Below are 58,176 nucleotides of genomic sequence, written 5' to 3' on the forward strand. Positions count from 1 at the left end.
GCTGTCTTATACTACTGTAGTCAACATATTCTGACCCAGCGCTGTCAACATTACTATTTAAAATTTCTCATGGAGGAGCAGTTTATTTGACTAGGAAATGAGGGACAAAGTACAATCTCACATGCTCTTTAGAGAAACAAAGGGAAGAATAGGGGCAGGTCAGCTGACTCATCCTGAGCTGCCACCCTCTGTTATTTGTCTCTCGTAGCTCAACTCTGACCTACATTTAAAAAAAAAACAATGACATACTTCTTTATTTCTAACATAATTGTAACTTGGCTCAAAAACATTTTTTTCTTTATGTATTTTTTTGACTTTACATAGACCACACTATGGAATAATAAAAGTAATGGAGTATGTGACTGCAAAGACAAATAAAGGAAAGGAAAAATGTTAATGTCCTACAGCGCATTAAAGGTGATACCCATTTTGTTACTAGCTAATGCCTTTTAGAAAGATTTAGAAGGAAGCTGAGACAAAAAGAAATCACACACAAAGGTCAGAGAACATTGCTTATAATCATACAAATATATGTTATTTTATTGAATATTATTTCAGAATAAGACACCTCCTTTCATTTCATGTAGGAGTTATTGTAGAAATGTACACAGGTCTGATGGCAATCATGGAGAGAGGGTGAATTGAGGGCACGTGTCTGTCGATACTGAGAGGGAGTCATCCGTAAGGAGCCAAAGAACATTAAAGTATGCATGCTTTGCAAAAACCACAAAATTAAGAAAAAATAAACATGTCAGTCTGGACAATTAGGAATTCTTATTGCAGACTGTCATTATAGCCTGCAAGTTGTGAGTGCAGGTAGCGTGTTAGATTTGTTTCCCCTCCTTGAGTGCAGGCTGGTAGTTCTGGTTGCGTATTGCTGGTCTTTACTCCTGCTTTGCTGCTTCTTGGCATATCCAGAAAAGCCAGAATGTCCCTGCTTCTGCTGCTTCTTTGGGCTCTTAGTGCAAGGAGTCCGTGTTTAAATCCCTGGTGACACTCGAGAGGCGCCTGAGGAGTCAGGCCTGCCCTCTGTGGATAATCGGTGCCAAGGCCCAGTGTTATTTATGGCTTCTTGATCTTTTTAATTTTTTAAAGTGTTTGTTTGTTTTTTGGAAGACAACGAGATCAGTTTGAGAGAGAGAAGTTAAGAGTCTGTAAGAACAAGAGTGGGAAACCGTCTGGAAGACTTGTGTGACCGTAAGTCTGATGCCACCAAGGTCATTGCTGAACATGTCGGGACACGTATTGGCTTTAGAAACTGTTCTGCTGTTTTTATTTTATCTTTCTGACTCGGTCACACAGTGAGATTCTGATTGGGGGAAGTTTCCCCATCAGTGTAAGTTCAACAGTGCTGAGCAAATACAACAAATAAAACCGAGCAAGTCCAACCAAATAAGAACAATTCTTCATAAAAACAACATCAATGAAAAACATGAAAAGGTATAACAACAGAAAGGCAGTAAAAAAAAAAAAAAGTACAACACTAACACAGTTAGTACAGTTTTAAGAAAATGAAAATATGTGTTAGTAGATCAGATATACAATATTTGTTAGTATTAACATATATGTAAACTGACAGCATCCTGCACATATAAACCATCCAGACAAGCAGTCTACTACCCTGTGTAGATTCCTCACATGTTCTCGCATTCCTGAAAGATGCCATTCACTCACTGAAACAGCAGAAATATCAGCATACTCGACAGGTTCAGCATATTTGGCTTTGTGCATTCTGCACATTAAACAAATCCTTATTCAAAAAGAACTATTCAAAAACAGTGTTGCAGCCAAGTCTCAATTTCTGTTAGTGTCCTGTTTTGAATATTTAAAACGCTTGGAACAGTGAGCGTGGCACACATCCATTTTGTACTGCTGTAATTCCAGGACTGATTTATAATTTATTTAGGATGGTTTTTGAGGTATTTAGTTGGCGCAACTGCCTTCAAAAATGAGGTCCATCAGTTTGAACCCCACTTAGGTTATGCAAGAGGGAAAGGATTTTTAGAAAACTGTATTTTATAATGGTGTGCATATTGTGTTATCCAATTTATATTGTTAAATCTCTTGTGTATGGAACACTGTCATGTACCATTAGTGATTGTTTGTGAGTTGTAATAGATAAAATAATTCATTGGGATAGCATTAATCAAATTCAGTGAGATGCTGCATTTTGACTATTTAAACTTACAGCATAGCAAGGCGGTGGCATCAAAACCACATTAGGAACCCACGACGAGCACATTATAATCACATTAGGGTATGATGCAAACAGCCAAATGTCATGATAAATTGCCGTGTTATTAAAATTCTGTGGAAGAAAAAAAAAATTCTTGAAGTTATGCCTTCAGCACTGCGGCTTTCTGCCCCTGATTAAAAATTCTGCCTCTTAGCAACCAACTACATCCATTAGAGGGTGCTAGTTAAACATAATTTTTCCCTTTAATTTGACAAACTCCATGGTGCACATTTCTGTACTGTGAATGCAGGTTGAGTTGGTTCACGGTTTTGTGGATTTTTGAGGATCATTAGTGTTCATTAGAAAGCAATAAGGAAATCCTGCATGCAGGCTTTGTAAAATGTAAAACTCAAAAAGGTGCATGGCTCAGAATGAACTCGTGTAGTGCATGGATAAATGCTTTGCATGAAAAGGCTGCTTTGTTTTTGCCCATGTCAAATGAAATGTTACCCGGGTTTGCTGCAAAGAATTCCCTGGATGTTGGTTAGTTATTGTACAGTGCAGTAAAACTGCTGCTTCTAAGGTTCAGTTTACCTTTGGTTTAACTGGTTTACCTTTCGCAGATGTGTGTCTCAAAGCAGACTACAGCTACTGATGCTCACATTGTTCCAAAATGAGAGAAAACTATTTATTCATCTTCCAGTGTAAAAGCCTCCTCCACCGGGGGCTGTCCATGTGGCTCCTTTGTTGAGTTTACAGGTCGAAATCAAACAACAGCCCTCTGAGTTCATCATGATCAAATGGATTTCCCTGTCTTTGGCAGACCTTGGGGAGATTTTTGCACCTATTGCAGGGTTGCTGTTTTTCTCGTTTGCGTTTTATTGAGTCTATCGATCATTGTTTCATTCTCATGCCCTTTCTCTCTCTCTGTCTTGTCTTACCATACTGTTAGTCATAGATACACACACTCACACACAGAGACCTTATAAAGACACTAAAAGTATGCACACCTACACAGGCAATGTGATGTTGAGAAGAAACTTAATGGGCTGTAGGTACTGCGGTTAAGGGGATCTGTGTGGGATAGGGATTACGACTTTAAACCTCTCGTGTGTAGGCACGCAGACTATAACATTTTTTTTTTTTATTTTAATTTTCCATGTCACCACCTTACTGTTAGCTTTGCGAGACCTGTATTCATAAATGTATTCTCACTTGCAAAGCAGAACAATTCAGACTTTAAACTACAATAACAAAGATCCTCTTAACAGCTTTTCTACTTTTAGGACCACCATGTCTTTTTCCTCTCCTAACTTTTCTATTTAAGAGCATGGCTAGTTTCACTTAACAGCTGCATTGCTTAACTTCTCTACATTGCAGAACATTGCTTCATGGCCATAAAGCCATACTTTTCCATTTAGCCCCTCTGGTAAAGAATTCAACTTTGTTCTTCATTTCACGTCAGACCTGACATTCTCTGTTCTAGACTGTCTACTTGCAGTATCACCATCAGACAACTTACTGTGGCATTCGTCATTACTACAGAAGTGAGGACTGATTGGCTTTTGGGCCTAAGGAATCTACGGAGGAATTTGGATCAAGCGACAAAGGGTGCTGAGGGTTATTTCTTAAAATCTTCTTTAAAAAAATGAACTGGAGCTTCAGAAATATACATTTTTTATACTCTTTTGTGTTTTTAAAGTTCCTATTAGTTGCAAGTCTGGTAAAAGAAAAAAAAAAATGCTATTACATCTCATTCCTTTCCTGTCACTCAGTCACTGCGTTGTGCTTCAAGTACTTCCCTTTTATAGAGTGAACTTGTGATCAACTTCAGAATTCAAAATCATGTGCTGCCTGCTGTGCAGACACATTTATATCATGCAGTAGTTAGTAATGCATGGTTAGAACCCATACAAGGCTGTACCAGACTCCTCCGAGAGGCAGAACATTGGGTTTCCAAAATAGATATTTGTAGGTCTGCAATGCAAGGACAAAATATCCAAATTTAAACTGAGTGAAGCTCCCTCTGGAAAAGCCCAGAAAAATGAAAGACTTGATAAAAAAATGAAAAGCCCTCCAACTAATTTCCTCCATAGACCCTCTGTCCTAAATAGCACACAGTGCCTCTTTGTCTCACATTCATTATCATACCCACATGCCGCGCGCAATCCTGCCAAAATTCTTGCTTACTTTACTGCGCACATTCCTTATCAACATTCCTCAAGAATACACTTCCTAATCCGTCACTCTTCCTAAATAACCGCCACCGTGTGATGACTTCTTTACAATTCCGCACACAATTTCCGACTTACTTTTCACTCTCAATACGGCACATTCGTAAATCCTCTATTTCACTTTCTGTAGCATGTCTGCATATTATGTGACCATTCAAATTAAACGCTATTGCCAATGCACAGAAATTACTAGAATTATTGGGGAATTTTTAGCAGCCATCAAATGGGCACCTTTTCTTTTTCTTCCCGTTTGCCTTCTCCATCTAACATTGCTCTTTCCTGTCATAGCGAGGGACTTAACGCTGTCTGTGTTTGTTGGTACTATCCATGCACCATTCGCTTTGACTGAACATTGTGGTGACATTTGTTTTTCCCCTCAGTGACTTACCAGAGCAGACAGTGCCCAACAGCAGCCATCACTGAAATATCCCTGACATCTCCCATTTAGACACCTCATCTTCTATCAGGTCAGTTGCATACAATTCTAAAATTGCATGCAGTTCGGTCTTGATGCAATCAAAATACCGGTTAATTGAAACTAAAAAAACTGTTAAATTTAATGGAGATTCCTTTGAAGTCACTCATTCATTTAAAATATATACACATCACACAAAAGTCAGGGAGCATGGTACAAAGTATCACCTATTCCACGACACAGACATGTCAAAGACGCAACATTGTGCTGTGTCTGAAGGACACAGTAGAGGTTACCCACAGTTCCTCTTTCTATCCTCTGTGCATGCACTCATTCACACAGAATCTTACCTAACATTTATACTCTAAAAGACAGCCACATAAGGGGGTTAAAACACAATCACAGCAAGACGTTCACTCAGACAACTACATTTTTGAGGGCAATTCTTCCAAGGTGATTTGATAAAGCTAGTGAGTGGATAAGCTGCCAGACATCCTCAGAATAACAAGTGCTCCAGCTCAGCGGCTCCTTCGGCTTTGATGTTGGGCTTCAAACCTGGCTTTACGCTGACAGCAGATGCCGAGCAAAGTGTACACTAGCGCGCTTTTTCAGGTGACTGATCCACCCTGGGTTTAAAATATGAGCCAGTTGTTTCATTTGTAGCTTTTAATGAGCGAGCGCCATAATTAGCGATCACCTGTTAGAGATTACTGCAGTAGAAAGAGGGTGTCATGCACTGTCTCATTTACTTACGCCTCACCTGTTTTTGTTTTTGCTGGTATAAATATTGCTCAAGCCTTTTGACCCTTTCCATTAGAGTCTGGAAAAACAAAACCAAAAATACATGAAAGTAAATGATATTTTATGGCTCATCTTCCCAAGAAGAGTAGCTGCTTTAGGTTATTAATTTATTTTACTGGGAACCACTGCTTACACTTATGCGAGCAGTTCCTTGCTCCTGAACTTCATAGCATTTGTTGTGAAATTCAAACATTCTGCTTTCTTATCCCCGACAGGACTGAAGCAACCATCCCCACCTCTCTGCTTAATAGATATAATGTTTTTGGCATCATCCAGTTATTATCACAGATAGCAAAGAAAGCAAACAAAAGAGGAAAAGGATTCGTTTTTAGTTGCTGCTGACCTGACCCGACCCAAGCTTCCTGCAGATTTCTTTCGTCTCTAAGCCATATCATCTCACTTTGAGCTTTAGTTGACCTTAGTGATTAGCTGGTAGGCAGATGGTGGGTGGAAAGCTGGCTGAGCCACACTGTCACCAACTTTAGGGCTCAAGAGGGAGCCCATGGGTGAGGATTATCCTGCGGAGTCAGTGCTGGATGTGTGTGTGTGTGTGTGTGTGGTGACTATACAGTACAATAGAGCTGATGGTGGGGAAGGCATATGAGAAAAGATGAAACTGTCAGCAGACAAAGAAGCTTGATCCTGACAGAGAAATAAATGGGGCTGCACGTAAGCAAATCACAACAGGTACAGAAAGAGGTGACACTGGGAGAAAGGGTGGGGTGTGGGGGGGGCGGTGGTAGGAGTTCTGGCTCAGACCCTGGGCTTTCCTTCTGTGGTTTCAGGTGAGGGGGGACTCCTCTCTCAGGTCTTCTTGGCTGCTGATGGACTGCTGACTCTTTATCTCTCAGCATCTTGGAGTGCACTTCTGGAATGAGGTGGCCGCTGAGGACCATTCCCCCAGCCACCCTCAGTGCATAGTGGGCAACTTTGTTCCAAGTGTCACTGCTACCCTTTGTCCCACCCTCATTCTCCTGTGCTATGAGGCCTCAGCCTTGGGAGCTTCTTTCTGTCCATTCTTTAGGGACGGCGAATCTGATGTCTTCACCGTCTTCCGAGGTGGGCTCACTGGCTCACTGACTAGCTCGTGTAGCGATGGCTCCTTATACATTGCAACTGTGTAACAAAGATAGGAGTTGTCATTTAGCAATTTAGTTTAATGATTAATAACTGAGAAATAAACTATTTCAATATAGTTTTTTTTACATACCCTCTATAACTTTAGGCAGGAAGTGTGCAGCTCCCTTGGTCTTCTTTACCCGGTTGCCCTTCATGACCTGACCGTCACGGTTGATACCGATATACCAGGAGCGGCCAGACTGGGTCTGGCGATAGAGCATGGAGGAGTACGTAACGTAGTAGTTCTCAAACACGCTCTCTTTGAACCTGCACTCAGGAGTGAAGTGCTCCTGAAACGAGATATGGAAAAGGAGAGGAATTGCATTCATACTGTCAAACCGAACACAACAAGAAAAAGTAATCTGCAAATGTGATGAGAATATTTCAAAATTATCGCAAGTCTTTGAACTTGGACTACACTGCATGTCAGCCCAGACTAAAAAGGAAACAGAAAAAAACAAAAAGAAAAATATGGGATGCATACTGTGAAACACATTAATGAGGTGGCTGTTTCCGGAGGGAAAGGAAGGATAGAATTACATCTGAACTTGTGTTTCTTTGAGAGTGTGGATGTTCTGGTCTTTTGAGAACAGCAAGAAAAGGTGCAGACTATAACATAGATGTGAGAAAAAGCATTAACATCTCTGCTAAACATAACAACTACCCAAAGGGAAAATGCATAGACTGAAAAAGAAGATGAAAGACACCTAAACAATGTCACCAACACCCTGCAATGTGCACACATACATTGCAGTGTGTACATATAAATGACATCAAAGTGCAGGAACTGCTTCGGAGGCATCACAATATGCTGAGGCTGGGATGATTATAGGGGTGAGGGTAATACTGGTGAAGTTTACCAGCGTTTGGAATCACTGTTTCTGCAATATGTATGCCATAATTGGTTATGACATGCATATCACATTTAATTTGTGTTAAGCTTATAATTATGACATCCTGCATAAGACTTTGTTATTAATGTCTTGACTGGTTAAATAAAAGTTACATAGACAGAGACCAGACAGTAACATATGTGCTTGAAAAATGATGCCCATTGCAGAACCAAACACCGCCATTTTCAAAAAGTAGACGCCTATGTGGAAATTACCCAACTGCAGTTGGTTAAAATTATTATTCTTATTTTATCAATGCACAGTGGCAGTTACTAGTTAAAAGATGTTATGAAGCCACAGTCCGCTACCCAAAATTTCAGCCCTGAAAAACGGCTGCACCACCGCCTCTCTTTAAACCCTGTTTTGCTCTCTTTGTAATTAGACATTGTACCATGATGGAAAGTAAATGGTTGAATTTGATTTAAAAAAAAAAAAAAAAAATCAGTGAAGTCAAGTGTAACTATATTCTCTACTGGGATGTGGACGCTATTGCAGCTGTAAAGTTAGCTAAGGCCAAATTAATCTGACACTGTGTATGTTTGCAACGTTATGCATGTTTTAAAGTTCTGCACATTTTAGCGACACTTCTAGCAACGGTAACATTATATTAGCTTTTGGGTCTGCTTTGGGGACGGGGACACCCTTTTTAACCATTATGTTGCGCTCCTGTACAGCTAGACTGGGACGGAACATGTTTAACAGTTTCAGCTCTTAAAATGCAGACTGAAAACTCATTTGGGCAATATTTAACTTTGTATATTTAAAGCGTGCTCAACGTTAAATATTTTCTCAGAATTTTCCATCTTTCTGACTCGTCAACTACAGTGGAACCCCGACTTACGAAATTAATTTGTTCCCGACGGTCTTTCGTAAGTCGAAAATTTTCGTAAGTCGAAGCACCCATCATGTCTTTTGAGTGAATGATAGGCTATAGGCTAATTGCTAACTGCAACAACAATACGTCGTTCAAGTGGAACAGTGAAGCGCAAGTACGAAAGCCAAGGGGTTGTCACATGATTCGGAAGGCATCGTGGGCATTGTAGGCATTCTGGGCTCAGCCAATCAGAGCCAGCGGATTTCGTTACGCGGGCATTTTGCCTTAACGCGGGCAGAAATATTGCCATTAAGTGCCTTCGTAACTTGAATTTTTCGTTAAATGGGGTATTCGTAAGTCGGGGTTCCACTGTATTCTATTTTTTTTTTTTTTGGTCTTTTTAAACAATTAGAAGACTAGTTGCCAGGGACATCCTTAGTTAAAATGTTAACAGCCTGGTGGAAGTAGTTTTTGTTTCTGTAGTTAAAGTTACCCTGTTATGACCACAATATTGCGTTTTCTTTTTGACATAAAGTTAGTGCCATTTCTTCTTGATCCTCATTGAACCTCTAGGGAATCACACTTTTATAGTAAATATATTTCATTGTAATTGTGTTTGTTGTAAGCTAAAATTTGCCTCTTATTTAATATGGCAGTAGATAATGGATTCAACACGCTAGCTAGCCATCGCTAGCATTAGCTGATTAACCCACAGCAGAAACACACAAACAAACGGCACAGCCAAAATACCAAAGTTGAGCTTTTAAACCAAGCGGTGGTTTCTCAGTGGCTTCTGTCATTATATGAGGAAAGCAGAACAGCAAATGTTGATAACTTTCAATACTAGTTAATTAGCAAGAGTAATCGGTAATTGATTCATCCATCAACTACTTATTTTAAATCAAGAAAACTAAAAAAATGCTGTCTCTTTGGCATTTTTATTTATATAAGTTAGTCTGATTATTTGATTATCAAGGTTGTTGCTGATTTATTCCATAAAATTAATTAATCAATGCATTCCTAGACTATAATGTCTCGCTAATCTACTCTGGCCTATGTTGTATCTCCATTAGGTTGCTTTGGATAAGACCCAAATTAATGAATTGACTTAAAACCAAACATTTCAACACTGAGGTGTGATAAAGTTCACATCTATAGGACCTCTAAATCTCAGAATAACAGGTTGGAAACAAACTATGTTTTAAGGGTCACAAACTAGCATTACATTTATATTTACGATACATGTTTTTGTTTTTTTTGATGTTGTTGTTTTTTCCTGACTCAAATTAAACAACAGAAAGATCTATCACCCTGCAATCCCCTAAATGAGATTATTAATATAGGCCACTCTCTTGTAATGCCAATTGTCCGTGACTGGCCAAATGTGTATAGACAACGGAAAATCAAATTAGAAGAACTTGGATCATGTCCAGCAGTTAAACCATTCTTTGTAAGTGATCATGTCCCTGCAGCACTTTCCCTCTCTCTGTACTCAGTGTAAGGGCTACTGAACACTGCATAATGTTGGCTGGTGAGATTAACCAATTGTGACAGATATACATCACTCTTAGTCTCCATCAGGGTCTGGACAGAGTCTGTCCCCTGTCAGAGAGCAAAGCCAATCTGCTGGATTGATTAAGTGAGAGCAGCAGGCCAGAAATGGCTGAGTGGAGAATTTCTGAGACTCGGGACAAACAGTAGCATCAAACTTGGCGTAGACAAGTTTTAATAAAGACATATAAGAGACCTTCAGTTTCAAACTTATCACAGATCATCACCTTTCTGCTTTATAGGGGAGTTTTATCCTTTAGCAAGGTATTTCAGGACAGTGTGCCCTCCCTCCATTTATTTCTGACCCACTACTCCACCAACGTTCATGTCCCTTTCACTGCCACCTTCCTACCATATGAAAATAAGCTTCTACCCTTAACTCAACAAACACTCCTGCTACCACCACCACCACATTGCAGAGCTATTTTAAGATCCACTGACAGGTTTGATATCTTCTGCTGTGCTAACACAGAGGATGGGATCGATAGATGATCTGCTTCATTCATTATTAATCAGACCAGAGAGCAAGAGGGTGGGAAGTGCGGGAGACAGAAGGGGAAAGGTAGGGGAGACAGGAAAGAAAGCAGAAGATCACTCAGAGAGGACAGAGGGGTTGGTGGGTAATAAAGGAGAATTGAGAGAAAGGGAGATCCCTATTATCCCCCAGGACCAAAAGGAGCGCACGCTGAGCTGACAAGGGCTTTAGTCGTCAGCACCCCACAATCTAACACTCACATTCCTCTGGAAACAGAACCCATTACTACAGCACAATGCCCCTTAGTTCAACCTCTGAAATGACATCAGTGATAACCCTTCTCCCAAGTCATCCTATAATTACCCTTCATAATCACGCCCCTGAAATTAGTCTAATGATAGAACTCACGTTTTCTGTACTTCATTGAAGTAGTCTCAGAAGATCTAAAGAAAAACCATTCTGCAAGAGCAGACAGGACAGTAAAAAAATGTCCTTATAATACAAGGATTTTTCATGATGACCTACCGCAGTGGCTTCTATTGCTCTCCCTAACGGATACAAATATGTTGCTGTAATTATCGCCATCTGTCAAGCTCACCTTGAGGTAACCTTTAGACCCTAGCAAAACAATAGTTTCCACTCCCACTGACAACATCACTCAAGCCACCAACGTCTTCAGATGAATTATTGCTAATGACGTGTGGCGCGTTGCACATTTTAAAGAGCGATGAGGGAATATTTCCATCTAAGTGGTGGGTGCTTGGACTGAAAACGAAATAAAAATCTCCTTCTTTAACCGTGACTTATTCGGAGACTTGGCTAGCTAGCTTCCCACTTCATGTGTCACAAGCCAAAAAATTAATTCGAATGAAAGCAGATGAGAAAGATAATATGTAGGAGAATTCCTAAGATGGGTAGAACCTTTTTATGATGCAGAGTATCATCCAGACCTTCCCCGCCCACACACGCAACCTCCTTCCTCATCCCTTGTGTCTGATTACATCTGTTCTACCTGCTTCAGTAAGCTTTGCTCTCCATGCGACCATACTCTGGAAGTGCATCAAGCCGCACTCACACACTCACAGGGCAGAGTTCCCTAATCTTACCCTGTAGATAATTAGGATATAGGGGACAGGAGTGAGGTTGTGACTAATGAGAGAGTAATTCCATGCATAATATGTAATATCTTGTTCACTTTAATTTCATCATGCATGTACAAGCATGAAATCAGAACTGATGCCCCTGAAAATATAGCTCTATTTCTGTAAGCCAAAACATCATTTGCATTTATCATGTTAAAACATTTGCAGTTCCCCATTTAGACAGCAGGGGTCATAGTGTCATGCAGGCTTCCTGCATCTATTAACCGGCCCATCAACTCCTTGTGTAATCTATGGGAAGCTGTGAAATGTGCCCAGCTCCAGTAATCCCACCACATTCCCATAGTTCTGCATCACTGCTGCAGCAGCCCACTCACATGACAACATGAAATGTAAAGCTCATCCATGCAACATTCCCCTAGTACACACACATACATGCTCTCTGCGTTCAGGAAGCCCTCCGCCTCCCCCTCCCCAGCAGGGCATGTTGCTGATGTTGTTTGTCAAGCCAGATGTGGATGCACTATGACACGACGAGTTACATAAGTCAGTAGACTACAGAAGCTTATTAAGAGGGATTCAGAGAGGATGAGAATACTGTCTAGCACCACACATGTATGATCTGTCCCTAATGCAGTCCGGGGAGAAATTAAGCTCACATGACAAGAATAGAGTGGATGATAATGTGCCGAGACTCGTGGCTCTGCAGTGCTGATTGATAGCTGGAAGGCCCTTGTCAATATAATGCTGCTGAGAGTGGAGCTGTCGCTGACATTCCCTTCTTCCACTGTCAGCGACAGCGGTGACTGCTCCGCACTGCCCGCTGCCTTTATCAGAAAACCCTCTGCTTTAAATATTCTGGGACGCAGCACTGTGGTTAATAGCTATTCCATGCAGTAACAAATCGGATAATGTATCCTGAGACTTTTTTGGTAGGAGAGCCCCGATACAGGCCGGCTCATGAATCCATCACAAAGAATAGGATTTTTGCCTTTCCTAAGTGCTCCTAATTGGCTGCCTTGGAAAAATGTCCTTCTTTATTGTTACATTTCTGCACTCCGCCTCTTTTCTTTGGCTCCGGCCAATTATTCTCCCTGCTGCTTTTTCTAATGTCCACATTTTCCCCTGTCCTGTGATAAAAGCGATGCTATCTAGCGGTGGTGCTGTCCTGCATCTCAATGTAATCCTTTCATGAAAAAGAATAAGAAGGACACAGGTTTTCATCAATACCTTCTCCACTTTTCTTCTCCCTCTCCTGTGTCTGTCTATGTTTTGTCTCTTTTGGTGCCGGTCTGTTCTAAACATACCCATCAATACTTTAATATCTTTTAATGAATTAAAAGGCTTGTACACCACATTATTTAATTGCACAATGTCCCACATGAGAGTTTATATATATATATGTCTAAGTATTGACTGGTTTTGACCAGCACATCTTTGGCCAGAACTTGCTTGTCGATGGTCATGTTAGCCTTCACTAACACAAGCTCTTTTCTCCCTCCCTCTCATTCTCTCTCTCTCTATCTCTCTCTCTCTCACCCTAGCACATACACACACACTCTTTCTCTCTCTCTCTTTCTCAGTGTCCATGAGGAGTTTTTCCAGAACACATAGATTATAAAATGGGGCAGGAACAAGCCAAGCTCTATTTTTGTATCGGGACCAGCCTTTTCCTGTTGTCACCCACAGGTAGTGAGGTTGAGATTTATGTCTGAGACAACGCTACTGTTGACTTCCTTCCTCTGTTTTTTCAGAGCCTGCCACACACTACTGTATATGCATGAGGCAGGGGCATGAGAAAATTTTCCCTTGAGCATGCAGAAGCAAAACATTCTAATAACTAACATAAGTGGCAGAACAAGCAGTGAGAAAACACTCTGTTAGCCACCTCAGCTCTGTTGTGATAGCCAAAAGCATACTTATCACATAGAACGCTGTCTGAGTAAAATCTTTTTTTGGCATCTTTTAAATGAAAAAGATGATTTACATTTAAACACAGCACAAAGTTATGTAGACATTTGCCAAATACACTCCCTCAAAGAACTAAGATTAAATAAAATGAGACTACTAATATATCAGAAATTAGAACGTGCTTTATGGCCAAAATAAAATCATGTTCTGTTGTACTGCACTTATATGAGCCCATAACTGTGTGTAAAAGAGAGGAATCTCTCCGAAAGAGGTCAGTTTGGGATGTAGTACAGCTATCGACTGCTGCTGAGGAAATCCCTTCTCTCCTCTGTGCACAGAGGAAAGGCACCAAAGTCTAATGCATGCTAATCAGGGGCTGAGAAGATAATAAGAGATAGTGCAGTCCATATGCCAATATTCAAGATTTGACTCATGCACAGATGGTCCTCTCGCATTTATATGCATCGATGCACACTTGCATTCACTGATTTTGCATGTAATTTTCCGTTCTTGAAAGCAGCACATATAACCAGTAGAGAGAAAAGATCCTAGTTATACAACATATATGAATAAATAAATGTGTTTTTACAAATGGGTGCATGAGTGATTCAGTATTTGTACTTTTTCATAGCTAGGATATTGACACAAGGTGAAAAATGATCAGCTGTGCACAGTCTAACTTTCTTGTAACTTTAAGATAACCTGGTCTTTGTTATTTATAGCAACAAATGTAACTTTATCACCTTGGTATTTTTATCTCATGCAGGATTTCATAGAAAACAAAGTTGTCACAGTAAGGTGTAAAGAGTCAACACTTCCTGTAGTAGTCATAAATTTTTAAGCATGTAGCCATGGTTAAGCGATTTGACACTAATCGCATGTAAGCAGTATTACAAGCACTGTCCAGAGTGCTGATCAGACTTTATCCTCTTGAAGTGACACCAAAGCTGTCCAAGGTGCTGACTGAAAGAGTCTAGTGTTCTGAGACAGATGACATTGGAACTATCCATCTGCCCTTTTTGCCCATTCCTTCACTTCTTAAAGTATAAACTATTTAGTTAAAACTGTCAGATGAGTTGGTGCTGTATATGCTTGGTCTCAAAGCCTGAACATTGTATGTTCTCAAACAGTGAAAGGTCGACTTTTAAGGATATAAATTACTTCAAATGAGCTTAAATATCTAGAGTGGTAAAATGTAATATATACATAAAACAGAGACCTGGGACACATTTCTGCAAAATAAATTGTTGTATTTTGCTACTAAGCTTTGCCTCACATATTTTAAGTTGACAGGATATTTATTTTGTTGCGGAGTATTGCCACAGTGTGGTATTGCTACTTTTACTTTAGTTAAGGATCTGATGACTTATTTCACTACTATGGAGCAAAAACTACAGAACTGTACAAGTGTTGAGCTATCCCTTATTATAACTTGGAAAATTGGAAAAGGGTGCAGCAATGTATTGAAATTTGTAAATCGAGCATCCATCCATTCTTTCATTCTTTCATCCTTCTGCTGTGGCATATCTGGCTTTGGGTTGCGGGGTGCAGCAGTCTAAGCAGAGTAACCCAAACCTCCCTCTCTGGCTATTGTTTTACATGTACAGCAATTGTTTTTAAATATGTTATAGAAATAAACATGACTTGACCTCTTCCAGCTCTACCAGGGGATATTGAGGCATTTCTAAACCAATCGAGAGATTTAAACTCTCAGTGTGCCCTCCTCTCAGTAGGACATGCCCATAACACCTTACCTAGAAGGAGGTGGTTTGGAAATCCAAATCAGATCTCCAAACCACCTCAACTGGCTCTTTTCAATGTGAAGGAATGGCGCAGGGCTGTCCAACTCCAGTCCTCAAGAGCTACTGTCCTGCAGCTTTTAGATGCATCCTTGTTCCGACTCACCTGAATCAAATGAATGGTTTGTTACCAGGCCTTTGCCAAACTTGATGGCATGCTAAAAAGGTAATCCAATTTGATTCAGCTGTTTTGGAGTAGGGACTGGAGTTGGACACCCCTCGAATGGTAGGTGTACTCCAAGCCCTTGCAAATGAATGCGCTCCTGATGCTATCTCACCATCCAATTGACATCATTGAATGCCTTCTGTAAGTCCACAAGGCACATAGACTCGTGGGGCTAACTCTGATATACGCTTAAATATCCTCTCCAGTATCCTGGCATGAAGCTTCCCGGGCAGCCTCAGGAGTATGATCCCCCAATAGTTGGGGCACACTCTCTGGTTCCCTTTCTTGAATAAAGGAACCACTAGTTTTTGAGATGTGGTGGTCCTTGAAGGGTTCCACCAACCAGTGTGGTGCCTCTTGAGGTCTGGTAGAGACTTCCACACAGCATTACAGAGATCTGTCAACATCAGTGACACTCCCTATTGTTCCCAGACTTTCCTTCCATTACAGAAGGCATATCAGTGGGGCCACTTTTGTCCTGCAAGATCCCCAGCACCACTGGCTGAAATTCATCCCCAAAACACGGCAAAGCCTCCACCATGTTTTACAGATGGCTGTACATACTCACTGTTGTACCACTCTCTTGACCTCCACTGTATATACTGACAACAATTTGAACCAAAAATTTCTAATTTGGATTCATCACTCCTTAAGACCCATTACCTCTGACTTTCAGTCCAGTTCTTGTGTAATTTGACATACCTCAGCCTTTTATCCGTTTCAAGTCCGCAACTCATTACATTCCATTGGTTGCAATAAAAAAGTAAAACTTCAACAGTTAAAAGGTTCTAAAGATGTTTCTGAATTATAAACTATCTCAGTAAAATATGTGTAGCGTATCATGTTTAGCATAACTCACTTGACCAGAGCTGTTTATTTACTAGCTGTACTAGGACAAGAAGATGGTTACATCAAAGTCACCAAATTAAGGTTTTTTTTAAGATACTGCAACATAAAGATAGGTTAAATTGTTTTGGTACAAATGATCTGTAAGGTGTCTAGTATCAATGTCTATAATTGCAATTATTTAGCTTTGTTCAGTATAGCCATAGACTGACTCAACATTTTAATGGCAACAAAAGTGACCAGAATAATGCTGTATACCTGGGCATGCTCAAAAAGGATCGTTCTTGTGCTTACTATCACAATCATTGTCCTCAATGAATGATAGTTGACAGCAAAACCCTACTTTGAGACACTATTTCTCATCCCAGTCACTTCACACTTAGGTGCACATCACCTCAGTGCAAATACAAGGTCATTACTCGGTGAAGCCAGCAAAACCACATCTTCTGCAAAAAGCAGAGATGAGAACCTGAAACCACTGAGCCCGACACCTTCCACCCCTTGGCTGCACCTAGAAATAAAAAAACCAAAAACAGACTTTTTATAGAATTTTCCCCTTCCCTTTTTGAATCGGTGACAAACAGAAGGCCTCGTGGAATTTGACGCCACTTAGAATCAAGCTAACTTACTGCTGGCAATGCAAGTCAAGCTCTTACTATGGTTTTACAGGGACCAGGTAACTGGACCAGATAAAAAGAGTCCTGATATCCATTACCACCCCAAGCATCCCCGGCAGGATACCCCAGTCCACATAACACATGTAGACTGGTTGAGCAATCTCCCATACACCCTCAAATATCACGACCAGGATGAAAACTACATTATTTATCCAGAATCCAAGATTCGTCTAATGGATGAACTCTCCTCTCCGGTACGCTGGCATAGACCTTCCTGGTCAAGCTGAGAAGTGTGATCCCCTTATAGCTGCAATGCAGAAGAAACTCAGGGTGAAGCTCATCCACCCCCAGTGCCCTGCCACCAAAAAGTTGTTTAACTACTTCCTGACCTCTCTCTTCACTGTCTCTCTTTCCACTACAAAAGGTGTGTCAGTGAGACTGAAGAGATTCTCAAAGTACTCCACTGTCTGACTATATCCTCTGTTGAAGTTAGCAGCTCTCCATCCCCACTGAATAAAGTGTGTGTTGGAAGCTGCTTTTCTCCTTGTGTCACCTGACAGTTTGCTAGAATTACTTCAAGGCTGACTGAAAGTCATGCTCTATGGCTTCAGTTTTTGCTTCTGCTACTGTTAGAACCACACTTTGTTTAGCATTCCAGTACTTGTCAGTTGCCTCCTAAACTATCCACGCTTGACAGGACTCATCTCCTGTGTCCACTTTCTGGTTCTGGGCTCACTGCAGTCACAACAGACATCGACCACCTTATGATTGTACTCTGTACACCAATGGCAGTATGGAAAATGATCCATTCATACTTGTGAGGTCCTTTCTGAAGTGCTTGAACTTATAGCTAAAGAATATTTTATCTACATAGCTGTGATTAAGACGTTGAAGATTACTTTAGCATACAAGATCACAATCTAGTTGACCAACCCCATGCAACCCAAAGGGAGAAAATTAAACTTGTGTGGAAGGCCAGCTCTAAAGCTGTCCACAAGTTTATCCAGTCACCACTTCTCAGTATCAGAAAAGAATACGGTGAGCTTTGTCATTTTCTTATAGTAGAATTCTGTTGATTAGATCACTCGAAGGCCAAAATTATAAAATCTGCCAACATTAAACTGAGGACTATAGTTTGTTTTGCCATCCCATCTAATAAGGGAACCTACTTACACCCTTTATCATTTTGCTTTATCATTATTTGTGCTGCTGCCTTAAAATACCACCCTAACAACTTGACATGACTAACATTCCTCTTCTTTCTAATACTGCTAAATAACTGAGCAACATTAGTCAGGTCATTTGCACTGTGAAACTGTCATTATTTATTGACATCCTATGTAGTAGCGTGTTCTCAAATAGCTTTACAAACTGTAATACATCAACTTATATTAATACCCATACTAATATATGGTTCTTTTCACTCTTATGTTACTTTATTTCTGTTTTACACCTTTCTAAGTTCGTAGATTAAAAAAATGACTTAAAGTTGAATTTGTGTTTTCAATGCAATAAATAAGCGAGGCAAGAATCAAAAAATACGCAAGCTTTTGTGGTAAGTGAGCTTATATCTTGAATTTACCCTCGTTTTTACAGTTCTGTATATACATGCATTGCGAGGTTTGTGATGCATGTATGTATACATCATCAGACCCATGTTATGCAAATTATCCTGAAATAGAAGAGACAGTAAACTGAAGTCTAAGTGACAGACAACTGAACCTCTAAATCCAAAATGACAGTTGATGATAACGCTCTGATTGGTTTTCTCCTTTTTGATTTCCTTGTCAGTGATGTGAGTAGGCATTAGCTTTTCTGTATGAAAGATATCAGGACCCCGCAGCTGTTATCCAAACCTGAATGGATGCATTCTAATCCAAAAGCAGAACAATCATCTTGGATTTAGTGTCACAGCAACATATCTCAGATATGTCATGAAATGAGAGTATTTTGTTTGTATAAGCCTAATGGGTATACTTACTGATGTATAGAGGTATCCTTCACTATTCATGGCGAGGTACAACCCTGTCTTTGCCCCCTGAATTGCCACAATCCGCAGCCCCACTGGAATTAAGTTGAACTGTGCTAAATTGGGAAATAAAGTCAGAGATAGAGAGCATGACAAAGACAGAGGGGAAAAAGGAAAAAGTCAGAAAATCAAAGTGCAATACTATATCACAACACATTCTGCTATTCTGTGTTCATATTTGCAGGGTGAATGGCTCCAGTGTCAGTGCTGCCTGCGGTTTCTCTCTTAAGCCCAAATGCAGTGACCTCTTCCTTTATGTTTATGGAAACATAACACTCTGTCACCTTCACTGAGCTTTGTGCTGCCACTAAAACTGAACAATAACGGACATGTTCTGCCATGCCAACTGCAGCTTAGAATAAAGACAGCAATGCAGTGTTGGTAAAATACACTAGTAAGCTAGTTAACAGTTCGCCAAGAAGTAATTTTACATGGAGAGTAAATAAAATGCCACATTTAGACTTCGGTCTGAAAAAAGGCCCATGTCTGACTCTTGAAGGTCAAAAACAAAGAAATGATAAGAGAGCACTGCATAGTTTCCGCTCTGACGGCCAGATTTAGTTTGTGAAAGGTCAGGATGAACATTCACATCATCTCAACAGTTGCAATATGTCACTGCTCTCTCTGGTTTATAAAGTGCATATAGTGACCTGCAGATCCAATCAGAATCTGTGATCCAAGCATTTCTGCACGAGAGCCGAACACACTAAAGTGCCAAAGTTTGACAGGCAGTGCGACATGATGTGCTTCCTATTAAGAGACAAAAATAACAGTCCTAATTGAACCAATTTTGACAGGTGAGCTGACAAAATCCTAACTTTTTCCTCCACTCTTCAGCCATGTGTCCTTATAGCACAGCGCGACACCTGCTGTTGTTCGGTTTAGTTCTTTACAGCATTAAGTTTGGCAAAAAAATTACGAGCCCTTCCATTTTCCAGTTATATATATAAGTGGGTAGAAGCAATGCTGGAGGCTAGATTTGTAATAATTGTTTAAAAAATTACAACATAAGCATTTTATCTGTACACAGATACTAACAAAATGAGCTGCTTTCATCCCTTGTGCTGTCGACAGTGCCATCAGGCTGCATCTGCAGGTAGTATCCATGTTGGCTGTACAGCCGGGTAACGATGCCTTTCAGCTGTGGCTCTGCAAGGGAGGACCAGAAAGCAGCGTGGCATTAGACAGATGTGACATTTACTAATTTAACGGCCCTGAAAAAAAGAATGGTTAGTCAAATATGTCATTTTAAACAAAGGCACCAATGAGAAAAATTAAGAAGTGCATTATATGAAGCTAGAATGTGGTTTATGTGCGACGTAACCTTAATGATTTTCTAGTATTAACTCATTTAAAATGATCATGTGTGCTGAAGGGCAACTGGGCATCAGTGTCACACATTTATCAACTTTTATTGGTGGTGGAAGATCTTTAATATTATAATAGAGGAATATTTGTACAACCTTAAAGCAATTTGCAATAACATGTAAGAATATTATACGGCTATTTATTTTTTGTACAAGACATCGATTTCTCTGTAGGCAAACCAGTGTGTGATGTCATGCTGGCAACATCCATCCTTTTTATATACAGTGCATAGTTTCTTTTACTGTTCTTTTTTAGCCATACGCCATGAGTAAATAAAGTAAAGTGAGATACTTCACAGTCTCATTCTTGCTAAATAAACAATATAATCAAGGGGACTGGGTGCTGAATGTGACTGACTAGAGGAGCTGAATGTTTCATGAGCGGAGTCCCCACAGCCTACTCTGTGTCCATTTAAGAAACTGAATCTCTGCAGCACCAAGCTCTTTGTTGTGATTTCTCTTCTGAGCTCAGCACCTTAATGTCGTGCTACTCCAACAACAAGGATAACCCTGCATTTCCCCTGATTTCACTCATAACAGAGTGCTTTATTCAGTCAGGACCAGTGACCTGATCAGCCCCCTTCATTCCAGCTTTGATAAGACAGATGAAAGATGGTAAAGGAGCAGTTTATGATGGAGCCTCTGGAGGGCCATCTGGGAGTTCCCCTTCCACTAAACTCCTGCCCTCGCACACACTCCTCTGGGAATGACCTGGGGCACTGCGCAATCTGCCCGTCTTCTTCACACTATAGTGCGAGGAGGCTGAGCGAGGCAGAGGATGCAGGGATGAGATCTGTAGGACTATTTCCCAGAGGAAGTGTGCCAGGGCTGAAACATCAGTGAAACTGTGACCTACTCCCATTGTTACACGCATGCATCTGCGGCGCTACACGTCCTTTTGTTTTCAAAGCCTCCTGTCAAAACATTTCTCTGTCTCCACTCTCTCACTTTCCTCTCCTTTTCTATTCCATACCCTCTGAGTTATATTTGCTTTCATCCCACCTAATAACATCATGCATCATCCAATCAGAGCAGGGAAGCCGTTCATTACTTGTCCCCACAGATTCAAAAGAGAGAGATGAGAGACAGAGAGAAAGAAAGGGAAATGGGAGGATAGGGGAGGACAGAAGCGAGCAGAGGGACAGCAGGGGAACAGAGTGAATGAGATGACACTGACATTTCATGAAGAGTGACGGCTGTATGTGCAGGAGAGAAAAAAAAAGCACATTTAGGCAGAAATTCAATAGACAGCTTGTGCAATATAGCTGCAATCAAAACTCCCATGCTTGGTGTCAGGCGCACTAAAACTAATGTTTCACTTAGCAGAGCTGGCTCTGACTCCACAGTCCTCACCGCAGCACCAGCGCACATTAGATTCTGATCCAGCATAATGAGAGCAGGCTCCCAGGAAAGAACATGACAGCTGTATTTTACCACAGCTGCACTGAGGGTTCATTGTGGTCAGTGCATTGGTCATGTCGTGTGAAAACACTGATGTCACCACAGTCCCATCACCATTTATACTGGCAATCAGGGCACCAGATTGCTGAAGTAGTCTCCTAAATGATGTGTGTCACAACTCGGGGGGGGGGCAGGCCTCCTGGATCACTGCTGGTGTAAGGGTAAAAGTTTTTTCAAGGAAGTCTCCTATTTTGCAACACCTTTCTATCATAATATAGGCATCTCAGAGCTTTTGCAATGGTGTGTCATTGAAACCAGCTCAATCGTACTCTTGTATCTTCAAAGCGCGGTTTGAACCAAATGCCCCATCATTTCTGGCACACGTCACCATTTGTGAGGATGTGAGACGCTGACATAATGTGCCCTGCAGATATGTAAGGATCATTAGGTAAAAATGAGTTTGATCTTCAAAAATATTTCTGCTCTAGAATAAAAGACTCTGTAAAAAAAGACAGATAAAGTCTCAGTGAAGCTAATATGGAAGTGACTTAAACGTAGTAGCATATTAGCTTATAACTTCCAGTTCTTTCCAAAGGCCAGCGTTTTTGCAGTTGCAAAAACAAAGTCAGAAAGACCATAATTCTTAGAACATTTATATCCTTAGTCAATTTCTTGATTACCATCTATTAAACTATTCTCTTTTGATTATTCAATTCAAGGTCGCAAGAGGGCTGGAGCTTATCCCAACTAGCATAGGGTGACAGGTGACAAATATTTGCACTCACATTTAAATCTTATTGAATACAATAGTGCATAATACTGCTTCTTGCATCTTTAATGTATAGTGTATGTCTAAAAGTCAGGCAGATAGACACTCACTCACTAACTTTTGGCCCAGAATAATTCTTCTTGTCATATTTTTGAAAGAATGAATTAATAAAGTAATCCATTGATTAATAATTAATTAGTCAAATTAGCTGCAGCCTTGAACTGATAAGTTGTTTTTTGGTTGGCTATTTTAAAACTGAGGTAGTGCAGTTTCTGAACCTTTTTCAGTTCTTTTTACCAAAAAAAGGATTAGTGGAGCAACTGAGGCCAAATCCGCACAACAAATGTCCACAGTGATGAGATATAGTCCTGCCTTTCGTGTCTGAATTCTTCCCGGTAATAAGAAGTCTCTGATTATGTGGGCTCGGAATATTAAGATTGATGAAATAGGGCTTTATGAAGAATTACACTGGGCAGCTAATTCTTTATAGGGCACCAATGGCTTATGTAAAAAGGAATAAAAGGAATAAATATGTTTTCTATTGCCATATTGTAGTTACTTGTTGTATTAATGGATTGGAGAGACAAATAAATAAGCTGGAAAAAAAGAGGATGGTTGTGCCAGGGATTGAAAAAAAAGCAGACTTCATAAGGATAATGAGGAGAAGGAGTTGGGCCAAACAATTAGATTTTAAGGCCAACATGGGTTGTTGTGTTTACCGTCCAAAAAGAGGGGATAGTGTAATATATCACTGGGATTTAAAGCAAATTGGAATCTGAAGTCTTTTTAAACACCAAGCTGAATGAAATTCACACAATCATGAGGAGAAGAAATCTGAGCAAAGGGTAAAAGTAAGAACTTATTGTTTATTCAAGAAAGATTACATTAAAGATATGGAATATTGTCATTACATATTAAAAGTGGAAGATACAAGAAAATTCCCTTCATTTTATTTTGATATTATTTATATTTTATTTATTTAAGTCCACATTCCTGATTTAGATAGGCTTTGATATTGAAGATTCATTTAGATTTCTTTTTATTAATGTTTTTTTTTTTTTCATTTTCTAAATATATGTTTCTAAATCATGTAAAGAGGACAACAGTAACATGTTAGACAAATTCTTCATATTACTTTATGCGGGTTATAGACTTTTATATATATGGATTGTATCAAATATGCACATGCAGCATTTACATCTTTGGTTAGAAAACCATAGTAAAATATCTCCTGGAACATTATTAGGAGGTCTCTGTTTATGTTTACGTTATTATACAACTCTGATATGCTGATGTTAGATCACAGTGGGAAACATGCTGTCATGTTTGGTCTGTTGTTGTTGGGTAATATGTCTGAATGATTCTGGGAAGTACAGGTTATGTAAAAGACAAAAGTAAACACTTGTTCATTCATTCAGCTAAGAGTGAGCTTCTCTTTAGCCATTTTTAAAAAAGTAATAGCCATGTGTACCTGTTTAAATGTGCTAGCTGTGTTGTAAATGTAAAGAACATTTGACACTTTGTTAAAGAGTCAACTGGAAACACCTGAAAATATTATTTTCTGCCCATTGTCCAGCATCACTACTGAGAGATTTTTGTTTCATTTTAAATAGAACAATTTAGATTAAAGGTTTAAATTAAATAAATATCTTACTATAATGATTGTATCATATGCACTTGTTAATCAATGGGAATGAAGAAGAATAAAAAATATATGTATTTATTATTAATTTATCTGGTGTGTATAAACAGCCATTTTTGCCATCTGACTATATATTGCAATATAATGAAGAACAATAACATGAATAAACAGACAGAATCTGTATCTGCAGAAAACTGAGTGACTAAACTAAACTGATTTCATTTTTTTTAAGTTACAAATGATGCTTTACCCCCTAAACTAGTTTGTGAACATGCCACAGTATAGCAAGCGCACATTATTAGGCAACCCAACTTCTCCTGCTTTTATAAGCCCTGGAGGAGCATTCTGATAGATAGTGACACAGTCTGACAGCAGTCTACCTCTGGATTAGCAAAGCACACAGAGTTGTTTACATGAGCAAAAAGCCTGTGTTTGTATCATGAGCATGCTTAGTGTGCACACTGAGTATCTCCTGCTGCTCCACAGGGGTAAACAGAGAAGATGATAACTTGGAGAGCTACTGGCTCAAAGGTCATGTGTACTGATTTTGGCATAACAGGGCATACTTGCACTCAAACGGTAAAGGCATATTTTGTCTAATGCAGGGGACAAAACAGTGACCATTTTATGATCTTCTAAGTCAAAGTACTGCATGCTTAATGGAGTGGTGGAAAGCACACAGGTACAAAAGTACAATTTTGGGGTTGCCATTTTCTGCTGTTTCTTAGTTCTGTTTAACTGTATTCAAAAATAATAATAATTCTAGCTCAGAGTGTAAAAAAATAAGGCACAGGGGCCAGACCAAAGACCAACCAAAGACTGCAATTTGGCCCAATATGGACTTGTATTTTCACAAATTTTACAGCTTCTCCTACTGATAAAGAGCTCCACTATGGCCATTCATACAACAACAAAGTAAATAAGTAATACATAAACAAAAAGTTTCTATTTTTTAACTGTCTATTATGGAAATGTATGCTTTTTACAAATGGATTTACAGTAAGAAAAAAAACAAAAATAATAACATTCAATCGAATCGTTTATGTAATTTTCCACATTTATTTCTTAACTAAGCCTAAAGAGTCGTGCTGACAGAGTTTTCGTTATCATGTTGAAAAACTGAGAAGTGTTAGTGAAGTAAATTTTTTTAAACATATCAGGCATTAAATGTTTACTTAAAGTTTTTTACACTGACATAAAGAGTAGTTTCACTGGTTTCTGCCCTCTTAAGGGGTCTGAATGTGGCCCACCGTGCACAGCTATAGTCCCAGCTTTAGTTGCTCGTTAATTGTTACTTTTATGTCCTGTTAACGATTCAGTGTGGTTTTGGCTTGTACTGCTTTTTTAGTTAGGGCCTTCTGTTGTTCCAGCAGAGTAAATTTCCAAACTGTATCTAAAGTAGTTAAAACTAGCTCCGCTTCAGCCAGACGCTACTGTAAGAGGGCATTTACACATTGTTGCGTAAGCATTACGATGATATAACGCCTTACTCAGTATTATAAAGTGACAGGGGACTTTCTGTAGATGCCTTTTTAATATTTAAATTACTTTTATCTGTCAGCTTTTTGGAATTTTACTTAAGTAAGCAGGACTTTTACTAAGAGTGCTTTAAGATCAGTTTACTGTTTTGGGGGGATGTATCTGACAATTTTTTTCGGTTACAGTCCCATTAACTGTAATGAAGGGCTGCAGCGTGTGATATACACTGTGAGAAATTATTGAAACATATTTGCAAATCCAGTTTGCTTACTTTAATGGGATTCAGAAACTGAACTTTTTATCAAAGTGGTTGCAGGCTCTCTGCAATTCTATAAATTCTCTAGTTGGCCAATTGTTTCAACTTTATATATTTATGCACACATTATCTAACACAATAACGTGAGACAGTTAATCCTCTGGGGGGGTTGAAACTGAGGCCATTAATCAAACCAGCCTTGTTTTTGCAGAAAAGAAGAACAATGTATTTTTCATTGGGTCATGACCAGATGCATGACATTGAAAGTGTGCTGGAAAATGGAACCTGCTTTCATTACGGTGAATAGATAAGAGAAGCTTTTGGTAATCAGTGTTTCTGCAATCAAACATGACCACATCTTTAAAGAAAAAAAAAAAAACTTCTTTCCTGAGCTCATAATCATCATTAATCCAACCATGTTTATCTGCTGTGATTCATCCAGAGTCAGTTGCAACCCTGTTCTGTAGTTACACGAGCAGCAGGCAGTGCACACATTCTTTCAGGGTGAACACACCTACATCTGCCTTGCAGAATTTTCTCTAAATATGCCAGCAGCACAACGTGCAGCTTCCACCGTCCAGGGTGTTTCCCATGGAGAGGAGGCACATGTGTGTGTGTGTGTGTGTGTGTGTGTGTGTGTAAGACTACATTCATCACTCCTGGGACATGTGTGGGCTTGAGTGACAGGAAACATTCGCTGATCCAGGTCAGTGGAGTGTGGGTCAAAGAGAGCTCCTTGTCTGTTTATGTACATCAACACAGGTATTGTCAGCTCACTCGACAACATGTTGACTCATCAGCCGGCCCATTTTCAAGTGACCTCTCCACACATGAGAGGAAATATGACAAGCAGAAAGGAAAGTGTGTAGCGAGTCTCCCATTAAGAGATGTGGATTTAAAAGACGCTGCATAAATATGACACAACACAAGTCCCACGTTTGCTGCACAAAGTATAACGCAGTTGTCAAACGGCGAGATGGAGATATTAAGTTAGGTAAGTTGTTGAGAGCAGTTTGTTTATTAAATTGACTTTTCCTCTAATCCCAGCAGAAGCCGCTGCTAGGTTTACACCGGGATGCCCCTCATCAATTTGCATTCCGCATCGATAATCATTTTGAGAATCGCACGGGGGAGAATGGAGCCTAGCCCTCCAGTTCAACCATACACACAGCAATTATGTGGGTCTCTGTATAAATGAGGTCAATGCACATAAGAACCCAAGGTAATCACTTCATACATCCCGGCTGCCATCAAGGACACTTAAACCCTTTGCTGCTATGTAATTGCTCTGAAAAATAAGCAGCGGTTGAGATTTATCTCTAATCAGCGTAGTGTATGGCTCAGTGTTAGTTATCATTACACTAATGTATTTATCTGGCTTGATTTGAGCTCAGTATGTTGCTGGCTGATCTCCCCAAAGGCGAGCTCCTCTCGATAAGGTTGGAGGTAATTACTGGGGGCCTGCATGACTGAGCAGCCAAGGGCATTTTCTTCTGCTTTGACCCAATCGAACAACAGGGGTTTTCCTTGGCTTATATTTGCAGGAGTCCCCGATTCACTCTCACCCTTTTGCGTGAAAATACTCCACTCTGTGTTTTTCCATGCATGTGCTCTACTGTATTTTACACACACAAAAAAAGAGACGACCTCCCGCATGTGTGTTTGATTCTGCATGTAATAAAAGGAGAATACAGTTTCTCATTTTCTAAACTGGGCCAGGTCTACAGTACAGTGCTGCTAGTAATTATCAACCTTGTGGAAAGAGAGGAGGGAGAGGGAAGGGAAGGAGAGGAGCATGGGAGGCCTGAAGTCATGGTACCCAGCTAACAACTTTAACAAGAGTGAGGAATGCTCTGTGTATGTCCAGAAATAAAAGAGATAAGGACAGCAAGTGCGACACAAAAAAGGGCAATGATGGAGTGATGGAGCTGCAAAAAGATGTGACAAGAATAACGGGGAGGGAGAGGAGACATGGGAAGACGCACCGAAAGGGATGTTGTAGAAGAGGGATAGGAGGATGGGGCGAGGTTAAAGAAAGAATAGGAACGAATGAGGTGTATCTCATCACCAGCGAGTTCAAGAGTGGCCTCTTAATTTGAATTCAAGGCTTCATAAATCATTTCCTGTGACAATGGCAGCGGTTCACATAAGTGAGGCACAGTTATTGCTTGTTATTAATGGCACTGACAAGAGCATGTCACACACGAGTACGAGCAAATAGGATTCACACCGCTTCCCTGACACACATTCAATATTCACATATGTGCTTCATTAGCATTATGACAGAAATGTATCAGTGACAGTTAACAACATGCTCAGCTCAGGGGATTCAGAGTAATGTGGGGCAGACCCCATGCTGCAAGTTTCTTCAGGTTGAAACGTACTTAGAAAAACACACACAGACACAAGTGGAGGAGTGCTCAAGCTCACACCTCACCTATCCTTTTTTCTCCTATGGACCCGCCAGCAAGGACACAAATAGGCACTTTGATATATGCAGAACAAACAAAGACAAACATCCTCTGAACTCCCACAGGGGTCCAGACCTCTGTCAGAATGTGTGATGATCACGCCAGCGAACATGCGACTGCGCTAAACAGTGTGATTGGGGCCAGAAAAGGATTTACACTTTAAAGTTGTGGTTCGCAGTGTTTTTCTTCACTGAACCACTTATATGATGAGGTCCCCGCACAGCAGAGGAAAGTCATGCATAGAGATGCTTAAAGGCAGCTTCTCACCCATTGTAGATTTTCTGCCAAGCTTTGGCTGAGATTAACTTTAGCAGACGCTGCCACACATATAGCATTTAAATAGAAATGTAAAGACCCAGGCGGGATATACAAACAAGGAAACAGCCACAAACATTTCCAGTGCAATAATGTGCATATATTCACATTTTTAAGTATTGATGCTTAATCAACACGTAAGGCATCAGAAATGGGAGACTTGTGACATTTCAGTACTATATTTATATTGCACATTATCATGGGTAAAATACTGGGAGAGCATGTTGTATATATATTACATTGCGAGTAATTCTGTTATATATGAAATAACACCTATTTTAGGTTAAAGACCTCATTATCATTTCATTGGTCCTATCATTAGTTCTATATTTCTAAACTTGGATTCTACATGAATATCTTTTGTTGATTCACAGTCAAAATAATACTTATATAGCTTATACTGGAAAGACGCACAAGCTAGCAACTACCGGCCTCTAAGTGGAGGAGTTTAAGTATCTTAGGGTCTTCTTCACAAGTGAGGGGATAGTGTAGCGAGAGATTGACAGGCAGATTGGGCCGAACCCAGGGCTGGACTGGGACAAAAAATCAGCCCGGGCATTTTGACTAGAGACTGGCCCACCAGGTATAATGGGATAAACCATAAAGCCTTTGAATGAAAACAAACGTCGTTGTGACAGTGATGTACACTGTCTTGTTGGTATATATGTATCAATCTAGAACTTAACTTAAACCTACACCATCCTCCCTATTCTGGTATTCTAAACAGTACTTAGCCAAAACCCAAAGACTGCTTGGTTTACCTCCTGAACTATCTACAACATATCGTGGAAACTTGAAATTAAGACAGAGAAGACTAGAGGTGAGACATGACCATTACTGAATATTAAAAATAATAAATGACAGATTTAGTGATATTTTCATAAACTATTTATTTACCACATCAATAAACAGCATGGCAGGGCAAAATATTTTTTCTAACATGGCAACCTTTAAAAAGTGAAAGGAGACAGAAAGAAAGGTGAGAAAGAATAAAACTTCCTCACTCAAAACTTACCATCAAAACTTAATTTTGATGGTATTTTACACACAGTACTGGTACAGTATCTAGAAAATGTGGGAAAATACTGGCATCATATACAGTACTTACTTCTGAAGAAATTATGTTGGGACCCTGAAAAAAATTACTATGTACAATAATGGATTTCTATACATTTGACATCAGATGAAAACTTTGGTTGTATGATTCAGATAATTATTTGTTAAAAGCTAGAAATTTTAAATGAGAATAAGAAAGAAACATATTTTTTGTGCCCACCTTTCCCTGTTAATGCCCTACCTGGCCCCCTGGCAAAACTTTGCAAGACCCGCCCCTGCACAGTTACCAGCTGTCAGCTACTTAGAAAAGGATCCTGGTGTTATTTGTCTCCCAGAAACAGTTCATAACTTCCCTTCAACCCTTCATCCCTCCAGCAAACATCAGCTGATACTAGAAATTAATATTAAATAAATTCTAACAACAGCTCATCAAATTTAAAGGTGCTTCTGTTGTTTAACGCGACCTCCGCTAGTTTGCTCTTTCTGACGCAGAGAGAAAAGCCGATCAGCTGATCATTGATCATTGATCAGCTGATCGGGACAAATCGCGTTGCTTTTCACCTCAATTTTAAAGTTTGACCTCCTCGGCTGTAATTGGTCCAGCCCAATCCATGATGACCAACTGGCCAATACACCACTCATTTATACCGTTGAAAAAAAAAAGAAAGAAAGAAAACCCCATCGGCCCATAAAAACGAAAAATCATGAGCGGCCCACCAGGCAAATGCTCGGTATGCCCGATGGCCAGTCCATCTATGGCCGAACCGAGATGTTGTAGTCAAGAGAGAGCTAGGCATAAAAGCAAGCCTTTAGACTTACCAGTCAATCTACATTCCTACCCTCATCTATGGTTACGAGTTGTGGCCCCTTTCAACACAATGCTCCACATTGAAAGGAGCCAGTGGAGGTAATTTAAGCATCTTGCTAGGATGCTTCATAGGCAAGGTGTTTCAGGTACGTCATACTGGGAGGAGGCCCTGTATGACATAGGACTCGCTGGAGTGATTATATCTCTTAGCTGGCTTGGGAACGACTTGGTGTACCTCAGGATGAGCTGGAACAAGGTGAGAGAAGTCTGGGCTTCTCTGCTTGGACTGCTGCCCTTATGACCCAAACCCGGATAAGTGATAGTAAATCGATGGATGGATATCTTACATTGGGCCTTGGTGCAATCCCTCTGTTCATCATCTGTCTGAAACAAGTCCTTTTAGCTATTTCCCTCTCTCTTTAATGCTACAATCACACTAGGTAAAACAATGTTTGGAGATTGTGGCACAACCAAAAAGATGGCAATTGCAAATTTGCAAAATTGCAAAATGATATACGTGCTGGACAACGTTGGTTTTCTATGGGAACAAATCCAGAATACAGGCAACCAGTTGAGTCCAGCCTCCTATTGTAAAGACGAGTTGAACATATCAGCACAGACTGACTCAGATTGATTGCAATGTGTTGGTAATCTGTCTGTGCTTATAAATTAGACTGCAGCTATTTGCAGACTTTCACCAACCTGTGTGAGAGTGATGGTAGTCAGCCTAAGATGGACCACCATTATTTGGAGACAGGTTGCCTCCCACCAGGTGACCATAACAATTGCCTTGTGATCGAAAGTTGTTGTCCAGATTCTGAGGGTGTTGCAAGCTCAACCACTGGGCAACCATTTGGTCACTGTAACTACTAACAATCAGTCAGTGAGCCATAAGGCAACTTTCTTCTGATTTGCTGTCTCTTATAAACTCAAGGGTTTGGCACCGTGGGACTGACGGCTTCTTCACTCACAGCCCATGCCGTGTGCCTGAGATGACCAGGGATATCTGCTGTCCGTGACATTGTGGAGCCAATAATAGAAAAAAAGCAGTCCGAAGCGACTGGTATATACTAGTTTAACAATATATATGAGGCAAAGTATGTAACTGCATAATAGGTCTCTTTTATGTCCCTAAAATATATCTTTTTTGGTTTCCCATCACAGTATCCCATGGTTGTCTTCCATTTATGATCTCCTTCCTCTTACACTCTCCAAATTTCCCTCCACTTGTCTTCTCATCATTACCTCTTTACAGTAGGTGTCCTCTATTCTCAGTTTTTCTCTTGTTAGAGGTAAATTCAATCTACCCTTGTCAGCTTTAATCAAAGCACCCACAGATTCAATTTAGCAGGCATGTGTGGGAGGTTAAGGTGGCATCTTCAGTAGGACAGGAAGAAAAAGAGGCATTTTTGTACACACATCCCTCCTCCTGCCTCACTTTGAATAAGATTTAAAGCCATTGTCAACAAGCTCTCTAAGGCAGCATCTTTTTCCACAAGCCAACTCCTAAACTCTAGCTGTAGTAATACTTTAAAGTAAAAGAGATCTGTCATGTCCACTCGCTTTATTTGTTAGACATAGGCAACTTAAAGATAAAGATAAAGTTAGATAAACAATCACAATTAAAATAACTAAATCTCTTAATCTCTGGTGGTTTTTACTTTACATAAGAAACTGCAAAAGATTAAAGCTTAATACTTTTTCTTTCAAGACACACCATTTGGTGCCAGATAGTTTAGATGGCTGTGGAAGTCCGCGGGCTCTTTCATGCTGAAAATCTCCTGACGTTGGTGGGATGACCTCATCAGCAATCAACCACTAATCTTCTGTTTGTCTCATCTAGATGTTGTTCAAAAATATGCCAAATTGTGATGAATGCTAATCTTATTACAACTTTCCTGCAATGATACGAGACAAACAATCTTCTACTGCAAAATTTTAATTTAGTCTCTAAAATTTAAATCAATAGCTGTCTAATAAAATAGATAGGATTAGAAGTCCAACCAGGCATTTGACGTCAGTCTTAAGTAAGTCTTGAGTTTTCTGTTCTTGCCCTGACTTAATGGGCAACAGGACACTTATATTGTATCTGGTAAGAGCTGGGAAGTTAGAAATGAGTACTGTTATTGATCCTGCTTGTCAGTAGCGAGTCTTGTTGAACCTCATTAACTTAATGAAACCTATTAATGTTATTCTATAAGTTTTGTACAAAATAAGCTATGACCCTAGGTAAGTTAAGACACTCACCAATGATGTTTCATTGGTGTTAATAACTATAGAAAATAAGGCATTTGTTACCTCTTGATGTCAGGACAGCCCTTAGTAAATTCTAGCTTAAACTAACTATGAGTATTTTTTAAAATCTATCTTGCAGTTTGCACACATGCATACGACTGAAATGGTAACACTGTTGAATCTGAAATAAACTTGCCAACACGCCCCGTTTTCCCTCAACTAGCAATTAAGATGGGATTTGATTTGAGTGTGTGACTGCTCTCCACTGATGAAGCTATTGCTGCTGCTTGTCCAAAAACTAATGAGGAACATTTAAAGAAGTGCTAAAGCCCCAGTGCGAGTTAATAACTAAAGTTTAATTTGATGACGATGGCTAATGTTTCCGTGACTTGAGGTTGGGACACTTGCATTTTTTCTTTTTAAAAAAAAAAAACTTTAGCAAATCCCATCAATATCAGAGCTGGGATCCGGGTGGGTGCACTGAAGGAGCCGGTATAGCAGCTGCACTCAAACCTGCTGCACAGCTTCAGATAAAGTTGCTGGGTTTTTTTCTACTGAGCTTGCTGTTTTTATTCCATTTACACTTTGCCTTTACCTGCAATTTCAACACATGTAGTAAAGTGAGCCTACTGGAAGCAAATCTTGAGCATGATTACTTGAGACCAGCATCTTCACTATGAGGAGGCAGTTTCTAACTTCTGCATGTCAGAATGAATTACTGTAGCAACAGCATTTGTCTTGACACTTATTAAAAGTTTGGTACTGACCAGTCTGGCACAAGACCAAGTTATATCAGTCCTTGTTTCCCATCCCTGGCCACAAAAGACATTACCGGTATATCCAAGTGACAGCATTCTTATTCAACAGCAGCAGGCAGCTGGAGCTCAGCTGGTGGAACAGGTTGTCCTCTAATTGCCAGGTTGAGGGTTTGTTTGACAGCCTGGGCATGTTGCTAAAGTCAAAGTTGCTCTCAATGGCAGGTGAGCACCTTTCACGGATGGTCTGACACCAATAGTGTGAATGAGAGAGAAAATAATGTATAAAATAAATTGCTGTGGTTACCACTAAGATCAACCATTTAACCCTTACCACACTCAAAACCACCTTTAACCCACTACAACGCCCACAAGCCTTCATTCCAATTCAGGAAAAATGCTCAACTTTCAAATCATGACTGACTACTCTCTAAACAGATTAAGAGGATAACTGAAGAAGTGTTTTGCAGTGGCACTTAATATCCAACCCCATGATTTCCCATCTCATCTTCTTCTCCACATGCTGCCGCTATGACAGCCTGATTCACAGCTCTCTGCTGTCCCACCCGCCTCCCCTTTAATCTCTCCACCGATATCTCTCCTTACTCTTCTTCTGCATTTTTGATCTTTCGATCTGAGTCCACCCCCGTCATCACCATCCACCTCCACCTCTTAAAAACAATTTTCTGTGGCATTAGTAATATCTTCTACTCTTTTCTTTAAGCTTGTGTTTACCTCTGCAGACTTGCCCTGCCTCACTGTCTCTTTCTCTCTGTCTCTCTCTCTCTCTGACCCCTGTCACAGTCAGTAAAGTTCTGATGAGAAGCTACCTAACACTGCATTGTCTGATCAGGTGTTGTTGAGTAAGCGAGTTTGCAGCCTCGATCTCTTGGGGTCAGCTTAATGCTATCCTCTGCTGGATCTCTCCTTGTAACCCGGTCTGCTGCCTGCCAGCCAGGCCCTACATTTCTGCTCCAACTGTTGACTGGCTTCTTCAGTGCTTACACCTACAACATACTACTGCACCTCCATGCCAAACAGCTCTCTCAATGCTACAAGATGTCCAGGTCTGAACTATATTTGCATGCATTAGTGTCTAATGACTCAGCTAATAGTGTTGCTATTTTTAATGCCTATTAATATGTTTATGGTAAAACTTAAACTTAAGCCTACTAACATTTTTCATCCACCAAAATCAAGATATATGGTTTATCTGAATTTTTTTCTGTATCTCATTTTATAACTACCTGCTTGTGCTTGTTTTTTCCAGATCTGTTGTCTGTGTGCTTGTTTGATTTAACTTAGAAAAAAGGTACCAAAGTTAATCCGCAGGGCCAGGGAGTTCGATATCCTTTCACTTTTCAAGGCAGATTCAACCTTGAACAAACTAAGAGGGAGATTATTGATTAATTGCTATACATTAATGAGCCAAATTGATCTGAAAGGAGGGCAGGAGTATAGATCACTGACAGGGCAACCACTTGAAAGGGTCTTCTGTACAGTAAGGGACTGTGCAGGACACCGAGAGGAAGGTGATTACAAGGTACAATCAGGTAGATGATCATCCTTTCTGTGATTTGTGCCAGCCACATTTGCAAGTGGTGGGCAGTAGCAGTAATAAATTTAGCTTGTGTCTGCTGGCGTGATTCTAAAATGACAACTGAAACTCTTCGCGGCTCAAAAAACACTACGGGAAGAGAATTTACACAGCCTTTTGATGGCTGTTGTGGAGAGAGAAAATGTATAATTATATTTTCTGGCATCAGAGTATTAACTTGTGCAAATGGCTTTTATATGTACATGTTTTTAAAAGATATGCACTTGTGTTATATAATGGAAGTTTAATCTCCAATCTCTAAGCCTTTTTTTAAATCCGTAGAACTTATATAAGATATTTACATTGTATATCCTTCCAATGTCCCCATGTTCCACACAATGCTATATAAAGGCCAGATTCCTCCCCTCCCCCCGGTCCATTTGCATACACTGCTGCAGATATTACTTTCCTTGCCTATGAGTGGGAATGTTACCAATAAAGCAATCTAAAGTTTAAGTATCTTTGCTTCCCTACTGGCAGGGTGCACACTTTGTTGTTGTGGCCCTGAAATTATTCAGCTAACTCTCCAGTGACTTTCATGCAGTCATACTGTGAGTCTGGCTTCACCTTTCGGATTGTGGCTGTTAACTGTAGTCCTTATTCTGCTCTGCGAGCTCGATGGCCAGCCTAAAAAGGTGGACAACTGGTTGTATTTAAGGCTTTTCCTGGGTGATCAGGCAATAGAGTACTTAGATGTATGTGATGGAGCATTGTCCCGCATTATAGTTCTCCCTGCTTTAAATGCTACATACTCTCCAATGTTTCATTGCTTGAATTGTAGACAGTCCAAATAGCTCATCCTTAAAGAAAGCAACCAATACCGATACCCTCCTCCACTGTGCTTTCATCTGGTCCATTAAGAGTTACTCTCATTTTATCTGTTCATCAAATCTTTGAAATATCTTGCTTTGTGAAATCTTGATGCTTCCACCATGTGGCCATTTTATGTTGGCCTTATTTCTGAGGACTCCGGTCATTCTTATTCATTTTAATTGTTTAAATTTAAATGCACAAAAAAGACAAAAAGACCAGAGATCAGATGATGTTAAATAGACTGGCGCTCATATGGGATTTTTCTACTCTTTTTGATTACTCAAAACACTTCCTTATTACAAGCCCTGTTCACGCATTTTAAGTACTATTTTTAACTTATCAGTCACACTACAATGCATGCATCAGGGGAACTCAGGGTTCAGTATCTTGCCCAAGGATAAGAATCACATGCAGATTATAGTAGCCAGGGATCGAACAGCTCACCTTCTGATTGGGGAGATGAGCTGCTTTACTTCCTGAGAATTTGGGTAGAATTCAGTTATTGTGGATACTTAAGAATATAAAGAGTTTTAATTTTTTGTGTCAAAAAACCCTCAAACCACCAAAAGTGGTGGTGGATTGTAACGCTTTCCATCACATTACATTTTTCTATTACATCTTTAATATTACCTCATTACAGTACTAACTGTATTAACATTGCTACTGTTCAAGCAACTGTTATTACTTGGGTTATATAATTATCTTTTTTTTTTCCTGTTTCCCTTACGGTGCTGACTTTAGAATCAGCTGACTTCTGACAGATGACAGGTCATGTGGAGAGAGGAGACAAATACATTTTAACAGTCTAACTTTTGAGGAGTGAAGATTTGGAAATAACTTTCATTTTTATTGCAAAAAAATACCAGAATGTGAGTGTGCAGGCCAGAAACAGCTATCCATTGCAGCTTACACACAGACAGCATGCTAACACAAAGTTAGCTTGATTGTCAACAGGTAACAAAAGCAATAATAAGCATTGTTGCTATGTAGCATCCATTTTTACCCATACCTGTCACTGTAGAAGTATTCTTTGGGCTGTTTTTCACCAACTTTGCTTCTGGTTCTGTGTTTATACTTAAACACTAAAAGAAAATGTGTGTGCCTTCATTAGCATAAGGATTTGTGTCAGCGTATGGCTCTGTAGTCTCAGGTTTACATTTTTAACTCGTAATTATGTGTATTATTTTTGTATGATGACCCCAACACTGAATGTCACACAAAGCTTAAAGCTCAAACAGCAGATGGGATATCTGATGATTTTCCCTGAAAACACAATTAACTGTACTATATGTGGTCATAGCCAGTTTATTCATGTCCACATCAAATCACAAGCCACTGCAGCTCAGACAACTCATTATGTAAACAATTTACAACCCATTTCATAGAAAACAGGAATCATTTAGGCTACACTGAACAGATGCAAAATGAGGGGAATTTAGGGATGCAAGGAAATACGTCTGCAATTTTTTTTCATTGTTATGTCACATCTGTTAAATCTGAAAATTTTAGCAATGTCTTATCAAAACAGACGTGGTTTCTGAATAGTGCATTGGATGTGACTGACAGGAAGTTATTCCTGTTTTAATGATCTGGTGGCTTAAATCTATTAAGCCAGCACAATCTTTTCATCAAACAATACCACCAATACAATTAAAGAAACTCCAAGAGTAAAAACACTCAGATGCTCAGACCAAATGTAGTAAATAGTGTGAACTAAGATAAATACAGCAATGCAATATTTTGGCAATGAGGATCAGGTTGAAGCAATGTAGACATATGTGAACAAAGGGATGCAGAATGAAATGAAAGTCCTCGTCAAGCATGAAGCACTGCTCTTCGCTTTTGATTCTCATGTGGGGGAAACACTCTGAATTCACGGTTTCTTCTCCAATCAGCCGTGAAGGTATGTTTCCTCTTTATGAATGATGTTTGTTCAGCAACATATTCTTTATGTTGCTGAACAAACATAAAGAATATGTTGCTAATTGTGCACCAATAAGCCTAAACATTTTGAAGACATCAACTCATTGCAGCAGTCAAACCGAAGAATTAAAACACACAAAGCACACAAGGGTATACATATAAGGAAAAGCAAAGAAGCTTACTTTGTACGAAATGTTAAAAAAAATAGCAAGCCATCATATAATGAGTACTATATTATGAGTACTAATACTACAAAGCTTTTGTTTTGCATCCTTAAAATGGTAAGAAAGAAAGGAATCTTAGCATCACATCACAGGAATCTCTGTTCAGAGACTCAGAGCTGAAGTTCTGCTTTCAAAGACCAAGCATATCAGACAACCTGACAGAATTAAGCCTGCACTGGGAACTGCAGTGGTTTTTAGCTATTTTGACAATTTATTGTTTGTGCAGGTCTGCATAATTATGTCTGGAGATGCAAAAGCTCTGTTGTGTGCATGGAAACTCATGTCAGAGTTTTGTCTGACTAAAAACTTGTTTTATTTTTACTATGCAGATTTGAGAGACGTGGCGACCATTGGGAGAGGTGAGGCTGCAGGAGGTGGCTGAGCTGAGAATGACTGCTAATGGGAAACTCAGATATGACAATGACAAGTGTGAATGGTTAGGTGTGATCTTCACTGTTCATTAGAAATAAATGAGGACTGAAAAAAGAACTCTCAAACTAGTAAACAAACCTGTGGGTCTGAGAAATACAAACGCATTAAAACTGCTTACTTTGGCATTGATTTTGCACTAAAATGTGTGTGTGACTAGCAGGAAGCTATTCCTTTTGAATGATATGGGGGCTTAAATGTATTGAGCCAGCACAATTAATTCTTATTATCAAACAATACCAGCAGCAAGATTTAAGAAGCTCTGAGACTTAAAACACTTAAAACAACCAAATGTAATAAATAGTGTGAATTATGATAAATATAGTAAATAAACCTTTTGGCAATGAGGATCACGTTGAAGCAATATAGACATATGTGAACAAAGGCGTTCAGAACGAAATGAAAGTCCACATCAAGCATTAAGCTCTGCTCATCACTTTTTACTTTTCATCACTTTTCTCACTCTGAATTCACAGTTTCTTCTCCAATCAGCCATGAAGGTATGTGGCCTCTTTATGAATGATGTTTGTTCAGCAAAATTTCCTTAAGCTGTGGCTACCATTGGGAGAGGCGAGATGCAGGAGGCGGCTGCACTGAGAATAACTGCTAATGTAAAACTCAAATATTACAGTGACAAGCGTGAATGATCAAGTGCGAACGGAGCTACAAGGTATTTTGTTCAAGTGCTGATCGTCATTGTTTGCACAGGGAATAAGAGGACCAAACAATGTGAAAAAGGACTAATAACAAAACCCTGTGAGTGTCTTTCAGATTGAAAGTTGAGAAAGTTGAATTGGAAAACTTTGTATAAAAGTGACTTATCTCATTTTAGTGCATAGGTACATTTTCCATTTACGTGAAGTGTGAAAAGTAATTTTGGCCCAGTTTTAAGATAACAGGTGTAGCTCTCACCTCTGCTACAATATCCCAAAATATGAGTGAACAGAGAAACAAGATGGAAATGATATTAGTGACTCACCTGGTCTTTTGTCATTTCGCCCTTTTCGACCTCCGCATAGCCGTACTTTGGAGATCAGGACGAGGATCTGTTTCTGGCACAGGGACTTGTTGCTCTTAGGACAGGGCTTGCGCTTGCTGGCTACCGGTCGGTTGGCTTGGTCGTCCTTGACCGCCCGTTTCTGTCTAATGAGAGAGCTGGCGAGAGCTGCCATCTTCCCCCCCTCTCACCTTTGGGAGGGGGGTGACTTCCTTCCCGGTACCCCCTTTGCTGGTTTGGCTTTTGCTTTCCTCAGTACACTAGAATAGGACGAATGTTATAAAGAAGACCCCACAGGGGAGATCGGGAGTCTAAGTGGGTTAACAGGGAAGAGTTTAGTTTGAGGGTTCCCTTGGAGAGGGATGAACTGGATAGGATGCAAGTTCACATGCAGTCCAATGTAATGAACCAAAAAAAAAAAAAAATCAAAATCTGACAGTAACAGATCCCAGGAAAATTTTTTTTGGAAGTGATACAGTCACATTTTCAATGTAAAACTTTGAGACCAGCTTTAAAAAGACAGACTTTTCCAAAAGGTTACGCTCGAGACATGATTCTATCCCGCTTCCCCACTCATCTTTCACATCAAAATGTGCACTGGCAGCCAAGTACAAAATGTTATATTGCAAAATAACTAACCTACTTTAAACAGGCGATACAGAAGAGAAAGATCTCAAATTAATTTACGTATAAAAACACTTTTAATGAAGAAAAGTGGGCTCATTTTGAATGCTAGGAAGCTCTTAAAAGCGCAAGAAAAACCAAACTGTTTTTCACCATTCGTGCATTCCATGGCGGTCCAACTTTGCCTCCCATTTAAATGTGGCAGCGTGGAATAATGAGCCGAGAGTCCAAGCAGTAATCCAGCTGACTTAAATCCAGAGGTAGCACAGCAGGCGGGACACTGACGGTCTTTGTCGGAATGAAGCCGGGAACGGAGCAGAGACATGGACACAGACAGGCAGAGACTCCTCTTCTGCCTCCAATGGCATGCCTCTTTCCCACAGACCTCACCGAAACCCCCCTCTTTCCTCCTCCCCTCCCCCCTCCTCCTCCCATCCAAAGTCAGCGAGTGGTTGTGAGAGTATGTGTGTGTGAATTCCAGCAGCCACCATCAGTAGAGGTGACATTCATGACAGAGAGAGAAAGGAAGAGGGGGGGGGGGGAGCAAGAGAGAGCAAAAGAGACTGAGGGAGGGGAGGGGAAGGGGGTTGGGGGGGGGGGGGCTGTGATGTGTAAGAATGAGCTTGGCGGGGAAGACGGAGGAAAATGTGGGAGAAAGACGTCTTAACAGCCACTTCACCGAGGCTACAATTTTGTTATTTCACAGAAAACATCCCCCTAAAAAAAACAAACCAGAGCCCCACTGAAACAGAGACACAGCGCCAGAGTAGGAGAAAGACACCAGAGAGTGCTGGAGGTGCAGATTGTGACAGTTCTCTGTCTCCTCGAGAGGAGCAGCATCACCACGTGCTACCTTCCTGTCACATGCACCCACTCACACACACACCCAACACACACACACACGGAGCAAATCAGCATATTTTGTAATGGAGTCTTCCCTGCTGTATAATTGCTCGTCTCTAGTCTGTGTTTTTCTTCATCTCCCTCTTTGAAACTCACTTACATGATAGTAATCTCCATATTCTTCTTTGCTTCCTTCAGCTTTACATATACAATTGAGTGGGGGGGGGGGGGGCTGACATTTAGTGTCTGACATAGCCGACTGCTGGCTTACACTAACCCTGACAGAAACATGAGCTAGGACAGATTGAGTAAGACAGCTAGCCCTGCCAACACACACATACTCTCCTGCTCTTCCAAAGGCAGACTTTATGTTTGAAATTTTAGAAAAAGAGCAGGTCTGATTAAAGTTTTTCCTTTATTTCACTAAATGGAATGAAAACAATCCATGCATTTGACTGCATTTCTACACGAAATGTCATGTCTTTGCTTGTAAAAGTACATATATAAATTATCTTAAAAGATTTGGATCATAATGTGAAAAAGTCATCACTGAATCTGTAGCAAAACTGGATATAAAAACACTAGACATCTCTGGCCCAACCCCTCAGACTCAGAGCCAATAAATTAACTTATCTGATTGGCAATCAATCCAGTTTTATTTGGCATGGCACCTTTTTACAAGCCAGTCGCTGGGGAAACCAGCAGTAGAGGCGACTTAAAAATGCAAGTTCAATTCAGATCGTTTCTAACAATGCCAAGCAAGGTCACTGTCTCTCAGGGCTTGATTGACAAGTGACAGCAGATGTTTAGTCTCAGCGACGGACGAGGGCATGGCTGGGGCAGAGGAGAGAGAACCACGCATGAGATAATGCAGTTTGTATTGATGTGAAAACAATTTTTTTTTTTTCTAATGATCCTTCCCTCCCCTCCCTTCCAACAATCCCCACCATTTCCAACCATCCCCAGCCACTCCCTAGTCTTCTTACTCTGGGTTAAGAATCAATCTCCTAATGGACATTGCATTACACACATTGCCAAAGGTTGTTCTTCTTTTTGCTTTTCCCAGTCACAAGTACATGCCAAGTTACACCAAAAGAAAGCTAAGTGGGGATTCTTGGGACATTATACTGTCTCAAGGTTAAGAAATGTGTCCAATATTATAATGAAATTTCACGCTATAAACTTAGAGGACTCATTAAGACCCAACATTTTTTAATTTCTTTGTAAGACCAACTGTATCAGCACAAAACCAAACAAAAAAAAAAAAAAAAACACTCATTATGCCAGAACACTTTAATATCCTGGTTATAGTCAATTAATTACCATATCACTTTTGTCTCAAACACCTAGCTAGGTTCTTATACCCACAAATGCTCACACAGGATTGGCTGTGCAGACTCTGCCAGCCTTAGGATGTTTTATTCAGGAAGGAAAGAAACAGTAAATCTAAATGAAAGTAAGAATGATAAAAATAGCAAATGAGCTTTCTGTCAAATGTACATGTATAAATTCTCATCATCTGAATAATATAGAAAAGGGGATTAAATGATGTTTTGCTAAAAACAATCCATCACACAATCCCTGCATGCATATCAAATTACATGGAAACGGAGGGTATTAACAGCATATCCTCTTTTAAAGGGCTTTATACAGAAATGTTTTTCCAAGGATAATGATTCTCAGGTTTTGGTACATTCCATGTTACTTAACAGTCTTTTATAATCTTCCCTAGATAAGCCAGATGGATGAAAGATAGGTGGAAATGAGGGATTGTTTATCCATCTTCATCCTGAAAAGTAATTACAGTTGTGAAAAGTACGTAGCTTGGAAAGCTATTAGTTGGCTAATAAAAGTGCACCAGGTTGCAAAAAAACCCATAAGACTCTTGAAACTACCAGACTGATAGCTTGGCTGCCAGAAAAGATACATCAGAACAAGCAAAAGTCAAGAGTATAAATGGTCTGTAAATGCTGTCCAAGGAGTCATGAAGAGCCTACTCCCAGCTCCAAGGGAACAGCAGCACAAAGACTAAACCATCTATAAATGACACTAAGCAGTGATGCAAGGATATCTGGGAGAAAGAGACATTACACAATACCATTGGCTTTGGTGGATGGAGCTAAGATATACAGTAGCTACCAAGAATAAGAAGATCACAAAGGTGGTCCACTGCCTGGACCAAGCACGATCCAACTCCTTTTGGCCGAAACACCTAACAGATATCTGTGATCGCCTGGCAGCACAATTGTATGAGCTACAAAGAACAGGCACACCCAGACTTGCTAACACAGAGCAGAACAATACTGATGAGGATTCACACAAGGGTAACTTCCAGCTACTGGCCAGTAACTTGCCTTTCTGTAGGATGGAGTCTCCTGTAAGTTGAGTAGGCACATAAGCTGACACATGCGTGAAGCTCAGAATGGCACTGGAAGCAACGCCAGGAGATCAAAGCACCACCTAATAGTGGAATTAACCTAATCACTGCCTTGATTGACTACAAATAACCCTATCACTGAGGCCCCATACATGTCATCCACCTTACTGCAGAAGTGACGTGACCATCGGCCATCTACATGAATGACATCAAGCCATATGGTAGGAGTCAATGAGACATCTGACACACTAATCCATCCAACATCTATATGATAGCAAAGAAAGGGCAAATGAAAAGTCCTATCAGTTATTAATTAAGCTGGCCATATAAAAGGTAATAGATTGATGTCAAGACGTGAAAACTTCTCACTGTTCCATGCGAAGAGGGTCTATGTGCAATCAAAAGAGGGAGGATGTGGATTAGTGTGTGTCACAATCACGGCTGAGAACGAAACAAGAAAAATACATCAATATGTCCCTCTGTGAAGAACTGCTATATGACTGCCTCAGGCAGCAGAAGACAGATGACCTGGAGGAGGAAGATAAAATATAATAGAAGACCCAGCCCCTCCATGAATGCATCATCTGCAGATACTGGCAGACATCAAGATATTCTTCCAGAGGATAGAAAAGGCCACCCTGAAATATAGCACAGAGTCTCAAATCACGACAGCACAAGAACAAGTCCTAAGCACCAGATCCGCAGAAGCAGGTGTCGAGCACAGCAGACAGAACCCAATGTGGTGATCCAAATGAGATAGTCCAGCACACTGTAACAGAGTGTCAGACAAAACAAACCCCGAAAGCCTTAGCCAGGTGGATGGCATATAGCCACATTTGTGTAGGAGTCCCAAAGTCCTGATGGAACATATATCTAAAAGTGGTTGAAAATAACCAACAACTTCAAATTCCAGATGGACAACCAGATGCTGGCTAACCAACCAGACACTGTGGTGGCTGACAAGGAGCAGAAGACTGTGACAGAAGTTCCATCCCAGCTGAAGATTTTGGATTTCTTATCAGTCTAGATTATAAAAGTTATTTGCAAATAAGACGTATGATTGCTCATCGGACACTTTGTCTTGCAAGGTCTTTTTCAGACCCGAGTAAAAGCAGTGAGCTTGATAACGCCAAAGCAATTATTTAATTGATGATCAGTTATTTATTAAAGAACTGCAAGAAATGTTGACAGGGATTTATACACTGATGGAAATACAGACAGTAAAGCTGCTGCAAGGTGCTCCCTGACAACGCTGCTTCATTGAACTGTGATGGAATATAGCTACCCTGAACTTTAGACATGCGCCCATGTTTATGTTAACACATAGATACACACAAGTGCACACACACACAGCCAGAAAGAATTAAGCACATCAAAACAATTGGCCCAGTTCTGTCTCTTTCTCCCTCCTCTCTTCATCACTCTCTCTCCTTCAATCCTCTCTCAGCTCATCATACTGTCCACAGATGACAGGAGGTATTCTTCGTTAATCCCCCTCCATTATGCGACCATGTGGAATCCGAGGCCCGCTTCTTGCATAGAGAAATAATATTTCCCGTGTCCATGACCCACGGGTGAGTTGCCCATTAGCTTTGAGCTGCACATATCATTCTCAGTTTCATTCCTTTTTTTTAAGTGTTCAGACCAGTCTGGTAATTAGGTTTTAATACTGATTATTCTGACAGATGCGGAATCTCTTTCTTTAGTACGCAACACCTCCTGTTTCATTTGCAGACGCCTGGTTTCTGAATAAAGCTAATTATGCTGATTTTTTTTAAATAATTCAAGTAGTTATGTTATTGATAATTTTCTTTCCAATATATTCCCAGTGTACAGAAAGTTTATTTAGGAAACAGTCGTCTGTTATCAGATAGAGTACCATCTTTATGCAGTTTCCCACAAGAACAATCATCAATACAACAATGTAAGTATGACTACCACAACTTTACTATTTTTATAATTTATAAATTATGGGTATTGTGTATTTATTCAGAATTGTACTATGCTTATGGTTTGGGCATAGTGCAAGTATGTTCGTGTGCTTAGATTTATCTATTTATTATGGTTTTTTTAACCATGCTAATGCCATGGCTCTAGATATGTCTAGTTGGCCTGTCATTTGGCCTATCTGTCATTCAGTTGTCCTGGTCCAGACAGAAATATCTCTGTGTGGTGTTAATGGAAACATTTCATGACTTTGTGGGCAGAACAGTCTGCAGTATTATTGAGTTTAATGATCCCCTTTTAGTGAGGACATGTGCAGAATACTGGAGCTACCTAGCAAAAGCTTGATCCATAAATTATAGTATCAAAATGATAACACTCACCTACCCCAATTTCTTAATTGAGAACACGGTGAAAGCAACTTTGGTGCTTCTTTTTTGTTTGTTTGACACTCTATGGTGGCCCTGAGAGGTCAAATGGACTGCAGCTTAAGATACACCAGCAAATAAAAAAATCTGCAAAAGCACACAAAACACAACAGAAATAGAAAAAACACAAAAAAAGAGTTTCTGGGGATACAACAATGCGACGGACCAGCTACGAAAGCAACAGAAACCAAAACATATAAACTAGCACTGAAACAGGCTTAAAAGAAACAGAGGATTCATCAGTGTTGTAACAAAGAAAACAATGTAATTTAATGTGTGTTTTTATCACATGTTGAGAGGCATTTTTGCCATTAGCCATTTACTCTTAACTTGTCACTTGCTGTTCCATCACATATTGTCTCCCAAAAAAACCCCTCAGTTTTGTTACATGATTTTTAATTTGTAATATTTTTTTAAGCCTTGCAGCATTTTTTCTATTTCTGTTTTCTTTTATTCAACTCTCGTTGTGTTTTGTGTGTTTTTGCAGTGTTTTCCTAGTTGCTGGTTGGCAATGGGCAAAATGCTCAAAGTATTGTGTTGGCTACATCCATGTTTCTCTACAGTCTATGGTGTTCACTCAATAACTGTGCCTCTTTTATTCTGCATGCTAATTCAGCATTGGCATGGGTCTCAGGTAGCTAGCTAAACTGGACAGCTACTTGAAAACATATTCAGAATTTATATTGTCCATCTATAAAACTGCTAAAGTTACAAGAGCCATGCAGACAGAGAATGTTGCCATCTTTAGGCTCTATTTAAACCTGTTTTATATTGTGTGCACCCCTCATGAACACTCTCACTGTGTTTCCAAGCAGACTACAAAATATTATTTGAAACACGGATCTTATTGATCTTACTACTATCGTCACTTCTTTACAGGAATTGCAAATCTTGAAACATTCTTTTGAAACATTCAACTTCAACTCTAAAGTTTTTGTGTCAGTAAACCACAAGAATTAACAAAAAGGAAAACACACCCATCTTCTCTACATAGTCTTTGTACTTGTACGTGATGTTTTTCTCATTGTCTTTGTCTACACTGTTGCCTGAGGTGAAGTCTTAGCAGGTAGATCTATAAGATTAAGCTTGACTTTTTCAGAGTAAGTAAAGATTTCATGATGAATATAGATTTTTGGGAAGCCTCTGTGTTTAAAGTTTGCTCTAACCCCAGCTGGTTCAGCCATCACCACACTAAAGCCCTTCCCTTTGTCCTGTACTTCCATACTGAGTCTGACAGTGCTGCAAATTGGCATTTATGTAACCACTTTGAGGGACTCAAGAAACTTTGGGCATATAGAGAGAGAGGCAGAAGATATAGCCCTAGAACAAAAAATGTGGCAATGTGGTCTTTTGAAAGTGACAGTAGGTTCATGCAGGGGGAGAATTCTAAGGGATGGTAGGCACCACTCAGTTGTCCAAGGACTTCAGACACTGGGATGGAGTGCAGGGTAGGACGAGGTCAGATAGGTACTTAACAGCAAGGTTGTAAAGCTTTTGCAGAGGGAACATTGTGTTTGTAATATTGAGATATATAAAAAGTGTTACAGTTTTAATTCTGGATACTTTTAAAGAAAACCAAGCAAAAAGGAGATTCTCTGTGTCTGATTTCAATCCTCCATTCATCTGAATGTCAGGGCACTCAGAACAAAGTGAGATGTTGTTTAATTCCAAACTAAATTTTCTGTCAGTGAGCATTAGACCTGTGAAATGCAGTCTATAAATAATCATTTTTTTTTAAAACCAGTTAACTGTGACACATCTCTAATGCTTTTGTTTGTTTTGTTTACAGTCAGTGTAATGTGTTGGTAGGATATGAATTTAACTGAACGCTCGCATGCAACAGCAATGTTTTAGTGTCATTAATACAAGCTGGGGATCATTATTACTTTCATTGCTTCATACTTTCATCTCTTTTTTTTCCTGCTTCCCAATATTTATCCTCCAGTTTCTATAAAACAGAAATAGACCAGATTAGGGTGACCTTTCATTTCATGGATCAGAATTGGAAATGAAACGTTTGGGTTTAAATAAAGACTCCTCATTTATGAACCAATCTTGCTACAGCCGATTGTCATCATCCCCAAAGGATTGGGTGTTTTTTTTTAGTGAACACAAACGGCTCAGAAATGCAATCATGGTGTGTTTACATGTTTGTGTTGAGTGCGCACAGACCCGAGGTGATACAGCAGATATATATTTATTTATTTTTATTGCGTGTTCTCGCATGTATGAAGAGCATTCACAGAGAATCAGTTCAAAGTTGGAATACAGAAATGGCAGCAAAATGAGGTCGAATAAGTGGGTTTTGAGATTGGCTGTGTGTTCAGTATAAATACTGATTTTATGTTTCTGGAGATCTCTCAAGTGCCCCATCAGTCTTTTTTGGCATTTCACTACACAACATTTACTGCAAATTCTGAGAATAACTCACTGTGATTGACTCACCAAAACTAGAATTACTGTATATTTGTGACGCTGGTGTAGATTTACACACAGTGCCGTGTAACCAGCATTATTCATTTAGCTGTAAGAATGTGATTCAAACATCCAGTTAAGGTGGTTGAGGAGAGAAGTGATAGGCGAAAACTGGCATGTCAGATGGGCACCTCCCATCGCAGATGTTGTAATGAATTAGGATCGTAACGTCTCTAGAAGGCTTTAAACTAACCAGGACCACCCCACCTGCTCTCAACACAGTTTCAGTAGATTGTTCTGTTTATTATTACAAATAGTCTTCAAATCTAAATTCAGACAGCAGCACTTAAGACTCTTCTCTACTCTTTATTCTCATTTAAAAGGCATATATGTGAAAATATAATCATACTACTATTGTACAAAATAGCAGTGCTGATTATCTCATGTTTTTTGTTGTTGATGTTGTTTTCTTTCTAATCATGCTCATGGTATTAACAAGCAAGTTATCAAGAGGAATAATGTCCAAACCACACTGCTTAGTGAAGCCATGAAGCACCAAGCAGGCAGACGTGGGGTGTATGAAAATCACAGAGTACATATTAATTAATGTATTTATGTCTCATAGGAAGAGGCATATTTTGATCATCTTAGACACGCCATCCAATGGTTTACACTGACTTGTGCTATGTTCATGAAGTTGAAGCATATTTCCACCCTCCTTATCTACTTCCTTCTGTTACACTGATAACTTCAATGATTTGTGTTGGGCTCTGAAGGCTGCCAAGATGTGGGTGACCTACAACTTAATATGGTTCTTGAACATTTTGTCCAAACACACATGGAGCCAGAGCTATATCAGCTGCTTACAGACACAGTGTGAGCAGCACGAACCCCACCTCCTTAATCAACTGAAAAGAAGTTTTCTTTATAACTGTATTTCTAAGAATGCAAAAAATAACAATAAAGAAATATGGCAGAAAAATGCTAAGTGCATTCTCCTATTAGTAACTCCGGGGATGGCAATATCGTTCCAACACTTTGGTTAAGAATGAAATATCTTAAGAATTTTTTATGGGTTGCCTTTTTTGCAATATTCAAGAACCCCGCCTGATGAATCTTACTAAAATGTTAAAATGCGCCGACTTGATGAAGGACAAAGTGGTGTACTTATCAAAATAACAGTGTAAGTGCAGGTTTTAAGCACTAAACAGCAAGACAGTCCAGATCAATGAGAGGCACCTGAAGGAGAATTGCTATGTTCTGATATGAGGGTGAGCGCTTCCATTAGAAACTGATGGAAACTGTTTGAGTCTGATGAATCATCCCAGAATGCCAGAGTTACCCATAGAAGGGCTGCTTTATTAGAAACAAGTTTTCTGTATAAACCTGAAATCTGTGTATAATTGTTAACTTGTGGAATGAAAAACTGTTTTTACCATCAGAGTCTGATCAGCTTGTAAGTTAATGAAGTTACTGTTATGGTGACACATGTGTACATGTGCAAATTTTTATTATTTTCTTTTTCTCTATGTCATGTGAATCTACAGCTATTAATTGCTGTCTAATCTAACTATCAACTAAACTACTCAATTACTTAACTATTACTTAAACTACCAACTTCTAAAAGTGAGTTTAGCCTTGCGCCCTCAGAGTGCTTCTTGTTTTGACTGACATTCAGCAGATGACATATTTTGAGATAAAATTCAAAATAATGTGTATTTGAAAATATTTTATGCAACAGATCTGACAATAGACAAATTCAAAAAACATGAAGATGATTTTTGATGTTGCAGAGCTCTGTATGTGCTTGCTGCTAAGTAAAGACACACAATTCTGTGCCATTTTCATTATTGACTAATCTCTTCTCACTATAAAAAGAACATGTAATACATCAAAGTTGAATGAGTATGCGGCTTATATTTTCCCTTTGGTACTTGTTAAGTTCTACTTTGTTACAAAAAAATACCACTAGATTGAGGACTACAAATACCTGAGGTTTTTGTAAGACAAAGCCACTGATCAAGCACTGCATTCAGACCTTTGAGCAATCTTCTTGTTCCCCTTATGAACTGTTCTGATAACGTCTTGCATTGACATTCCACATAAATTAACACTCCGAATGGCAACGAAAACAACTACTTAAAGCGAAAAAGTCACACATTTTTAGGGGCTTTAATTAATAGTTAAATTTGAAGTACACAGTAAACTTAAGTAAATCAGTTTTTATGTTTCATTTAAAAACACCCCTCCCTAAATTTTGTGTATTTATTCCTACAAATACAAATGCACTGGTTTCGGGCTTAACATTAGTTCCACACATCTTAGTAAACCTGAAAGTATTTTTATTAATGTCAGTGTGAGATTTTTTGCACTTGCGCAAATGGCCCTAAAGAGGAGGTATTAATATGCTCAAACATAGTGAAAAACATTACACATGCATTATTGCACCAGTATCACTCATTGCTGAAGCTTAGCTTTTTCCGCTTTCTGATTTTTTTCTCAGCTCCTGCTACAGAATCACAGGGGAAAATGTTTTTTGCAATGGCTCTATGAGGTTTGGGATGTCTGAATCAATTGTGACAGTAACATGATGAAATGTGATGCCATATGCAAAAGAAGGTAAGTATTTTAACCTCCGAGAAGCTAAAATAACAGAAAGGAAAAGCTTTACAAAATCCCAGACACCAACTAAGCTAGATTTTCCTTCAACAAGAGCTATTTCAGCTAACCTATTTTAAAGCATTATCTTAACCATGCCACAGTCTCTTTCAGTGTAATCTTGCTCTGAGTTTCCTTTTCCAACCCTGATCTCTGTCCAAGGTGTATAGCTTTCTGTTTAGAGTCACGATACAGTTTATTTCCAGCCTCTGTGTGCCTCATCTGTCACACTTATCCGGTGGTCACAGCAGTCATCAAACAAATCCACTTAAAGCCTTCCATTCTGATGTAATTATTTCTTGTGCTACTTTTGATATTCCTTGGGTGGAGTGGAGAAAAGCGATGCAAGGTGGAGGCATATAGTAGATGTGTTATTAAGTTTTTAATCTTTTATATACCTGCATATCTCTTAGAGCAACAACGCTCACACTCATGCAGTTGCACACTTTTACACCTGGAGGCTGTCCAGCACAGCTAGACTTATCTGCTCACCAGTGAGTAACTTTATTGCAGCAGATGAGAACAGCTAAAAGCTACCTCAGCGTGGTAATGTAGGTGGGGGAGGTAAGCAGTGTTTCTCACTTTCCCCACTTATCTGTACCCTATCTCTCAATAAGTTAGTACTTTATTTAGTTTTATCAAGAGTCATCTATCTTCAAAGTTAAAGCAATTTATTTTCCGTATTTAGCAAACACAGTACAAAAAGTTGATCATATATATATAAACATCCATGAAACAAGTATGACTTTTACAGATGTACAGATAACGGTTTAAGGACATTGCAATGATAGAAAGACATAAAACTAAGAGGAAAATGATTGTGTCTGATCTTTAAAGCGACAAGAATGATCTAAAAAATGGATAGTATGAACTGTACTAAATTAGACTGACAGCACCACATTTATAAGGTATAAATGTTTATATAAGGTATAAACAGCATATTTTGTTAGGTTAATGATTCGAGATAGAGATTAGATAAATGTAGAGAATAAAACAAATTATTGTTGAATCGTGATGTTTGTTCAGTTTCAAGTTTGAGACATCAATTAATTTCTGCTCAATTGCCAAATAGGCATTAAACTAAGACAGCAACATATACTCCACATAATGTGTTGTAAGATATGTAAGCTATTTAAAGTAAACACTGCAGATAGATTTCTCTTAAGGTATATGAGTATGGATCATCGGGGAGAACACTGATGTGGAAAGAGACTGCATGACTCACAGGTGGAGAACATTTATGGCTTAAATGCACACAATTCCAGCTGTGTTGAGTCATTAGAACGAATTATAAACTGCTCTCTGTTAAAAAGAGCATAGCATTTTCACAGTGTCCTATCACCAAGCTTAAGCTCACACAAACACCAACTAAAGGATGATTCTCAATGTGCTGAGTGTGAGGGATGTCAGACAGGCCAGCTGAAATAGTTAATGTTTTTCTTACAGAAAAGTGTCTGCAGATGGTCTCACTATTTTATAACAATCATATTGTTAAAGATAACAGCTGTGCTTTAAATTTGATTAGTATTATCGGCCAATATTGGCTATTTGCCGATTTATCAGTGTGCGCTTTTATAATGAGAGATCAATGAAATAACTAAAGTAAAGGAAAAACACCCTTCAAACATGAATACTCACACTGCATAGCTTGTCCACCAGAGGGCACACTGCAAGTTCACAGCTGATGACCTTGGTACACAACCCAACAACCAGATAATCTACAGTAAGCAGTGTTGGGGAGTATCGGAATACATGTACTGACGTTACGCATTTAAAATACAAAATATGAGTAACTGTATTCCGTTACAGTTACCGTTTAAAAGGGTGGTATTCAGAATACAGTTACTTTGTTGAAATAAATGGATTACACGGCGGTCTTTTCCTGTTTCATATGTTAGGCTATGCTCTCTCTATTTTTGGTAATTCCACGCCGGTGGAAACCCAAACAAAACACGCATAAAGAGACTCTAGTCCCTGGGTCTGAATCTCGCGGCCCATGTCACCCCTACTTGCAGCGTGTGTGTTTATTTCAGAGGAAATTCACTGTGTTCGTGTTTTCCTGTGAAACAATAAGTTCCACTGGAGCAGCCTTTCAACGCCTCTCTCTGTCTCTCGCTAGCAAAGTTGACCCAGACAACAAAGTAAAGCTAGTTTTCGACTATGAGCCCGACACGGAACCCGGTGGATTAGCCAGAGGTCTGTTTATGGTTTTACACCTTTAAGGTTCGGAGCCGCGGACCTGTTTTATATATGTGCGGAATAGTTTTCTATACGAGATCGCTGCAAAAAGTGCAGCCTTACCCAATGTCCACACTACTGTTATTCATTTTATATTAAGATTGAAATAAATCTAGTTGCTATTGGTATGGCGAGTAGCCTTCAGTAATAGTAACAAATCACACAGCAATAGTACATTCATGTAGTTGTAAAAAGCATGATAATATATTAAGTAATCCAAAGTATAAGTCCAAAATATAAGTATAAGTATAAGTAACGTAACAGAATACGTTACAAAATACATTTTGGGGCATGTATTCTGTAATCTGTAGTGGAATACATTTTAAAAGTAATCTTCCCAACACTGACAGTAAGTAAGTCGATAAATGACTTCACTTAACAAATGTTAGGGAAAGCTGTTTATGCTACATGTATCTCAAAAAAAAAAAAAAATCAACTGAAATCACCAAACATGAGTTGCTTAAAAAAAACACAATATAAGTGGAATTTAAATTTTGGCTAGGTATTTTAAAAAAAAAAATTCTAAAGTCGTATGACAAGTCAGGGATTCTAGATCTTCTACTAAAGATCAATGCGGCATGTCATACACCCAAGCTGAAACTGAAGATATTAATGTTGGAATTTTAAAAAAATTGTAATTTGAATCATATAGAAATTATATTTTTAACCACTATCTGAATAGTTGACTGTTTAGGTAGAATACAAATTTTTTTTTAAAAAAAGGACCTTTAAACATATTTATATATTTTTTTCTTTATCATTAATATTAAACTATGTACAGAGTACAATGTGGATGACCTAATCACCAACCTTATGTCATATTTAATGAGAGGCAGTTGTACCGTTAAATTAATGCTTAAATTACTGCTGACATCATTAGAGGGCTATGAGCAGAACGAAAGCATCTTCACCCTTTGCATGCAGAGGTCATTTCAATCAAAACCAGCTGTAATTGCGTCTCTTGGTGGATTCCAAAGAATCTTCTGCAGCTTGGTAGATAGCTGAGTTTCACATTTTACTGCTACCCTTCATAAGAGAGCACTCTTTGATGTTGTAGAGCTCCGCTGCAAGACAGCCTTTGAACCAGTGGGAAACTGCAGTGGATTAATGGATATTGCAGTCAAGTCTCTTGCTGGGGGCTTGCTTGCGCTATTGTGAGCAGACCATGCAGATCTTTGTTATTATCAACTTAGCACAAGTCATGCCCCGCATATGCCCCAGCCAGAGGCAACGCCATGGGATCTTATATTTGTTTAAAAAAAAAGGCTGATGCAGGACATGGTCATGCCAAGAGTGACCATAAATAATGAGGTGTAGATTTCTGTATTTCACTTTCTATGGGCTTTTACAACTTTTGTAAGTTAACGGCAAATTACTTATTTGATAGTAGCTGTTCTAGATAGGATCTATCCCTTCTTTACCATCATCCGTGCCCATGAATTTTGCCACTGGGCTTTGAAAAACTGAAAATCTAACATCTAACACCAAGACGCACAAAAAGCATGACAGTTCTAATGGAAATCCTCCGGCATATGATAATTAATCACCTGCTGTGATATGAAGACAAGCACACATGCACTGTCACACACACATAGAGATTGGGGGAAAAAGTTTTTTTTATTTGCTGCACCAGGCAAGCCAGTGAACAAGCACTGCCCCACCTGTGTAGCACAATTAACTAACACACAAGAGGACACTTAAAAATAAAAAAAAAACCATCTATTGTTTTTTATGGATATTTCTTTTTAAATGCCCAGTAACAAATTTGAGGAAGGGCATATATTCATCATATAAGGTAAGGGGTTTTTTTTATGTGTTGCTTAATTTTGCTGGGTTTGATAAGTATTTTTGATCATACATGCCAACTTTATTTAGTTTAAAATGTACTCTCAGCAGCCTGACTTCATGTGCTCTACTCTATGTGCTGTGTTCAGAGATGGGCACTGCACAGGAGTAGTCTGGATAAGTTTAATTTAAGGGGTCAGAGCCTGCTGTTTATCTCACGTGAACCAAATTTAAATCTGGCTTTAGAAGCAGTGAGGTACACGCCAGGGCATGATTTGAACTCAACTGTACATGTATAAATTCATAGGAGGCTTGTGCCACTTCCACTTGTGCAATTCTAGTCCATTTTTTTTTTTAAATTGGATAAATCAGTTATAGTGCTGTGTCGTAAAAACTGGTCAATAGCCAGCCCTACCTTACCTTTACCTTACAGAGGGCAATAGCTTATCCTAGCATGCCCTGGGCTGGATGTCTGTCCATCACAAGGCTAAAACAGATTAACACCATCACAGTCACATTCTCACCTCTGAGGAAACAGCTTGCTGCGAGGCAACAGAGCAAGTCAGTGACCCACTGTTGTGTTCCAAACGGTTTCAAATGCAGACTAATTAACACCTGTGCTTTAACCTGCCGATGGAAAACGTGCTTTTGTGGCAACAACTGAATTTTCCCTCCAATCTTGTGGGATTAATCAGACATTATACATGCATTTCTGAGCTAAAATGTGAAATTTCATAGCTGAGATTGCACAGTGAACCAGCATATTGTGCCTGATGCACATGCCTTTGGTAATCAGCTCATGGATTTGCATACACGCCGCCACAGGCAAGATGCTTCTCGGCCAAAACTGAGGTTTAATCCACCAACTCTGTCCTCTCAATTCCCATGGAGGACAGCCAAAGCCTTGTTTACCCCTAACCCCTCATCTGTCACCACATTAAGCTTGTCTCTCAACAGCGCTGACACTGCCTGTGTTTAAAATATTAACATGATACCTTTCACTCTCACTATTAGACACACAGCAGTATTCTCCAAACATGCTACTCTCTCACACTGGCACCAGTGGGTGATGAGTGTACTGGATATTTATGTCAGCTTATCAGATGAGACTGATGTGTGGATGTAAATCTCCTGACTGACTCTCGCTGACACTTAAATCCACCATGTTTATTTGTCCCTGTGTCAACCAGCTGAGCAATGTCCACACTAAAGAAATTTAAGACTGGCTGTATTAAGAAAATTTACTTGACAACCCTGTGAAGTGGGAGGAATCTGGAAAGTCTGAATTTTTTTGTGATACCACAAAACCAATGTAAGTAGTAAGAAACCTATTAGTGACGTTATCATAGACGGTACATAGATGTGAAGTGTAAAAATGACCTGAGTTTACGAGTTTATATTGCAAGTGAAAAATCAACTCTTTACACTAACTGTGGGTTTACCTAGACTAAAATGCAAATGTCAGACATGCACTAAACATAGCTGAAATGCTTTGCGGATGTGCTGTTAGCCACATGAACAATGAATTTAGTGAAAAATAACTCGACAGGAACAGATTCAGCTGTACATCTGCAAGGATAAAGGTCACTCTTTTGAGGATGCCAAACTCTGTCACATTTGGACAGAGAAGACAGATTGAGGCCATCTATGTGCACTGTGAACAACCGTCATTGAACAGAGAGGCTGGCTTATGACACCGACTGTCTCCCACCTACAATGAAGGTTTAAGATCCCTTCCCAGCCGCCTCAGCCCCCACTCACATCTTGGGTCAGATGATCTCAGTGGTTCACTTGATAGGGTGAGGCAAGGTGTCACGATGATGTCACCTGAAACCTCTGCTGATAATGAGTCACGCCTTTTTTCACACCTTGGGCACATGATCAATAGTGGGTCAATGACCCTCTTAAGGGACAACTCCCACTAAGGATTAAATACCTGGGACTCTCCACCACCATGTTTTAGAACTGAAGAAGCTTATTGGATGAGAGTTGAAACGTCTTCAAGAAACTTAAGGAAGTCCAGTTGCTTTCTTTCTAAGCTCCTTGGACCACCATGACCCTGATGACTGAGAATGTCACAAAGACAATCAAACTCCAGTATCTCCTCCAGGGGGATTGCTCTGGAAAGGGTGGACAGCAGTTGAAGCCAGTTGAGAGTCGCAACCTTCCAGCGTGTCCTGGGTCTGGCCTGTCATGTTATCCCCATTGCATTTGCCTGAAATGCTTGCCCTAGCAAGCATCTTACTCAGACGCCCAAACAACTCGACTGACTCGTTTTAATACACAGGAGTAGCTTCTCTACTATAAGCCCCTCCCATATGACTAAGCGAGTGACCCTGACTCTGAGAGTGAGTCCAGCATCCTCAGGAGGAAAGCTGATTTCTGCTGCTTACATCTGCAAAATTCTTCTTTTGGTCACTACCCACACAAGTGTGGATGAGGCTCTCCATGATTGCCACGTTACAGTCATAGAACGGTTTGCATGCCCGAGTGATCGCAGGAGCTATGTTGTTTTGTATTTACTTTCTGGAGTCTCAGAAGAGCATGTGTTAGATTTATGTCTGCCACCACCCAAGACACAGGAAGAGGAAACATTCTTACTGTATGTTGCTTTGAGGCTAAAAACAGCTGCCATGAAACTTTTTAGTCCTGCAAACTCCACATGCCATCTCGCTACTTGATTGTGATTGATAACGCTAATACTGACTCTGAAAAATCGACTGACATATCTGTTCATATGATAATGAGTAATAGCTTTCATTTTCCTCGGAGATTTCTGCTCACTGATTATTATTCTAACTTGAGGTGCTGCGGCACACGAGGAGCTTGGCACAATAAGCCTCGGAAAGCCAAGACGAATATGTTAAAACGTTGTCGCTTCCATGTGCCGAACAGATGCTGTTATTTCAGGACAGCACATGTTGTAGCTCTTGCTTTAAAAATTGAGTAGTAAAAGTTTACATCCTGGTAATGTGGGGGTTTAATAGGCCACTGTATCTGCCTTTAAAGCAGGCAGCCTAAGCTTTTGGCAATAAGGATTTTAAACGGAGATGAATTTTAAGACACAAATTTACTGGAGAGAGGACCCATAAAATGCATCACACTGAAGACCGTACAGTGGACTTTACAGACCTAAAGACAGCAAGTTCAGCGTTGGTTAAAACTGGCAGTGGATTCCAACCATAAACATACAGTGCTATTGTTCTTATACTGGCGGAGGCAATGGCAATGCTCATTAAATTTCTGCTCCCATATGTGCCTTCAGTTACTTCTTCTGAGCATCGCTGACTAAATTCACATTTAGAAGTATGCTACTCTTACCGGATAGCGAGTGGAAAGAGGGAGAGGCCTTTTTCTCTGATTGTTTTTCGGACTGCAGCC

The 58,176-nt window shown here is 39.7% G+C and overlaps 1 protein-coding gene across 1 annotated transcript; it reads right to left on the reverse strand.

Annotated features, from left to right (window-relative positions):
• Positions 1–519: 519 nt before the first annotated feature.
• On the reverse strand, positions 520–40,502 carry fgf11b (fibroblast growth factor 11b). The gene is made up of 5 exons (XM_019363459.2): positions 39,466–40,502; positions 19,985–20,095; positions 18,899–19,002; positions 6,837–7,035; positions 520–6,742 (listed from the first exon to the last, which is right to left on the reverse strand). The coding sequence occupies exons 1-5, from the start codon at positions 39,656–39,658 to the stop codon at positions 6,606–6,608; spliced, it is 744 nt and encodes a 247-aa protein (XP_019219004.1). The 5' UTR covers positions 39,659–40,502; the 3' UTR covers positions 520–6,605.
• Positions 40,503–58,176: the final 17,674 nt, after the last annotated feature.

Source organism: Oreochromis niloticus, linkage group LG10 (assembly GCF_001858045.2).
Source record: "Oreochromis niloticus isolate F11D_XX linkage group LG10, O_niloticus_UMD_NMBU, whole genome shotgun sequence".
NCBI lineage: Eukaryota > Metazoa > Chordata > Actinopteri > Cichliformes > Cichlidae > Oreochromis > Oreochromis niloticus.

What these genes read in the sequence shown, in the direction of transcription:
- fgf11b (XM_019363459.2), bottom strand. Translation starts at nt 39,658, where the DNA reads ATGGCAGCTCTCGCCAGCTCTCTCATTAGACAGAAACGGGCGGTCAAG. An exon ending in GCGAAATGACAAAAGACCAG is followed by an intron (nt 20,096 to 39,465) that starts GTGAGTCACTAA and finishes CCTCCCTTGCAG; the next exon opens with AGCCACAGCTGAAAGGCATC. An exon ending in GGATGAAAGCAGCTCATTTT is followed by an intron (nt 19,003 to 19,984) that starts GTTAGTATCTGT and finishes TTCCCAATTTAG; the next exon opens with CACAGTTCAACTTAATTCCA.